This window comes from Bicyclus anynana, chromosome 9 (assembly GCF_947172395.1).
Source record: "Bicyclus anynana chromosome 9, ilBicAnyn1.1, whole genome shotgun sequence".
Classification (NCBI taxonomy): Eukaryota; Metazoa; Arthropoda; class Insecta; order Lepidoptera; family Nymphalidae; genus Bicyclus; species Bicyclus anynana.
The window spans coordinates 5048363-5120451 of NC_069091.1; the positions used below are offsets into that span (position 1 = coordinate 5048363).

The 72089-nt window shown below is 37.9% G+C and overlaps 1 protein-coding gene and 1 long non-coding RNA gene across 2 annotated transcripts; one reads left to right on the top strand and one right to left on the bottom strand.

Moving 5' to 3' along the window:
• Positions 1-17063: 17063 nt before the first annotated feature.
• Positions 17064-22487, top strand: LOC112057126 (uncharacterized). Its single transcript, XM_024097615.2, has one exon. It carries the CDS (start codon positions 17064-17066, stop codon positions 22485-22487), a length of 5424 nt encoding a protein of 1807 aa, XP_023953383.2.
• Positions 22488-32996: 10509 nt separating this feature from the next.
• Positions 32997-55997, bottom strand: LOC112052053 (uncharacterized). Its single transcript, XR_002887289.2, has 3 exons — positions 55870-55997; positions 37474-37866; positions 32997-35983 (listed from the first exon to the last, which is right to left on the bottom strand). It is a non-coding gene; the product is annotated as an uncharacterized LOC112052053 (long non-coding RNA).
• Positions 55998-72089: the final 16092 nt, after the last annotated feature.

Here is a 72089-nt window from a genome sequence, read left to right on the forward strand (position 1 = left end):
TTTGAGGGTCTCGAAAGACACACTCTCCCAGGGATGGAGTAATAGGTAAGGTGAGGTGGGAATCGCCCGACAGAGGGTAACACGTGAGGGTTAGAGTGCTCAGGTATCGGGAGGAACGCCCGACACCCTCGGCTGTGCCTACTAGGAGGACCCCTATCTCACGTGAATCGTATCGGCGCGATCAGACTGTTACAGACTTATAGCCGGTTAAGGCAAGCTGGCAGTACCGTCTGGTATACTGCTCCCGCCGTTAGGCGTTAACTCACTGTTCACCGTTTGACACCGTTAGGTGGTGAACAGATGAGGCGCGGTAAACCGCTTAGAGTCTTCTCCAACGCGACGAAGCGATCTTCCCAACAGCCTCGCGGTCTTCAGCAGCTACTCCGAGCTTCGCCTCAATGCACCCGCAGCGAAGGTGGATTCCTCTTCGGTTTGTTGAAGGTGACTCCCTTGAAGTCTTCTTCAACGCGACGAAGCGATCTTCCCAACAGCCTCGCGGTCTTCAGCAGCTACTCGGAGCTTCGCCTCAATGCACCCGCAGCGAAGGTGGATTCCTCTTCGTTTTGTTGAAGGTGGACTCCGTTGAAGGTCTTCTACTGCGCGACGAAACGATCTTCCCCACAGCCTCGCGGTCTTTGGCAGCTACTACTGAGCTTCGCCTCAATGCACCCGCAGCGAAGGTAGATTCCTTTTCGTGGATGCGTCGTAGATCCTTAGTTGGTCTGTAGCTCGATGAAACGATCTTCCCCACAAGCCTCGCGGTCTTCGGCAGCTACTACTGAGCTTCGCCTCAATGCACCCGCAGCGAAGGGTTGATGCCTTTTCTTCGGTCTAGGCAGACTTCGATGACGTCACTTCAGTTCCGTGGCCCAACTGAACGATCTTCCAAGCCCGCGGAACCCTGTTCTGCGGCGATAGGTTGATTCCTCTTCAGTTCTTCCACGGAGACGCTCTCTTGCCTGAGCTTATCTTCAATGATGTTTGCCGGCTCGGTGAATCCGGTACGAAGGACCATGCACTGTGGAGGATTTTGGAGAGTCCAAACCACAGGGAAACGCGTATAAATAAAACACGTATATCTTGTTAAGTAGAGGTGCGATCGCTTCAGGCTTCGGGAGTGAAGTGTGTGAATTGCGTGTACTTTCTTCTCTCGGGCCCGCAAGGGCCCGGGGGGAGACACGACCGGGGCTTCCGCCCCCTGCGTGTGGTCACTCTACGCGTAGTGTTAACACACTACGGTCCTTGGGTGAACCTCCGGTGGAGGTGTTATTTTTTCTTCTTCTTACTTGTTATATTCTTCCTTCCTTCTTTTTATGGTGTCCTTTAAAGGCCTTTCGGATTGAAGCCGTTTGTTGGTTCCTTCCTCTTATTTGTTCCCTAACAGGATGTCTCTTGGTAGAGCCAACCTGTCAGGGGGGCGGGCATGCCACGGCGCTATATCCCTAATGTGGGGATGTAGCGCCGTATCAGTTCGGGCATAAGCTCTGTTTGCCTGGTCTTTGATGACTTCATCTAGTGTCTCTATTCGGAGGTCTCGCTCGATTGTACGGTTTCTCACGAATCGAGGGGCTTGCGTTATTTGTCGTAATGCCTTCGACTGTTGGGCTCTTAGGGTTTTTCTGTTGCTTTCACCTGCTAGGGAGTACCACGCCGGTGTTGCGTAAGTAAGGATGGGGCGTACGTAAGTTTTGTACACCCCGATCTTATTCTTGAGCGGTAGCCGCGATGCAAACACCGGGTGGAGCAGGTGAATGGCTATTCTTGCCTTGTTTGCGGTTTTCTTAATGTGGTGCCTCATTGTGAGGTTTCTGTCGATCGTGACACCCAAGTATTTCGCCGTGTGAGACCATGGGATGGTTTGTTCGAAGAGCTTCAGTTCAGGCGGTAGTGCGAACCTTCCCATCACCATGGCCTGGGTTTTCTTCACGTTGATCGACAGTCTCCACTTTTGTGTCCAAGCAGGTAGAGCATCGAGCTGGTTTTGCATTTTCTGTTCTGCGGCGATAGGTTGATTCCTCTTCAGTTCTTCCACGGAGACGCTCTCTTGCCTGAGCTTATCTTCAATGATGTTTGCCGGCTCGGTGAATCCGGTACGAAGGACCATGCACTGTGGAGGATTTTGGAGAGTCCAAACCACAGGGAAACGCGTATAAATAAAACACGTATATCTTGTTAAGTAGAGGTGCGATCGCTTCAGGCTTCGGGAGTGAAGTGTGTGAATTGCGTGTACTTTCTTCTCTCGGGCCCGCAAGGGCCCGGGGGGAGACACGACCGGGGCTTCCGCCCCCTGCGTGTGGTCACTCTACGCGTAGTGTTAACACACTACGGTCCTTGGGTGAACCTCCGGTGGAGGTGTTATTTTTTCTTCTTCTTACTTGTTATATTCTTCCTTCCTTCTTTTTATGGTGTCCTTTAAAGGCCTTTCGGATTGAAGCCGTTTGTTGGTTCCTTCCTCTTATTTGTTCCCTAACAGGATGTCTCTTGGTAGAGCCAACCTGTCAGGGGGGCGGGCATGCCACGGCGCTATATCCCTAATGTGGGGATGTAGCGCCGTATCAGTTCGGGCATAAGCTCTGTTTGCCTGGTCTTTGATGACTTCATCTAGTGTCTCTATTCGGAGGTCTCGCTCGATTGTACGGTTTCTCACGAATCGAGGGGCTTGCGTTATTTGTCGTAATGCCTTCGACTGTTGGGCTCTTAGGGTTTTTCTGTTGCTTTCACCTGCTAGGGAGTACCACGCCGGTGTTGCGTAAGTAAGGATGGGGCGTACGTAAGTTTTGTACACCCCGATCTTATTCTTGAGCGGTAGCCGCGATGCAAACACCGGGTGGAGCAGGTGAATGGCTATTCTTGCCTTGTTTGCGGTTTTCTTAATGTGGTGCCTCATTGTGAGGTTTCTGTCGATCGTGACACCCAAGTATTTCGCCGTGTGAGACCATGGGATGGTTTGTTCGAAGAGCTTCAGTTCAGGCGGTAGTGCGAACCTTCCCATCACCATGGCCTGGGTTTTCTTCACGTTGATCGACAGTCTCCACTTTTGTGTCCAAGCAGGTAGAGCATCGAGCTGGTTTTGCATTTTTTGCTGGGCTCTATATAGTTTTATTGACGTCGATATAAAAGCGGCATCATCGGCGTATAATGCCAGGTGTACTCCAGGGGTCGTCGGTATGTCATCGGTGTATATGGCGTACAGTGTTGGAGAGAGGCAGCTCCCCTGTGGTACACCCGCTTTTATTGTGTGTTCCTCGGACAGCTCCGACTCTACCCTCACTTGATAGCGTCTATTTTCTAGAAAAGAGCGTATTACTCTTTGTGCGCTCTGTGGAAAGGTGGTATTTTCCGATATTTTGTAGAGAAGGCCTTCGTGCCAGACTCTATCGAAGGCCTTCTCCATATCGATGTAAACCGCTATTGTCTTTTCTTTCTTATTGGCGGAACTGGCCATTAAGTGGAGCACTCTACTTAATTGCAGTGTGGTGCTGTGCTCGCTTCTGAAGCCAAACTGTTCTGGGCGGGCATTGAAGTGGGGTTCTAGCTTTTTAATTAGAAGTCTCTCGAATAGTTTTGAGGTGGCTGATAGGAGAGTAATAGGTCTGTAGCTCTCCGGCTTTTGCGGGTTTTTCCCCTGCTTCGGTAGCATTATTATGTGGCCTAACTTCCAGCTATTAGGGAAGTGGGCCGTGCGCAGTATGCAGTTGAAGAGCCTGGTTAGTGCAACTATTGCCTTTTTTGGTAGGTGGCGTAGCGCTGCATTTGTTACTTCATCTGCACCTGGGGCTTTCTTTGCTTGTAGAGTCTTGATGGTCGCTCTGGTTTGTCCGGGGGTAAAATAGATTTGGTCCTCCTCTGGGTCGACGGTACCAGAATGATTTCTCTGGTTATGTAGAGTCACCATTCTGGTATGGTCCTGATTTAGGTTCTCGTTGGGGGAGAACTGTTTTTCCAGGGACCTCGCTAATATGCCCGCCCGGTCCGCCGCACGATAACGGAGGGTTCCGTCCTCGTGCAGCAGAGGCCGTTTGGGTTCTTGCGTTTTGGTCAGGTTCCTGCATAGCTTGTGTAGCGACGTAGAGTCATCGCTCGCTTTCTCTATGTTGTCCTCCCATTTTTCGGCTGCTTTGTTGTAGAGGAAGTTGTGGATTTCTTCCGACAGTTGGTTTAATTCCAGCTTCATTCTTGGGCATCGCGTGAATTGCCACTTTCTCCTAAGCTTCCGTTTTTCCTCTAAAAGCTGTTTGGCTCGGAGTGGGAGTGTTGGTTTCGCGCCGTGGTTTTCTTTCTCTGTCGTCGCTTCTTTTAGAGCCTCTCGCATGGACGACGTGATATCCATGGCGAGAGACTCTATTTCCTCCGGAGTAGAGGCATTCCTGGATGGGATGGTGTCATTGATTTTAGCTTCAAATTTGTCCCAGTCTACTATTCGCCTTGGCCGGGGTTTGGGTATTTGTTGTTGGCCATGTGGGATAGCCATCAGGACTGGTAGGTGGTCCGACCCCATGGAGTCATCCAGAACCGTCAGGATTGGTCTGGTTGGGAGCCCTCTCGACACGACGATGTCGATGACGTCGGGCAAGTGAGCGTCGTTGTGCGGGTAGTGCGTGGGTACTTCCGGTCCCGTGACGTCATATCCGTGGCGGTCAGCGTCGTGGAAGAGGGCTCTTCCGTTGGAGCATGTTTTGGAGGAGTTCCATGCTGGGTTCTTGGCGTTCCAGTCGCCCGCTAGTACCACCGGGTGAGGGGAGTCCAGCAGGCTGCGGACTTCCCTTGTATCCAGCGGTGAAGAATGTGGGCGGTAGAACGCGTATAGCTGGAGTGGGTGGTTTGCTATGAGCAGTTCGACCCCAAGTGCCTCTATGGTTTGGAATCGGCGCTCTGGTAGGATCTGGTGGACGATTCTTCGTCGTACCAGAATCATAAGTCCTCTCTTCGCTAGTACGTTGGCGTTTGGGTCGTCCTGCCGGTAAACGTAGTAACCCGGGAATTTGATGGAGATGCTAGGTTTTAAAAGAGTCTCATTTATTAGGGCGATGTCCACGTCTTGTTCTTTTAACATTGCTTCTGTGAGCACTCTTTTTGGTTTGATGCTTTCGGCATTCCAGAATACGAACCTCAGAGGTTTGCTATCTATTGAGGCGGGCTATGCTACTCAAACCTCCGAGGACCGCTGCGGCGGGGTCTTCTCCGTTTTTTATGGCTTGCAAGACGTCGAAGAAGACTTGCATCACCGTCTCTATGTTGATTGTAGAGCCGGGCTTTTCCGACGTCGTCGGGCGAGGTGGTCTTCTTTCAGAGGCTCCTCTAGCTGGTTTAGGTTCAGCTGTGGTCTCTGTTTTGTCTTCCGGAAGAGTACCGGTCTTCTTCTTCTTTTTCTTGTTTTTCTTCTTTTTTGGTTTCGGAACCGAGGCGCCGCGAGGCGTAGGTTCGTTCGCCGGAGTTCTTATATTAGAGCCTCCCGGAGCGGAAGGCGCGCTATCTTCTTCCGCCCTTGTTTGCGAGCGGGCCGGGCGAGGGTCGCGGAAGGTAGAGCTTGCTACCGTGCCCGCCTTCTTATTTCTTGCCTCCCTCTTGAATGCCGGGCAGGAGATATGGTTGGCTGGGTGGGGGCCGCTGCAATTTACGCAAGAGGCAGGTTGGTCCAGTGGGCGAGGGCATTCGTGAGCTCTATGCTCGCCACCGCAGCGTACGCAGGCCTGCTTACGGTGGCAATTATGCGAGCTGTGTCTAAACTGCTGGCAGCGGTGACATTGAGCGGGCCCCTTCTTCCCGCGCCATGCGTCTATCCGAATACCAGGCATGTAGAGCAGCTCGTTGATCTCGTAGATCTTGTGGAAGTCCGGGGTGCGCTTGATTATGGCGAAGAAGATGCAGCCGGGCCGGCCCTTGCGGGCCCTGATGCGTCGAACCAGTTCCGGCTGGAATCCCAGTGAGCGCAGTTCATCTTCAAGCTCTACCTCTTCGGTGTTGACCGGTACGCCTCTGATCGCCACCTTGAGGCTTCTGTCTTGTGGCAGCGAGTATGAAAACCAAGATAGCGTCTCAGTTTTCTCCAGCTCTACCAGGTAGCGCTGTATGACGCGGTACTCATCTTCGTCCGAGGGCGAGAATTTGATGCCCTTCCCGAATGGGCGGGCGTTGGGTGCTCTGTTTAACTTCCCCTTGAGCACCCTGAAGTGGTGCGCCCAGTTGGGGAAGGACTCTACCACGAGCGGCGGGTAGCGAGGCCGCTTCGTTGTAGGTTGTTGGGGCGGGGCTTGTGTGGCGCCGTCGCTGGCCGATGTGGTTGGCTGTGGTCCGGAGTTACCTTGCGTAGAGCGTGTAGAGCGTGTAGAGCGCGCAGCATCTGCAAAGCTCGTAGCAGCTCCGGGCTGGGAGGTCTGCGCGACCTGTGGACGTTCTGGAGACATTGTAGTGTCCATCTGGTCAGTGGAGGCGACTCTGTGGGCCTGTTGGCCTCTAAGGCGAGGGTCGCGCTGTGGTAGCGCTCCTGCCGCGGTGGTCTTGGGCTGCTTCGGTTCTGGGTTCAGCTCTGTCTCGGTCCTCTGGCGTTTTAAGGTCGGAGGTTGACTAGCTGGGATGGGGGCGGTCGCCGCTTGTTGGCAAACCTCCGCCATTTCTTCGTCCGTGGGGGTCTCTACCCCCTGGTTGTCGAGGTCTTGTTGACGGTCGTGGAGGTCCATGGCCATGGCTCTCCTAAATTGGGCCGACCCGAGGCCCGCCTTGACCAGACGGTACATTAAGATTTGGTCGGACTCTAAGATGGCTTTCGGAGATTGGGTAGGTGTGGGAGCTGCAGGCTTGCTCCCTGTAGAGGCCCGAACTGCGCCACTGCTCGCGGCGACCAACGCTTGCGACGAAGGGGCGTCGCTTAGCATCGGTCGGGCGGCGGGCGTACGTAGCTCGGTCCCAAGTTTTCCTTGTGTACCCACCATGCCGTGTGTTGATGCAGGATGGTGGGTCTGCGCTGCACTCGTACCTGGTTCCTCGTATGACGCGAGGATCTCGCAGAGAGGGCGCGTTGCGGGGGTGTGCGGTTCGGGGTCGCTGCGGCTCTCACTATGGTACCGCTGCGACATTACGAGCCGTGGGCCACGTGAGGTGGGGGGCGCGACGGGTGTCTGAGATACATCAGTATCTCTTTTTCCCGTGCGCTGCGCGAGCGAGATGGGCTCTGCGCGGGCGACCGCGGGGGTGAGGCGCGGTGGAGAGGTGCGGGGTATCGAGGAGGGGGTGCGGGGGGCGCCCGTCTCTCTACCCCGCTGAGATGTTGCCTTCTCACTTACTCCCGATCCCTCGGAGTGTCCTAGGCGGTCTCCAGATGCACCCGATGTGGAGCGACGTCTGGATTTCGTGGACGATGCTGCCTTGGGCTCGGCGGTTTCTTTCGGCGGCTTGTTAGTTCCGCGCGGGGGTTCCATGATTGATGGCGGGTCGGCGCCGCGGGGCGCTAACACCTGCCAGGGAACTCGCACTTACGCGACCGTTCGCAGCCTGGATCGTGCGAATCCAGGCCGGGTTTTCGTTGAGACGCGGCTTCGCGGCGCGGGTGTCGCCGCCGCAGGCTCAGTCCGTTCGGACTTTGCCTGCGGGCGATGTCGGGCCGAGTTTTATAAACAAAACTCGCCGGACATGCGATGACGTGCACGATCGGTCCGTGCGTAGACGCAGATGTGTAGAACTAGTAGGTTAGTTAGTGCATTCGCGCGCGTAGTGCAAGTAACTATCCGTGTGTGAATTGTTATTGGGGTGCTGAATTATATAGGATTAGAAGCGTCCGCATTCCCTTATCTTTATTGCAGTAATAGTAAAATACAAAGGAGACAGAGTTACATGTACAAATGAGATAGTGATATAATAAAGAGTGAAATGGCAATACTGCTAGAATAGTAAAGTAAATATACATTAAAACGAGATAGATATTATTAAAGTAGTACAGCAATATAGTATACAATGGTTAAACAAATACATGGTAAAAGTAAAGATAATTAATGCTTAATACAATCAGATAGTCTGCGTCTGTATTTATATTTAACATATACAATAATTGCACTTATAACTATAATACCTACTTAACAGTAAATCTATTCTAAGCTATATTTATATGTACATTAATCAAAGTATCGTCAACTAGAATTAGTTCCCTAATAATTCTTAACAACCTAATACCTAAATATCGTCTACAATGTCGAGTTGTGTGTTCAGGAAGTGTAGACAAAATTGTACATGTGTGCGCTCATTGTTGTAGCCTATTATTCGGATCACTTTTTGCGGTGATTTTGTAGGGATGTAACCGATCTATAGTATAAAATTATCATTGTTGAGTGGCCAAGCAGCCGGTGGTTAGGACTCCAGACTGAGGAACCTTCATAACACACGCGGGACTCTTGACCCTACAACGCTATAGACTGAAACAATTAATGGAAAAATAATGGTTGACTGAAAATTATTTTTTTTTTTAAAAAAATTATATTTTTGGTACGGATAGTACGAGTAATTCAGAGGTTATGTTAGGTTTACAAATTAAGTTGGTTTTGATGGGGTTTTTAAAATGTCTACTAATAGCCCTACATATTTTCCTTTCAGTTATTTGGACCGTTAATTATTACGATAAACTAAAGTTACAATTTCAAAGGCGTGACCTCTTTTAAATGAAAACGTGCCATGAAACTCGACCGTCGCTACTACAGTATAGAAAATGAGTATTACTTTTCTCTGTGAATACATGCCCCAGAACTGCTTTTTAGGTATGCAACTTATCTCGGGTGTTGATATTGACTGACTGCCTACAAATATAGGCCCTCAATCGTGAGTTTTCTTTATAAAGCTTGAAGCAGTAATAAGGTTACTTATGCTAAAAAAAAAAAAAAAGGCTTAGTGTTGCTCTATGTTTATAAAACAAAGGTTTTTCTTGGCATTCACTGAGTGAGAATTGTACTTTGAGCGTGTATGACGTGAATATTGTTTATTGTTTTTTTTTTTTTAAAGAAAAAAAAAAAAAAAAAAAAAAAAAAAAAAAAAGAAAATATTTAAAAAAAATATAACCTTTTTTCTTTTTAGATCATATTTGCTTGTAAAATGATTTTATTTGGTTATTTTTTTCTGTCAACGGCCAACTATAATGAATTGAAGGGAATAATGTACGAATAACTATTGTTCAATTTTTAGCTTAACCAACCAGATACCGTTGGAGCCGTGATAGCCCAGTGGATATGACCTCTGCCTCCGATTCCGGAGGGTGTGGGTTTGAATCCGGTCCGGGGCATGCACCTCCAACTTTTCAGTTGTGTGCATTTTAAGAAATTAAATATCACGTGTCTCAAACGGTGAAGGAAAACATCGTGAGGAAACCTGCACACCAGAAAATTTCTTAATTCTCTGCGTGTGTGAAGTCTGCCAATCCGCATTGGGCCAGCGTGGTGGACTATTGGCCTAAACCCTCTCATTCTGAGAGGAGACTCGAGCTCAGCAGTGAGCCGTATATGGGTTGATAACGCACCAGATACACGGACACTAATTAAAATAAAATCTAATTAAAAACACAGACAATAATATTTTTAATGAATGTACATTTCACAACACAAGTTTTTGGAATATTTGTCTTTGTCCCTATGAAATGTGTTTTGAATATACCTCTAACTACGTACCCACACAATGTAGAGATGCATTTTGAAGCTCAATAATGTTATTGAACGACCCGACGTTATCTGCAAAATATCATAGACTCGTGGTTTAGTATTGAAGTCGTTTAGACATCAACGGCTTAACCACATACAGCTTAATATACCCCAAAGTTGCAACAATAACTTTGTCACGAAACGAATATACATTCCGTTGAAGTTTGCTCGCGGCGCGCCGGCGTTGTTTGCACGCCATCCCCAAATACCAGCTTGCAGTAATTTGGCATACCGCCCAGCTGTAAATCATCGTACACGTTAGCTAGACCTAGGTAGACTAAGCTAGAGTCGAGAAATTAAATAATACTGAAATGCTAATCCTTACGTAGTTTAAAGGCAACATTTTTACGTAAACTAGATCTAGGTAAACTAAGCTAGAGTTGAGAAATTAAATAATACTGCAATATTAGTTCTTGCGTAGTTACAGCAAGCTTGGTATCTTAGGAGACTTTGGTGGCAGGCAACATTTACCCGTAGACCTATGTATACTAAAGCTAGAGGTTGGTATCTTGGGAGGCTTCGGTTGCGGCTATTTCGCGAAGAAGGTATAGGTAGAAAAAAATAATATACCATGTCAATCGATCAATTTTACTGATGATACTCGTAAGTCTCTCCAAAAGGCAATGCAGGCCTTTTGGAGAGACTGACGAGTATCATGGTCTATTGCCACCTGCGTCCAGCAAAACACAACAACACGATCATCTAATATCATGGGTCTTTTTAGCGGGGAGTCAATTTCAAATCACCAGTGGCATCGTAAAGTCAATAGACACGACACACAATTCGAAGACCAAGGACGTTAGAGAGTCAATGAGCTGAATAGGAGATCTCGAACCAGATTTTATTATGCATACCTTAATGGTAGTTAAACAATATTTAACAAACCTTTTTTGTGACAAAATCACGAAAAAAGCAACTGGATAACGTACTAAGTCGCGGGTAAAATGCTGTGAACAGACCCGCATAATAGCTCACGTTACCTCGAGAATTTAATATTGTTCGGGGGATAGACACAACCCCAAATATTCAGTAGGTCAGCTTTTAGTTGTTTACTGCCTTAAAGTGTTTTTCCTTTTTCCCGACAAAATAATATACAGGGCGGCGTCTGCAAAACAGTAGTAATAACTCTCTGGGGCATTTAATTTCAGGGATGTTCTTCAAGTAATTTTTGTATTCTTATATACTTTGGCAATTTAGGTGTAAGCTGTGAAACTTTATTATTGGAGTAATTTTTTTTACGCACGCTTGACTTGGGGAGTAAGCTGGTGCATACGTGATGCGAGCGTTACGAAAAGTGTAATCAAGCGAAGCGAACGTTGAGAGGAAGATACAGGTTAGTTAAGATACAAAAAAGAGACAATTGCGATTCGTATGTTACTGTAAGAGGGATAAGTTTCGCTTTTTAATGCAGTTTTTTTTTGCAGATAGATCAGATAGGTATTTGAAGCTCTGTTGTGGAATAATTATTATGTATTTTGTTATTAGGATTATAACAAAATACGTAATAGTTCATTGGAAACTGCTTGACAGTTGCAGGGTTAAGTATATACGCGACTTGTGATCATGAGGTTCTAAATCGTACTCGAAGTATGGAGGGAGTATTGAGTTTTTAATTTATTCCAACAAATTATTAATAGCAGTCGTTGATGATAGCGATGGTACTGAGCGACAAATTTAATTAGATGGTGAAAAATTTGATCAATAGTTCGATCTAAATCGACATGGATAGATGTTTATTTAATATCTTCCCATGAAAAATATATCCAATTAAATAAAGAGCTTTTGCTAGATGAAGTACGTAAAATGATTTCTCGATAAGTAATTTTTATTACTTTCTTTGATAATTAATATTTGCGCAGAGTTTTCTTATATATAAGATTTTTTCCTCAGCAAATATTTACAATTAACCCCAGAATATGCTTCGGGCCGCTTTATAATATTAATATCGTAAAAAGGTCGGATAATAAAGGGATCAATGTAATATCGCTAGCTTGCAAATAACCCTTATAATGATATTACAATTCCCTATTAAACCCCAAAGGTTTTCAAACAGTGGAACTTATTTTTATATTCAGAATGTCCAAAGCTCTGACATATTACATAATTCACTGACATATTACGAATTCAACAATTTAACAATATTATAGAATAATATAAAGTAAATTATCGCAAATTTGAGTTTCGCGAAAAAACAGAAAAACAAGCGGTAGAGGATTTTGTTTTATAATCCTATAGAAGATTTGCAGAAGAAGAGCGAGCTTGCTAAAACCATCAAGCAACGGAAGGTACATAACCTGTACATATTTTGTTACACCATAGACACTTGACGCTTGCTTTAAATAATTATCATCGGCAAAAATGCAGGCAAAAGAGCAGTAGAACGAAGGAAGAGGTCCTGGTTACGAAATAACTGGTATAAAGAAAGACGGAGTCGGAAACTTTTCCACTTAAATGTGGACAAGGATAAGTTTAGGAAGCTTACCACCAACTTCCAGTAATGCAGAAGCACTTTAAGAAGAAGAAGAATAGGAGATTTAATTTGGTACCTAGTTGTCTAGTGTCTAAAATACAGCAGCTTTTCTCCTAGCGTATAAAAGATGTAAGAATTGAATAACTCAACATTCAAGTCATAACGGAAGGCAGTTTTACTCGAAGGAACTTGAATGCGGCTAATAAAGCGAATTTCGTTCGTCTTGCGAGTTACTTCGAGTGGAAGTTCATTGATATTGGGATTTATCTCACTGCAGTTCCTTTCCATAAAATGCTCACTAAATGGTTTATTAGAATGTTAAAAAGATTGTGTGTTAACTACATTACACTGTAAGTATAATTTTATATGTTTATGGTTAAAATCAACAAATAAATCTTTACTCAAAATACCAAAAAATAACACTCTAATTTACGTAAGTAAAATATCAGAGCAAAGATTTCCAAAACATTTTAAATTCACTTAGGTACCTTACCTATCTAATATATATTTTTTTATAATAAGATTTCTAATTGAACCATATTCTATGTAAGTAAACAATATTAATTTAAGACGATTAACAAAAACGTTTTTTCCTGTACGGTAGGGAACAAATTAGAGCAGATTTACAAAGAAACTTTTAACGATGTTCATTAATAAGATAAAAGGAGTACCAGACTTGAAAGTGCTATTTACTAAATTACACTGATGTCTTGAAATTCTCATCTAAATAAAATATCGTCATGAAACCTAATAAACAACTGTTCTACTAAAACTAAAAGAGACAATAAATAATATTATTTAGGTTAAATTACAGAAAATATACAGTCTTATTGTGAAGGAGCAAGAATTTTGGTAGGGGAGCCCATTAGTGGTTATCAACAATATTTTCTTTTAGCAGTGGAAAAAATCGTTGAGCACAAGTCTCCTCTAGGAATGAGAAGGGTTAGGCTAATAGTCCACCACGCTGGGCTAAAGCCCAATGTGGATTGGTCTTCACACACGTAGAGAATTAAGAAAATTCTTAGGTTTTTAGGAAAACTGTGTCTGAATTCAGATTATTGAATCAACAAAGACTTTACAATTTAATTCATTATTAGAAGAGAAATTACCGTTTGAGTTGAAAATTATGGCTACATCATCCAGAAATTAAAATATGAAATAAATATACAAAATATACAAAAGCAATAAATTAATTAGGTACAACAGGCGGCCTCATCGCTAAGAAGCGATAATCCAGAGATAATATAATCAATAAAAAAGAGTTAATAAAGTTTTTTTCAAGTTAAAATTCGTTTCGAAACTTAGATCCATGTAGATTGTAGGTAGGTATCCATCACAGATAATAAAATAGGTATACCGTAACTTATACGACACAAAATGTCTATAAATTTACTCAATCTGATTTATTACGCCTCTTTTATAGAGGTCGGTTTCGCCCGCAGAAAAAAGGTACACTCTTTATTATATTGTATACAAACTGAAAGCTCTGACCTACTAAATATTTGGGGCTGAAACTCTTTCTTAGTACCAGTATTATAGAATTATCAGCTCTAGTAAATAAAAAAAATGTTGTGGTTTTCTTCAACGTTTTTTTCTTTATTCCCGCATTCAAACTTATCTGGTTTTTAGAACTGTAGCTTGGATGCCTGCAGTTTGGATTTAAGTAACTTTGATTTTGGGAATTAACTATATCATAAATGCTTGTCTCTATGATACTAGATTGTATCATCCACCACCACTGTTTTAAAATTCATTAAGTTTTAATTCAATGCATTGGATTTTATAATTTTAATACTATCCTCTCTTCTCTTCTCTCTTCTTGGTCGCATTTTTCATTGCTGTAAGTCATGTCCGCACTGCAGTTCCTTCGATGCGTTGTTAACTATTCCTCTCCAAACAGTCTGGGTCTCAGCTTTTATGGCTGTTGTTACAGGGAGTCCAGTGAGTAACTTAACCTGGTCAGACCAGAGGGTAGGTGATCGGCCGCGTGGTCGTTTCCACCACTATTACTTTATCCAGGTTATCGTATAGTAGGTTAGATATAATACTATGCTAAGTAGTTTAAGATACAGATAATAATGAAGCGTGAAAACTATCATTTGTTCAAAAGATGAGATGAAGAAGACGTCTTTTTCTTATCTTTTTAGCAGCATGGATTAAACAAAAACTTACTGTAGATCAATAGAAGTAGTATAATTTGTTATGCTATTAAATAGTTTTCGGTAAAGCTCATACTATTTTAATATTTTGTGTGTTGTCACAAATAAAGTCGCAGAAAACTTTAGAATCAAATGGTGCAGAAATTCTTATTTTATTGGAAAGGAAAAGCTTTATTGTTATGTAAAGTAGACCACATTTAACCATTAGCGCAGTTGTTAGGTATAAAATGTGGTTTCATTTCCAGTGAAAATTCCATATTAACAGTAGAAATTCCAGGAAATATGGAATAGGATAAATCTCTAGTGACATTTCTTTTGTTGGTGAACTGTGCGCATTGCATGGGTAGTAGGTACGTCGTTCCCTGAATTCAAGTTTGGGCAATTTGAAAAAAATCATCTTACACATTACTAGAGCCGTGATAGCCCAGTGGATATGACCTCTGCCTCCGATTTCAGAGAGTGTGGGTTCGAATCTCCGGGACATGCACCTCCAACTTTTCAGTTCTGTGAATTTTAAGAAATTGAATATCACGTGTTTCAAACGGTGAAGAAAAACATTGTGAGAAAACCTGCATATCAGAGAATTTTCTTAATTATCTGCGTGTGTGAAGTCAGCGTGCGGCAGCGTTGGGGCAGCGTGGTGGACTATTGGCGTAACCCCTCTCATTCTGAGAGGAGACTCGAGCTCAGCAGTGAGCCGAATATGGGTTGATAATGATGATTACGTTTTAGATTCGAAGTGACTATTCACCGTACCTACCACTAACTTTATTTTATTTACACGGTTACTGGATAATTCTATGGGTAGTTATGTTTTCTTATAAATCCAACTAGATAAGCGAAGCATAAAACGCCTTTTGAATCTGTATCTGTGTCATTTGAAAATAGCCTTGGTGACTCAAGTGTACTGGCTTACCATCTTTTAGTATACCAAAAACTATACTAGCAAGATCAGTAGTTGCGGCGTTAAAGAGTAACAAACATTCAAACATCCATACAAACTTTCGCATTTATAATATTAGTAGGAAGTAGGATTTGCTCGTAAAGTGTCTCTTATTTCACCAATTTCAAAATTGCAATGTATGTCATTACGTACTTGTGCTGTAATGTAAAACGCACGGTTTATCATCTGTCTAAAAGCCAACGTTACTTTTTTAAACTCAGTAAAGAGCTTTATAAAAATTAACTCATTAAGATAAAATATAATAAATATAAACATCTAATTCTTTATATATTAATAATGTTGACAATAAATGACATCTGTAACAAAAACAAAAAAAAATGCATACTCCGTACCGACTCTTAAAGATAATTTTAATTTAATAAATTAGATAATACGTTCAATTTGGCTTATAAAAATAACTAGTAACATTCATAATAACTAGTAATGATCATGACGCCCTGTTGAAGATTGTTTTAGTATATAAGCCTGATTGTCTAGAATATAAGTTTGATTGTTACGTAATAAAGATATTTCCTTAAAGATAAGTATATAATAAGTATAGTATATACCAATTTGTTAGCTTTTGTATAACTAAAATAGTTTACCTTAGACATAAGCGACAAATAAACATATTATATAACAGGCTTTTATTACCCAATAGAATAAGTTTAAATATTTGTTAGCTGTTAACTATGCAGCGACCTTGTAGGGACTGGTATATAGCTATCTTTGTCTAGCGTACCTCTCTTTCATTCATATATATATCCATCCCACTCTAACATATAAGTTTGTCTCGTTTGTACATTGTATTTTAGTTGAAATAAACAATAAAGATTGCGCACGCTTTACAGCTAATAAAACTCGGCTACACCGAGAATTTGCACGCATTTCTCTCTCGAAGCGACAAGCGAACGCAACTCTACTAATCAAGAAATTACGTGTTTTATTTCTACGTACTCCCTGTGGTTTGGACCTTCCAAAATCCACCACAGTGCATGGTCCTTCGTACCGGATCCAACGAGCCGGCATACATCAGTTGAAGAAAAGCTCAAGCAAGAGAGTGTCTCCGCGGGCAAGAACCGAAGAGGAATCGGCCTATCGCCGCTGAACAGGGTTCCGCGGGCTGGGAAGATCGTTCGGTTGGGCCACGGAACAGAAGTGACGTCAAGAAGTCTGCCTTAGTACGAAGAAAAGGCATCGACCCTTCGCTGCGGGTGCATTGAGGCGAAGCTCAGTAGTAGCTGCCGAAGACCGCGAGGCTTGTGGGGAAGATCGTTTCGTCGCACTACAGACTAAAGAAGAGTCAAGACCACAAGAACGAAGAGGCACCAATCGTCACTGCGGGTGCATTGAGGCGAAGCTCAGAAGAAGCTGCTGAAGACCGCAAGGCCTTTTGGGAAGGCCACTTCGTCGCGTGGAGAAGACACTAAGCGGTTCGCCGCGACTCATCTGTTCACCACCTAACGGTGTCAAACGGTGAACAGTGAACTAACGCCTTAACGGCGGGAGCAGTATACCAGACGATACTGCCAGCTTGCCTTAACCGGCTATAAGTCTGTACCAGTCTGATCGCGCCAATACGGTGCACGTGAGATAGGGGTCCTCCTAGTAGGCACAGCCGAGGGTGTCGGGCGTTCCTCCCGATACCTGAGCACTCTAACCCTCACGTGTTACCCTCTGTTGGGCGATTCCCACCTCACCTAATCCTCATTCCATCCCTGGGAGAGTGTGTCCTTCGGGACCCTCAAACAGGACTGTTAGGGCTGATAGGGCAGTAGGGAATTAGGGACTTAGGGACGAGAAAACTCAAGACGAGTACTATGGAGACTCGAAGCAAGAAGTCCAAAGAAAACACGAGCGATGAGTCAGGCGGCTCATCAAGAACAGAAGACTCATCAAGAAAAGAACGTACAACTAGTACTGAAATATCGTCCGGTAATGAGAGAACAACCAGTTCCGAAGGGACAGATAAAACGATGTGCGAAAAATCAAAAAATAAACCAAGTGGAAGTCACACTTCGCAAACTAGACGCGCCGAATTGCAAGCCCGTATAGAACTGCAACAACGAGTAAAAGAACGAGCAATCGCCGACGAAGAAATAGCGCGTGCCAAGCTAGAATTAATACAACTCGATTCAGAGCAAGAAATCGACCAAGACATAGACAATCGAGCAACAATAGTACATGAATGGATGGATAAAGCACCACCTACCTCAACTACAAACAATACCGACTTAAATCAAGGTATCAATGCTTCACTGCTATCACTATTATCAAAAGCAGTACTAAAACAAGATAAAAATGACGACGCACCGAAAAAACCACCAACATATATGAGCGAATTGTGCTTTTTTGACGGAGACCCAATTAATTGGATACCATTCATTAGCCACTACAAAGATACCGCCTCATTCTTCAGTGGCATAGAAAATGTTGCACGCATTCGAAAAGCGTTAAAAGGACTAGCAAAAGATACAGTCAAATCACTACTGTATACTAGCACTTCACCAGATATAATTTTAAAAGAACTAGAAAGAAGATTTGGCCAACCTACATATATTATAAAAAGCGAAATAGCTACGCTCGATCGACTACCACGAATGTCGGAAGACATCAAAGGAATAGGCGCCTTTGCAAGTGCTGTATTTAACAGTGTAAACACGATCAAACAATTGAACCGTAAAGAATACCTATACTCCACCGATATATCTGACAGAATAATAAATAAAATGAGTACAATAGTCAGATTCAGATGGCAAGAGTACAAATGTACCAAAACAGATGAACCTATACTCAGTGTTCTTTCTGAGTTCTTAAACATGATCTCAGACCAGTTTGACGAACCGAGCTTTCGCTTCAAATCCAAAATCGATTATAACAAAGCAAGACCCACTGGAAAAGGAAGAGTCAACACTACTAATCACGAAGTAGAGTATGGAAGCGATGAAGACTCCAATTACGATAGCGAATTTGAAGAAGAGATGCGAATAGTCCTAGCTGCATCAACTGTTGATGAAGAAAAATGTTTTTTATGTGAACAAACTCACGATATTACAAAATGCCAACAATTCACGAAAGAAAATGTTAAAAAACGTTGGGAAATAGTAAAGAAATACAGGATGTGTTTCAAATGTCTGAAAATTAACCACCGGCACGTACAATGCAGATCAAAACCGTGCGGTAAGGATGGTTGTACAAGAACACATCACGAGTTACTACATGAAGACAAATCGAAACCTGAACCAAACAAACTAGTTTCAGTAAACCACGTTGGAACTTCGAAGACCTTTTTGAAAATAGTACCAGTTGAGCTCAGCGGACCAAATGGCACAGAAACCGTGATGGCACTACTTGATGAAGGATCAACCGTAACTTTGTTAACAGATGAAGTAGCCGACAATATAGGAGCTAAAGGACCCGAAAGAAGCCTATCAATCGAAGGCATAAGTGGTCACCAAATAAAAACAGAAAGATCAAGAAGTATCAATATCCGAATCAAGGGATTATTTTCAAGACATTATGATAGCCTTCAAGCTCACACAATAAAACAACTCAACCTCATGCCACAGTCAGTAAAACCGGAAGATTTGGAAGACTGTCCGCACTTAGACGACATATCAGACCAATTGATATACGACGGGACATCACCCTCACTACTCATAGGCCAAGACAATTGGCACCTTATCGTTACCAGACAAATAAAAGCTGGCCATTCATCAAAGCCTGTGGCATCACTCACTTGCCTAGGCTGGATATTACATGGTTGTAAAACAGAAACACCTAAGCCCGTAGTGTTTATCAACCACACAAAAGCAAAAGAACCAGAAGATATCAATAAACTAATAAAAAACCATTTTGACCTAGACTCATTAGGCATAACACAAAGAAAGCCGACTAACGACCCAGAACAAAGGGCTTTAGATATCTTGCAAAAAACAACTCACCGTCTACCTGAAGGAAGGTTCGAATGCGGCCTTTTATGGAAAACCGATGACGAAACAATGCCAATAAACAGAGGCAACGCCTTACGACGTTTAAAAGGACTCGAAAGAAAATTTACCAAAGACCAAAACTTCAAAATAAGTTACACTGAACAAATAAGAAAACTATTAGATAGTGGATACGCTGAACTAGCGACTACAACACCAATCTCACCAAGAACGTGGTACCTCCCACATTTTGGAGTTACACACCCACAAAAAGGAAAACTAAGAGTTGTATTCGATGCTGCCGAACGTACAAACGGCAAGAGCCTAAACGACGCATTACTACCAGGCCCTGATCTACTACAATCACTCTTTGGAGTACTAATAAGATTCCGCCAAGGCCCGATAGCAATAGCGGCTGACATCAAAGAAATGTTCTTAAGAGTCGTAATGCGAGAAGAAGACAGAGACAGCTTACGTTTTCTGTGGAAAGAAAACGAAACAGACGAACATCCAAAAGAATACCGAATGAAATCACTAATATTCGGAGCCACATCATCACCTTGCTCGGCAATATTTGTAAAAAACCGCAACGCCGAAGATTTCAAAGAAAAATACCCCGAAGCCATTGAAGCGATAAAACGCTGCCATTACATGGACGATTATCTACAAAGCTTCGCAACAACAAAGGAAGCAATAAAAATATGCAATGAAGTAGATCTTATTCATAAAAGCGGAGGTTTCGAATTAAGACAATGGACATCAAACGAACCCGCCGTCATAAAGAAATTCAATTCGGACAGCCCCGATAACGTAAACTTAGGGGATCAAGATAAATATGGCAAGACACTGGGCATGATATGGCAAACAAACAACGACGCCTTACGATTTACAGTAAATCTACGTCACACTCCAGATGATGTCATCAATGAAACACGACTACCTACAAAACGAGAAGTCACCAGTGCTGTAATGTCTGTCTTTGACCCTTTGGGCCTAGCAACTCCGGTTTTAATACAAGGAAAAACGTTAATACAAGAACTATGGCGAACCGATATAGACTGGGACGACCACATACCTTTAACTTTGAAAGAGCATTGGATAGACTGGTTAAAAAACCTAGATCACTTAAGAGATCTCAATGTGCCACGATGCACAAACTCCCATAACGAGGGGGAGCTACACACTTTCGTCGACGCAAGTGAAACCGTTTACGCTGCCGCAACCTATTGGAGAACAACCTGCAACAATAAAGTTAAAATCAAACTAATGGCTGCGAAAGCAAAAGTAGCACCGTTAAAACCGACATCGATTCCACGATTGGAACTACAAGCTGCATTACTAGGCTCCAGACTCGCGTCAAACATAGCCAATGAAATAGACGCCACTATACAACAAAAGTACTACTGGTCAGATTCCAGAACTGTATTAGCATGGATCAAATCAGACCCACGCACCTTCAAGGCCTTCGTCGCCCACAGATTGGCTGAAATAGAGGAACTTACGAGACCTTCAGAATGGCGATATGTACCAACCAAACTAAACGTCGCAGATGACGCCACCAGACAACTACGAAACTTCAACCATACCCATAGATGGTTCAACGGTCCTGATTTTCTGAAACATGAAGTCGCTGATTGGCCCAAAGACCACAGTCAACGCCTTCCAGAACCCACCGGCGAAGAAAGAACTTTAACGGCTACCACCACCACCAGCACACAGTGCATCGACCCATCGTTACCAGACGTAAAACGATTCTCGTCTTGGACACGATACTTACGGGCATCAGCCCGTTTTCTCCAAAGCGTCAAACGTTTTAAGGCATTAATAGAGAAACCCAAGACCGTCGCCGCAACCAAGCCCATAACGAAAGATCGAACTTGGAAGCCCTACGAAAAAACAAAACGTCTGCAAACTTCAAAACAAATAAAAGAAATAGCAAGAGTAAATATAAAGATACCACCCATATCCCACGAATATATCGAACTGGCCGAAAAGAAAATCATACAACAAATCCAAAACGACAGCTTCAAGACAGAAATACAAAGCCATCAGAAAAATAAGAAACTAAACAAGAACTCTCGCCTCAAAAGATTAACGGTCGTCTATGAAAACGACATCCTGTACTTAGAGACGCGCTTATCTGCCTCTAGTGGTCTAGCAATGTCCTATCGCAGACCTATAATACTCGATGGGAAACATTTAATTACCCGATTACTCGTCACCTACTACCACAACGAGTACAATCACGGCAACAACAACACCATAATGAACGAAATAAGACAAAAGTATTACATAACATCCCTACGAAGCACAGTGAAGATTATAGCGAGAGAATGTCAATGGTGCAAAACTCACAAAGCCGTACCTACAACAGCACCACTTGGAGACTTGCCCGTAGAACGGCTACAACAAAAACAGTATCCGTTTACCTGTACCGCCGTGGATTACTTTGGACCAATTACAATAACCGTTGGAAGGAAAACAGACAAGCGATGGATAGCACTATACACATGTTTGACAACACGTGCAGTTCATCTAGAAATTGCGAAGACATTATCAGCAGACAACATGATTCTCACTCTCAGAAGAATGATATCACGTCGGGGAAAACCTAAAATCCTGTATAGCGATAATGGAACTAATTTTGTTGGAGCAAACAAAGAGTTACAACTAGAATATGGCAAAATGATAGAAAAGACAGAAGAAAAGGGAATTAAATGGAAGTTCATACCTCCGGGAGCACCGCACATGGGAGGAGCTTGGGAAAGATTGGTACGTTCTGTAAAAACCGCACTAATCACCACACTGAACACCAGACGTCCTCAAGAAGACATACTTCATACTCTACTATTGGAAGCAGAACATTTAATTAACTCGAGACCGATAACAGAAATATCTCTAGACCCAGACGATCAAGAGAGCTTAACACCCAACCACTTTTTAATCGGAAGATCAAGTGGCACCTACCGTATGGGAGACTTCACAGACCACGAATTGATTGGGCCAGCCACCTGGAAAACCGTACAACGCCTCGCCGATCACTTCTGGAAGCGATGGCTTATCGAATACCTACCTACGATAACGCCTCGGTATAACACGCAACAGAACGGGTTCCTCAATCCAACAGTCGGAGACATCGTCATAATAGTCGACCACTCACTTCCCCGTGGATCTTGGCCAAAAGGAGAAATCATCACTACCTATCCTGGACCAGATGGAAAAACCCGCATCGTAGACGTTCGAACAACCGCCGGCATCCTGAAGAGACCCGCTTCCCGCTTGGTGAAGATATCACAATCTTCTTCCCTGGATTGAGTGCTTCGGGCTACCGCTTCGCACGAGGGGGAGACTGTTGAAGATTGTTTTAGTATATAAGCCTGATTGTCTAGAATATAAGTTTGATTGTTACGTAATAAAGATATTTCCTTAAAGATAAGTATATAATAAGTATAGTATATACCAATTTGTTAGCTTTTGTATAACTAAAATAGTTTACCTTAGACATAAGCGACAAATAAACATATTATATAACAGGCTTTTATTACCCAATAGAATAAGTTTAAATATTTGTTAGCTGTTAACTATGCAGCGACCTTGTAGGGACTGGTATATAGCTATCTTTGTCTAGCGTACCTCTCTTTCATTCATATATATATCCATCCCACTCTAACATATAAGTTTGTCTCGTTTGTACATTGTATTTTAGTTGAAATAAACAATAAAGATTGCGCACGCTTTACAGCTAATAAAACTCGGCTACACCGAGAATTTGCACGCATTTCTCTCTCGAAGCGACAAGCGAACGCAACTCTACTAATCAAGAAATTACGTGTTTTATTTCTACGTACTCCCTGTGGTTTGGACCTTCCAAAATCCACCACACGCCCTTTGAAACTTTGATTTTCATTGAAATGTTTACCGAAAACTCTAATGTCCAAAAATACGTAATCCCATTTGCTGAAGGTCCTGTGACAATGACTAATCGCAGAACATTTAGGCTGAATTGCCCATTATCCTCTTTATCACAATGCCTTCGAAGAATCGCAGCCACCTTTTATATGGCTAATATTTATTGTATGGTCCGTATATTAAACGGATACCTTACCTACATTCAGTCAGTTGATTCAGTTTTGATGTTTTCCGCACTATATTTATCTGCAAGCTTTTTTGTGCCTACATCTATTTTAAGTACCTATTGGACTGTTTATTTAATACTAGCTGACGCCGCGCGGTTGCACCCGCGTGGTTCCCGTTCCCGCAGGAATGCGGGGATAATATATAGCCTTCCTCGATAAATGGACTATCTAACACTGAAAGAATTTTTCAAATCGGCCCAGTAGTCCCTGAGATTAGCGCGTTCAATCAAACAAACAAACAAACAAACTCTTCAGCTTTATATATTAGTATAGATTTAGCCATACTATATTTGAAGATAAATCTACATACATTATACATGTATAAAACAACTACTAACTAAACTTTTCAGTTGTGCGCATTTAAAAAAAAAAATATAACGTGTCTCAAACGGTGAAGGAAAACATCGTGAGAAAAAGTGCACACCAGAGAATTTTCTTAATTCTCTGCGTGTGTGAAGTCTGCCAATGCGCAGTGAGCCAGCGTGGTGGCCTAACCCCTTTAATTTTCATAGGAGACTCGAGCTCAGCAGTGAGCCGAATATCGGTTGATAATGATGCATGAAACAAACTGGTTCATCAGCTGTCCATGTTATGAAGCCAGTATTCTTGCCACCATTCCACGTGAATTTGTATAGCTATAAGGATAGGTTAAATTAAATTAATTAAAAAAATACTCGGTGTTATTTACACCTTTTATAGGTCTTTAACGGCTACACAGATTTCGATAAATATTGGCTCAAAAGGAGACTGTAATTACACGTTGGCTAGTTTTTATTCCGTCAGTCCTACAAAAATTGTTTGTAGGTTAAATTAGGGTGCAAAATCAGGCACAACTGTTTTGTAATTTTTTTTAACTTTCAAAATTAGTTAATAGAAATATGCCCTGAATTGGGCATTAAAATTCTTAACGTACAATTTTCTGGTGCAATGCTTTTCCGAACTATGTTTTAAAGCCATTAGGAATGTTTGGCCTCAGTTGTTAGATAGTTTCGATATTCTGAATACCTTTCTTTTCACAGGGTTTCCTTTTAATTTTTTAGGTAATATATAAGGAATGTATTCCACAAATATTAAATCTTCCACACTTTCCAACAATGTAGGTACAATGCCCATAATATTTTTTTGTACAAAAATTTAGTTACTTTTTAGACAAAATCCTTGGGATATTTTACCTACTTATTATTATAAGATTTGGATATTTGCAACAGTATATACTATACTATTATACTATAATCATCATATATCATTAGACTATAATGCGGAAAAGCAGAAACGCTTTTTATCTCATTATCCAAGAAAATAACTGCGGAACACATCTGTGTTCTAAATAAAATCCCCCAAAATATAAAAATTAAATATGGAAGCAAAGGGCGAGGCGGTGGTAAATTTGACACAATGCCTTGTGATACACTTTATGGTCGTCCGTTTACAATCTGCAAGTCGTAAAGGCTCTGATGCTAACGTTAACTGCCATTTTATTATTATTGACGCCCCCAACCAAGGAACGAAAAAATCGTACACGTACGACTTTGTTTATTTAATTTAGTCTATTTATGGCAATAGAAATGGATGGATGGATGGATGGAAATGATTTTACGTGAAAACTTTTCGTATATGCATACTTCCCAGCCCCAGCTTCATAGAGCTATCAGACACTCCTAGACTTTTTAGCAGACTCAAAAAGCGATTACAAAAAATAGTCGAACAAAGGTAATGATTCACAACATTTGTCAGGACAACTTAATTAACAAATCAAACTATAACCAAAATAAAACCGTAAAAAGGCAGAGAATGACCTTGAGTGAAGTCACGCACTTGTGAACGTTGTGTGTAGGGTTAAAGGATCCTTTGACTTTGTTAAGAAACACTCCTCTTTTCCACTTAAGACACTCTCCCCGCCTATCCTAAGTAATCCATAAAGAATTACACAACAAGAGATGTGGACGGCTCGAACGCCACCAGCACACTGAAGTCATCCGTGCCGCAAGTCTGCAACGCGGCGATAACAGACTTTAAAATGGAAAAGCCGTTTTAGACGATATATTTTATCATATATTGTATGTTATATTTATTCTAAAATACTAACTATGATTTGTACTTATTATTTAAATTATCTTAATAATGTTCAACTGTCACAATCAGGCATTGCAAATTGAACACACCATGTCGTTTTCTGTATTCTGAGATTGTTCTATATGATCCCTGTTTGTAAACATTCCTAATTTAATCCGCCATTTGAAATTTCCTCAATCTAGGTGTGCACTATTGTCCCCCATTTTGAGGAATTGAAAAAAACAACCTAATCGCGCTCGAGCTGTGAGTACCCGGCATTTGCATTGAATCCCTGTCTATTCGAGACGATCGCTGTATTGGTGTGGCAAAAATTTCAATTGGCTTCGATTAAAACACCAAATCTACGCGGTTCAGAGGTCATCTACTGGGTCGTTTGAAGTTATTTAATCTATACTTATATTATTAAGCTGAAGAGTTTCTTTGTTTGATTGTTTGAAAAAACTGGTCCGATTTGAAAAAATCTTTCAGTGTTAGATAGCCCATATATTAAGAAACGCTATAGACTACATATTATCCCCGTATTCCTAGGGAAACGGGAACCACTCGGGTGAAATCGCGCGGTGTCAGCTAGTAATATTGATAAGGTACGTTTTTATTATGTCAGTCAGTCACTTAACATCTCGTAACTGATATCGTCGAATGGGGAATGTGACCTTGTAGCTTTTACGCCGATGTCTCGTTCCCATATAACTTTATCGGATTGCGAGTCAGGCACTAACATTAACAGTCAGTTACGTTCTGAAATATATTTCAATTATGCGACTGTGAATGAAGCTGCCATGAACCTACGGAATTATTGCGTCTATTAAACCTTCGTGACGCTGACTTCAATAATCTCGCTTGTAAATACGAGTAATTTGTTGAAATGTTTATTATTCTAAGAGCAATATCGAGTTTATTTGGTATTACGTATTTTAACATTGTTATTGCTTGCGATAATTCCTTTATATGAGCTGTAAAAGTTATGAGTTTAGGTAGAGAATAGACTCCGCGCCACAAAAGAAGTCCCGCGGCTACTACCCTGAACTAAAATTGACAGCACCTTACACAAATGACAATAAGACCGCCATTATCAAGTGACAATGAGCGCCATTAAGACATTAGCGCCGCGTCTATGGGACTTGTTTCTTCGCGCGGAGTATATAACTAACTTGTACCTGACTGCCGTAGCTAGAGAAATAAATAGACAATTGATAGTCATGCCTTTGTGAATATATGAATATATTAGATTTTGACGTGATTTTGATAATTCGATAACAACACACTGCACTGAACCAATTATATTTCCAATTCGTATAATAGCAGCAGATATATGCTCAGTCAATTATTGAAATACTGGTATCATAATATAAATTTATTGTGATTGCTTAAATTTGTTTTTGTTATTGAGCCGTGATAGACCAGTGGATATGAAGTCTGCCTTCGATTCTGAAGTTTGTAGATTCGAATCCGGTCCGGGGCATGCAGCTCTAACTTTTCAGTTGTGTGTATTTTTAGAAATTAAAAATCACGTGTCTCAAACGGTGAAGGAAAACTTCGTAAGGAAACCTGCACACCAGAGAATTTTCTTATTTCTCTGCGTGTGTTAAGTCTGCCAATCCGCATTGGGCCAGCGTGGTGGACTATTGGCATAACCCCTCTCATTCTGAGAAAAGATTCGAGCTCAGCAGTGAGCCGAATATGGGTTGATAATGATGGATGTAAATTTAAAGTTATCTCCAAATTAAAAGTAGTAAGGTATTCAAATAGGTTATGAGATTTTACACAATAGCATGGTCATGGGTTTGAATAGTATTCTGTATTCATGACATAGAAGTGAAAAAATAATAACTTAGAGAATTCATTGGATAAAATATTAAATAAATTTTAAGTAAAAATATTTTTTTTAAATAGGTAGGAAACTTATCTAACTTCTACGATTACTTAAGTTGTGATCAGTAGTAGGTAATCGTAGCTTACAGTACTCTCACTGAAAAAGCTAGTTAGAACAATACGTCTTTGGCTAAATGCCAGAAAACTATTACGTTGATACTCAAATCCGTTAACTCTAAGTACCTAGTTCAAGTTACACAAACTTTTGCATTGTTCAAAGAAGATAATAAAACTTACAGATGTTCCTAATTGAACTTTGATGCTTCGAATCTTAATTGATACCTTCTGCATTCTAGCGACGTAGTGCATTGGCAAAACGCTACACGATATTGAAGAAATTCTGACCAAAATTAGGCTTTCATCCATGTGTTTGGCCTTAGTGATGATGCCTTGTGGAGCTTAAGATGACCTTAAGATGCCTCCGGGTCGCTGATCGCCTTGTGGAGTATCTCCGCAAAAGTATGTGAAGAATATATGTCAGTAAACCAAAGCAAGCAGCCAAAGTGCGTAGTTCCAATAGATACTCTACACGTACATAAGGCCCGCGATCTATCGGCATTGTATTTGTTTTTGACGATAGTTTATTTTGTTTTTTATCTTTCCTTTTTTCATTTTGCTTCAATTTTACAAACTTCCTTGGTTAAACTTATAGATTTTCGTGTGTTTAACGAATTTAATTCTTGAAAAACTTGTTAAATCCACACGAAAATCCTTTCAGTAGCTTCGGAAATTCGCTTATCGAAAGTTCCTTTTCGATCCTCATTTCACCTTTTGTAAAATTAACCGCTGTAAACTTTCGTTTTACCGGTAAGATTTACTACTCTTACGAATAAGTTTGTAATTTATTATGCGGTTTGAAGTTAGGTAAGCTTACTCTCGTAGCAACTTTTAGGAGAGTTTCATTTAGTCTAAGATATCTTCTCATTGCGATTTTCGGACTTTAAACAAAAACCTAATATCTAATATTCTGAAAAAGAGTTATTTTTCGTTAAAGACAAGTTAGCCCTAGTAAGTAGTATTTAAGTAGTTAGTTATAGACTACAAGACTTGTACAAAAATTACATGTGAAATCAACCAACATGAATAACGCTTAGCTGTTACTATGTCAGAAAATAACTCTGAGCACTATGCCGTCATTTCTGAGCGGTACAGGGGAGTACTAGTATAAAAAGTCCCGTTATTTGTTAGTGTCATAGGCTATATTTTATACTTGTATTCTCACGGGAAGGGGAACTACGGGGATGGAACCGCGGCGCATCGACTAGTAGAATATAAAATACCTTTAAAAACCACGACATTATCAACTGCGCCATAGAAGACGCCAGAGGGGTATTGTGTTAATAACTACAAAGTAAGAATCCCCTGTTAATAAATTCAAGTCTGACTATTTACTTTTGTCTTTTAGCAATAAATTAAACAAAGGACACGACTTTAATTTGTTTCCCTATTGAATGGAAAACAAACAATTGGCGGCGGAATGTCGGTCAGTCATTTATCTTTTAGTTTGTTAAAATGTCCACGGTCCGTCTGAGCTATTGGTAAATATTTAACAAATTAACATAATTCAATTTCAATATTGCAATAATACTCGAATTTGCAGTCAACACTGGAAGTCTGATTTTAATGATAATTAACCAAATTGTCGTTAATTATCATTACGTATCGTGTGGAAACTGAAAGGGATGTGAATTTTCTAACTTCAGAGATAGGCGATATAAATTCGATAATACTGCTTTAGTAGACTGCTCCACTAAAGCAGTATTATTGAATTTATATTCCTGATGCACAATACCTTATTGTTTAAAGATTTTCTTTTGTTTTCTGTTACTTGTGTATTATATGTATAATCTTGGTCTTACTTGCAAGAGCTATTTCACCTCTGACGGTTTCTTCACGTAACATATGATACCTGGACCTATTTAGAATGTATTACAAATCTGAAAAGTTTGTTTTTTTTTTTTGCGTGAACGCGCTTATCTCAGGAACTACTGGTTCGAAAATTTATTTAAGTGATTTGAAAAGTTATTTAAGTAATAGATAGCCTATTTATCGAGGAACACTATAGGCTATATATTATCGTGCTAAGACGAATAGAAGCGGAACACCATGAATAATGTTTCAAAATCGGGGAATTTTTTCCTGTTTACACTGCGTGTGCTGCGTAAACGGTTAAAGTTTCGCAAAAATCATGTATAACAGAGTTATTTCTCTTTAAAAGTTCTAAAAAGAATTATGTAAACTGAAATCCACGCGGACGAAGTCACGGACGTCCGCAAGTAAGTAATATTTGTAAAGACATAATATGAATGAATGGATTAATGATGGATTATTCCCTACAATTCCAATATCGTTGAGATATTGATGGCTTGATCATTGAGGGCGAACTGGAAACTTCCTCGTTTTATTTATTGCATAACGTTTTGTCTTATCGATTTACCGTCAAAGCCTCAGGTGTTGCCGACCACGTAAAATAATCTTGACGTTGTATTGGCGTATCATTTCCCTTAATTGAAACGTGCCTGAAACTGCCAAAACTAAGATGGCTGAATTAATTAAGTAGGAAAATTGTGTTGTATTTTATTACTGTTAGATTATTTTGCAAATATTTATAAAGATTTGAATATATTTACTTACTGCCGGGTAATAAATATCGAATCAACGATGTGATCCGATATTTTAAGCTATTGCATAGCTTTTATCGCTGGCTTTGAGCCTGGCGACTGAATCAAGAAATTTCGTAACGAAAATAAACCTAACACCCCAGCCGTGCATCAAATTAACACATTTTAACGTCATATCGACTCAACTGGACAAGTGGTCTGAAACTAAAGGGCAAACTTATTAAGCCAGAGTTCGATTCCAGGTCAACTTAAAGACATTTTTTTAATTATTATTCTTTTCTAAAGAATAAAAATTAAACAAAACTTTAGTGATGCATATTGGTGCTACACTATTTCAGTATAGGTACCTAGTCAATATATAAATTGCACAATAAAATATTTTGTATCAAACTACGTCAAGCATGCAGTTTTAATCAGTCTATTTTATTCATTTGTAAGTGGAAAGTTATTGACTGAACACCAAAAATGTAAAGTAATTGAAAACTCCACCGATGCGTATAATTCATCAATTTTCGGCTTCCGTGCAGCCAGAAATGTGTTCAGATTGTATTGGAGTGCTATCAATTGGTTTCATTTTGTTTCAATTTTGCTGAATAACGGCTGATTGATGCAATATGTTATAATAGTTATAAAAGTTTTTGTTTTTTATTAAAAGGAATATTTATTTCTGAATATCTTTTTTTTTTGTATAAGCAAGCGCTTAGCTGCAATCACGCTTGATGGTAAGCGATGATGCAGTCTATGGTGGAACGCGCTTGCCTAGAAGATGCCTATTCACTCTTGACTTGAAGATACCCATATTGTAGGTGGTGGTGGAAGTATCTATATTTTTATAAACATCGCCGTAATAAAAGTATTGCCTTTACCCTTTACGATTAAGTGAACACTAATACATGTTCAATGTAAAGCATCATTGTTTGTTTTTTAATTTTCCAAGTTTCCATTGAAAGAGATTTGAACTTTCACTATTATAAGTTAAATGTTTTGAAATCATCCAACTAAGATTGAAGAAAATGTACCTCGCCACAAGCACTTTCTGATAGAGTTTAGAAACTAATATTCCTGCAGCATAAAACTATTGCGCCACTTAAGGGCCATAGCTCATTAGAACCACCCAGCACCCTAGCAGCACCACGTCGCGTCGTGTGTTTAATATACCTTATACGAATTTCTCAGTATGAACGCCCGCGACTTCACGTAAAATTCGGTTTTTTCACATATCCCCCATGGACTTTCCGGGATAAAAAGTATTTTATATGTTGGCCTATAACCTCTCCCTTCTACCAGTTAAAGTCCCACTAAAATCAGCCCAGTCGTTCCAGAGGTTAGACGGGACATACACAAAGACAGTCAGACAGACAAAATTTAAAAAAAGCGTTGTTTGTACTTTGATATCGTGTAAATAATTAGGTATAAGCACTTGAAAAAATACAGTAATTTTGAAATCACACAGACAATTTTAGTAATATGTATTGATTGTAAAATATTTTTTAAGTATTCCTTTCTTTTGAGTCTGCCCTTTGAAGTGATAGACATTGTTACAAACATAAAGTTTAAATTTTAAAAATGCATGCATAACAATTTAACCAATTTTTTTTTGATAGTAGGTAACTAATCCACGCTAAGCGCTTATATCAAAGGAAAAATTTTAAATGAAACTTCAAATACGATATGATGCCACTTCATTTAGTGCACTTTATTAATTAGGTACATCATTATTATGGAATCCATTAATCCATAACGTAACGACAGCTGAACTAAACTGGAAATTATAAATAATTTTAACAATTTCACTTAACAAAAAAACTTTTAAGTCTTCTCCATTTAGGAATAAGCACCAGTTCTTAACTCCAAGACGCATGGACCAAGATTAAAAATCGATAATTATGAGCAAAATAAATGCTGTAAGTACCTAATTGCATTATTTGAATATTGAGGCTGTAGATTAAATTAATTTTAAATTGTGACGTCATAATTTAAATGTTGTTGTTCTGTGGTTACGTTATGTTTTACATTTCGGATCCTATAGTTATTGTTAATATCATATCGTTTTAACAATCCATTGACAACATTGCTTTAATTACTATAACTACATTAAAAATTGTGTATATATATCACATGATGTATGTTATATATTGATACTATGGCTTATTATTGTGTAATAAATATTGGTACTGTATAAATTATGTGGCAATTGTGTTAACACATAATGTATTATTATCGTAAATACGAAAATAACCCTGATGGTCTTTTAGTAGGTACGTTTTTATGCCTAAATCTATTTTGATGAAATTTGTAATCGTCATACATTTGATATTGGAAAAGAAATAAATAATATGAAGATAGAAAAAAAGTCATTTGAAGGACGAGAAATATGGAATAATAGTTTGTACGACGAACCTCAAAAAATGTTAAATTAGGCCGATACAGACGAGCATTAGTATGACTAGAACTTATACATATATTATAATACATGGTATTCAATTATAATTATGGTGGTATGATAGTTTATTGAATAAAATTTAAGCCAAATAAGGTAAATTTACAGTATTTTAGTAAATTTACTAGCACGCCTTTTGCTAACATTATAAGAGAGTTTTCCAGTTAATGCCTATTGCCTTGTAAGATTTCATTATCAGCTGATCCTGTTGATTACGGAGTAAAGTGAATCATAATTTCAACTGTGTTGACTGACAAAATACATAAAATATTTTATACCTGAACATTATTATTTAGGTATAAATAAACAAGTCAAGGCTTGACTGCAATCTACTTTAATTTAAGAAACCAATCACCTGTAGGGCTTACTTGGAAGGTTTTATTACCGTATATTGTAACTGTTTTGTACACGGTATCGTACCGGAACGCTAAACATTTATCAGAATCGTCAATGCGTTAATTACTCGTACCTCAATAGAAGAAAGAAGAAAGAAAGAAAAGATCTTTATTTTTAAGTAATGCCACATATCACACTAAATCTAAATTATAACATATTATGGCTTAACTGTCCACTCAAACAATACCGTTTCTAATGTTATGAACTCCGATCCATTTAATGTAAATCCAACCTGGCGTTGTGAAATAAATGTATAAATTAGTTTTGTTTGTTACATTTTGTTAAATTTGGGATCGTTCATTATTTAAACTGGCCTGTTTTAAACAAAGTGGACTGTACTGTGTTAGAGAAACATTTGCGTTTAATATCTTACATCAACATCAAACGTTGTTCAGTCCTAACTAAATACTCATTAGGCAATTCTTATTCTACTTCTAACAAAGAGTTAGCGTGTATTATAATATCTATTTAAAGTTTTCGCGTACAATATCATCGTGGCCAATGAGATTTTATTACATTTAGAGTCCAAATTTTTAACTTTAACTTGGTGGTTTAACTTAGATGAGAACTCACTAACTTTAGGTGTTACGCGTAGTAATTAGCGCAATGTATGATCAATATGATCATGTCATGGATCAAAATCTGTAGCAACGAGCACGTTATGACTGTACAAATGTTTACTTTGAAAAATTACTCCCCGTAATTGATAAAGCCACTTCTGTCATAGTGACGGTTTGGCTGCATTGGAGTGCAACCTTTAGTTGGCATAAGTAATACAGAGGTATATTTTTTATTACTCAGTACATCTCCATGTAGTAACATCTCACTGGCTGGTAGTATATAATAATATTATGTATTTTACAAAAGTGTTAATGTTACCTCAGTGTTCATACTTGCAGAGTGTTATCCCGGATTTGAAATGCCAGGATCTTTATGTAATATTCAAAGCGTTTCCACTTTAGACTTGCGAGTAGCTGCTCGTGAGCAAATTTACTCTTTTAAATGTTTTCTTAAATCTCTCGCATTATAAATAAATAAAAGTTACGGTTTAATCCGTTTTATTATTATAATAAGATTCCGAAAGTAGGACTAAGTTTTTAGGCTTTTATACACAACTAAATTATAGATAAGTAATTAAGTACATATGTTTTCTGTGTTAAAACTTTTTGAATATCTAAACGTACGCACAGTAGTTACGCACGTAGCAACAACGTACGTAACCAAAGTTATGTACGTAGTTGCTACGCACGTAGGTACCACGTGAGATCAAGATCACGGCTATATAGTAATAAAATAATTTACTAGATTATACTCACGTCTTCGCTAGTGTATAAGTAGAAACTTTATTTCTAAATTAATAAAAAGAGCATTTTATTTAATTACTTTAGTCAAACGAAGTCATTTTGTGTTTATATAACTAATTCCTTATATATTGAGATTTTAAGTAACAATTTCATATTTTTTTCATAATGATTTATAATTTTGAATTCAAACACTTTTGTAAAACTTACCAACCTTACATAAATATTTATTAATAAAGCTATTCCGTTTACTGTTAACTTAAAATAAACTTTTATTCAAAACGATGATATGAGAAAATTTATTAAGAAAAGAATTATAGTAATACAGATACGTATTGTCTTTTCATTATTATAATATGTATATCCTACATCTAATATTAAATACAACTATTTCCAACTTTAGTAGCTCCATTTATCTATTGTACGATTTGACTTAACTATTTAAATAAATCAATAACTATCGAAATAAAATTAAACGTTAAATGTCACCCATGTATGAATACAGTGACACAGTTAATTTCCCATTAATGCTATCTACATAACTACAAGAAATTTCATATAACTACAAAGTACACATTTATAACAATCATTTTAAATTATCTAATATTCAGTCACATCCATCTTAAATAAGCATTTGCAAACGTTTGGAGCTAAATTGAACACTTTATGTAATGTGTTTTGGTAATACAATACTAGATATTAAATTGTAGGCAAACCACATATCTCTAGTCTTCCACCGCGTGGTTTAGGAACACGGTGTTTATAGAGAGAGAGTTGTGACAGAGGAGCGGACGCATCGAATCTTTACAGGGTGATTTGGCCCTTAGTGTGGATATTTTTTTTCGTGGTTCTGTATCATTAATAGAACACAAATCTACAAACAATTCGGTACATTTTGTATAATATTTTTTTCAATTTACGACTCATAATAACAAAATAATGGACACATTATTACCAAACAAACTGCGCAACTTCTGGCGGCACTTCTTGACGTCCATTATAAGATAGGTAGATAGGAACCTACAAGCTGATTTTGTTCTTACCGATAGGGTGACCCTCAAATTCTGGTTATAAGTAAATAACATTAGCTAACGATAACTTTGTTATTTTTGAGTTAACAAAAAAAAGAAAAAAATACGTGAACATTAAATTTTGTTTATGTACAAAATGAAAAAAAATCCGTACTAAAAAAAATTCTTCCTGTATAGCTTGGCAACTTCGTTCGTAACATTCATGTGGGCTGGGGGGCTGAATGAAAAACCCACGACTGATGCACCTCACTTCCCCGTACGCATTTCACACCCGCCCAATTTTTCTCTCCGCGCCCGCTTATCATGGGAGTGTCATCAAAAAACTTGCCAGACTATAGCATCATGCCTCGCACTCCTGTCTCTCGCGGTCGAAGACTCAATCAAGCGGTTTGCCTATAGTTGAAGTATAAAAAATTAAGCAATCACAACAATACTCAGTGTAAACTAACCACAATAAAATATCTCTCGAGAAGAGAAGATACGTAATATTATCACATTATGAATTGATCAAAATCATAATTAAGTAAATAAATATAAATTGCGGTTTATAAAATAGTATATTAGACTTCAATAGCATAAGCTTTTGCAAAGAAAATACCTAAATTATATAATAAAAACAGCACAAGAACTTTTATTAATTGTCATCTTTATGTATAACTATTATTAAATAATTTTGTTAACAAAATTCTACTACGTACAATTTATAACAATTTTTTATCTCTCCAATTATCTTTGCACGTAATTAATTACTTTATAAAGTTTCCTTCATTTCCTCACAGCTAATTACCGTCACTTGAGTCCCGTCTTTCCACCGTTTTAGTCTTTGCATATGAAATTTAATAAAATCTGACTAATTGGTAAAAAATTACTAAGTACGTTTTATTTATTTTTTGACATCTACAATTTCATAAGGCTTCTTTGTAATAAACTCCTACGTTGATCTGAAACAAAGAAAATAGTTATATGACATTTTTGATATAGCACTGAAATGTACAAAACTAGTCGTTGCTTTCAACTAATAAAATTTGATAATAACCATAGGTACAATATAGTGTCATTGATAATAATCAATGACCGATATATTATAAGTATTAATTGCTTATCAACCACTAAATTACAAAATACTCAAAATGATAATTATAGTAGTTTTCATTTATATGACAACATAATTTAATAATAACAAAGAATAGACTCAAATTGTAGGCAATATTTTTTTTTTGAAATTATATATACAAATATAAAGTACAGTGAAGGCTCTAATTACGCATAACAAACGTCAAAAACGACCAACAAATATCGAACGTAATTTTGATTATTTACTTGGAAGTGTCGAAATCGATGCCAATTTATTACTTTTAATAAGAGTTGGTAAAAACCAATTAAATTACTCAATTTATATATAAAGCATTATATTTGAGCTTTAGATTTTGAAAAGACCTATAAGTTGATTTAGAAAATATAATTTCATACATTAATCCTACCTGGGAAACAAAGCCATGCATACGTAACTTCTTTGTGCCATGTTTGCATACTATAAAACTTGGCCTTCCTTTAGGTTTTGAGATTTGCAATACTCAGGTACGCTTCGAACCTGCTTCACATAAGTCAGTTACATAAAAATGTTAGTTTTTACGTCAAGCAATTCGGGGCCTGTACGGTAGACATAAAGATTGTTTATGATAGACAGTGGCACGGCCGGGGTTAACATAAACCAGGTACGGATGTAATATGCTACATGCTCATATACTTTTTAAGGCACGATACATGGGCAGGCTCGTGTTGCTGTTGTCAGGGATATGCATTACGAGTAAAAATTGGAACGTTCCTAGTCCAACTATGTTAACACTAAGTTGTGGTTCAACATCGGTTTGTATTGAGTCCTTAGGGTAGGCAGTGCATTTTTGCATCTATGAAGTCCACGCCGCTGGCTGTTGTAACTTTCCCCAACGTGTATTATTGCTAATTCTAATAAGTCTATTCTAAATCCGAATGTCCTCTCTTCACTATCGGCAATTATTGTTACTCAATGATGATCGTGTAAGCTTTCACACGATCATCTGTGATCATTTAGTCCAAAACGTACTCCCATTCGTTTCAAAACGTGACACCGTATCACTGATGAAGAGGAGCCATAATATAATTAGCACGCCACTATGTTACATTTTATCGTCATCAAACAATATAATGTCACAATATCACATATTCGTCATAATATCAAAGCCAAGCGCTAAATAAGAAGTATAAAATTTTTAAATTCAAAAAAGGTCAAAAAATTGCAACTTTGGTTTTCTGAAATATCAAAAATACGTCTTTCAGAATTTTACTATGCATCGAATGAGAAATCGTTCACAAGTTCATACCATTACAATGCTTTTTCTCGACTTAACTATTTAAAGTGTCAAAACTTGAAAAATACAATTTTAAAACTTACATATCAGTACGTGTATACTAAACGACGTGTATTGGACATCCATCCTTCGACCTAACGTTATGCAGTGGCGGCGGTATCACCACGTACGTATCCCGGCTGGTGCTTGCCATGACGTCATCACCTGCGAACAGCGGCGGCGGGGGAATGACGTCACTGTCCACTTCTTCCTCTATCACCTCCTGCCGTCTCCTTCCAGGCATGTAGTTCATTATACAAGTCACCGCGATTAGAAACAGAAAGAACACGAACACCACGTCAAACATGATGAGAAAGTTCACCATTACAAGTTGCATCACGCCTGGACACTCCGGTCATATTATGCGCCTTCATACATACGGCTTCGTTACCCGTTACTTTTCAGGACATATTCGGTTTGAGGGGTAGGATTTTGACCTGTAACAAAATAAATCAAAGTTCAATTTATTTTTACTACGATATGAGTTGCTCTATAGACAATTGAGGTTGGGATATTCATGGTAAATAAGCGCATTTTAACCCTGTTAGGTCTTAAAAAATAACATCCCTTGTAACGTAACGTTGCTGGATGCTGGAGGCTCGCGACCGTTTAGTTTGGAAGTCCATGCCAGAGGCCCAAGTCCAGCAGTGGAAGTCCATCGGCTGTTAATGATGATGATGTCGAAGTGACGTGAAGTCTAAAAAAATTAAAATTTTGAATATATACTTGGGTCTCTATTAAAGTCCTATTTAATTTATCCATATCTGAGTTTCTAAATTTTGTTAAAGTCTCAACAAATAGACAAACCTGACTTTTCAAACCCTAACTAAGTACGTATATTTAAAAAAGGTTTTAGTTAGATCCTCTGTCCTATCGTGAGATTCTGGCCAATTTTTGTGGACAAGGCCATTGGTGAAATTCGTAGATTATTATTGATTTAAAAAACCTAAATCCAAACGTTAACCATGGCCTAAGAACTTATGCCAATGGTTTAATATGTGTACTAGATCACTGCAGTTTCGGACAGCAGTGGAGAACACTAATTAATTATTTATCAATCATATCAGTAAGTATAGGAGCAATAAGGAAAAAAGAAGAAATATAATTGCTTATTGATATAGCAAACAGTCATGAAATTATTACAATTTCAATGACGTTGTAGTCAATGATTTATTAAGTTCTTCAAAAGTTCGGAAGGCACAAAGCTGTAAATAAATTTGCGTTTTACTTCTAATTTATTTGCATGCAAAAGTCGTTGTTTATTTTCCATTCCCTTTGTTCACGGAAACCCATAACTAAACAATAACTGGTTGTCCAATTGGCTTTACTTTGTACTTGCTACGGTTTTTTAGGGAACTCTCTCTTGTTTTAAGATGTCGTAGCTTTTGTTTTCCGGCTAATTTTGTTTCGAAATAATATAATATTAATCAAACAAGGATTATGTTAGGGTACTTTAGTTAATATGTTAAAAGGCGTGCATTACTAAAATCTAACGATTTGAGCTTAATGTAAGGCAAGGAAGGGTTATAAAATAAAACCCTTGTATTTCTGTTCCCGAGCCACGATCGTGGATATTTTTTTAAATTTGAAATATATTTTAATCTCCCAAATATTTTCTAACGATTTCAGTAAGCCGAAGTAACTCAACAAAGTTAATATGATACCCAAATATTTCTTTTAATTATCTTGTCTCGGGAAAATAGTAATTATTTTGCGGCAAAATGGAACGATTCACAATTGAAAAATAATAAAGCAATAAATATTATGACCATATTCTTGAAAATTCTATGAATAAAACATCCGTGTAAAGTTGTCAGCCAGTTGAGAATATTGATCAAGTTAGACAGCGGATTGTAAAATTAATCGTAAACATTGCTTAAGAAGTAAAACATTAACAACAACAAATTATTATCAATCTATACTAATATTATAAAACTGAAGAGTTTGGTTGATTGAACGCACTAATCCTAGAAACTTCTGGTCCGATTTGTAAAATTATTTCAGTGTTAGATAGCCAATTCATCGAGGAAGGCTATAGGCTATATATTATCGCCATATTCCTACGGGGACGGTAACCACGCGGGTGAAACGCGCGCGCGCGCGCGCGGCGTCAGCTAGTGAATACATAATTTTAAAGATAACTACGTTATTTTCAATTATAAGACAGTAATTAATACACACGGATTTTATTACATTAAATCAAAAAATCAAATTACGATTAATTTCATTCCATTTTTAACCATAAATAATCGCTTGTTAACAATCGATTATTTAAGTATTTATTACTAACATTTAACGTTAGTAGGTAAAACTAACAAAGTAACATTAATCCATTTAGAATTATGACCTCCACACCAATTAAAGTTTAGTAAATATAAAGTATATTTTTATCTAATTAAGGACAACTTACACTTAGAAAAGACACACAAAATAAACTAAAGAAGTACGAGAACCAATTTCAAACCGATAAAGTAGCAATTCTAAACTTAAAATCTGTTTAAAGTGGATTATGTTATCTCCTAGAACAGACCGCGGCTTAAATATGGAACTCGAGATTGATTAAAAGTGGCACCAAATGGAATCCGACTCCAAATTCCCTTTTGTCTGAGAAATTAGAATAATAAAACGACTAAATTCCAAAATTGGAACAGGCCTAAATTTAATTAATAAGTTACAACAGCTGACTGCTAGTTGAAATAACACTCAAAATAAGTATTAGTTTCAAGCCAGTCATGCCAATTGTGTATCCACATTCCACAATTCACAGGTTAAGGGGTTCGATCCCAGCTTGATGGACTGTCGTCGAAGTTCGCATATCTTTAGATGGAGAGGTAAACGGTATTCTGAGAAGTTTTAAAAAGCTACTATATAATTCACCATTATAGCAGCCGATAGACGTCCTCTGCAGGAAATAGAACTTTTGTAGGGTTTCACGACCCTGAGTCACCTAAATCTAGCGAATCCCTGCGACTCGCTTGATGTTAGTGCACTTTGTGAGGAGTCAACCAATACTACGCTTTCTAGTGCTTGGTCGCGTTTCCAGCACCTTGGAACATGACTATTTATATATAGATATAATTACACAAAAAAATTAAATAAAAGCAAATAATAAGAATGAAATACGAGTATAGCTGAAATAATAGCAAAAATACCTGGTAACAAATATTGAATTTATATTGCATTATTTATTTCATTTTTAGGCATATTATTTAAAGGCATACTTTTAAGAGAATTGTTAAGTGTAGACGTTTCTTTTTCTTTGTTAAAAGTGATTAGGCATAAAAATATCTACATTTATTACTTTAATTTCCAAGTATTTACGTTAACATAATGATAGTAAAAAAGTGGAACACGAATTTACAGGACATTTTCCGATGCTAAACATAAAGATTAATCTCTAAACGTTGAATGGCCTCCTCCTTTTAAATCCGCAGCGTAATATCCGCCAAAAACTCGTTTCACTGAAATGTGGCCTTTAAATCTGGGACAAACTTTGTTCTGAAATCAAAACCGTTTTTTATTGCCACTGATTTGTTTTGAACGGTTGATACTTCTTTGGCGTTTTCCGGCATTTTAAGCTGAATTTTATTTATTTTTTCTAAATTGAACATTGATTTTGTAAGAGTTACTTTTTCCAAGGGACTCGTTTTAAGTAAAGTGATAAATCATCGCCTTCAACAGAGCATTGTGCCGCTAGGAACACGTCTAAGGGTGATTTTCCACCAGAGATATGCTATGCTCGCTACGTTGCTAAGGATGCGTTTGATATCCACCAATCATATTCATGGGTGCACATAGCTTAGCACTGGTGGAAACGGATTCAACTAAGATATGTTTTTTATATGGAAGGATGCGTGCTATGGGCCGCCGCGAAATACATTGCATACTTGTAGCTCGAGCTGCGCATCTTTCTCGCTCAGCTACTTTGCGGCGGTGTATCTTCCTCGCACTGCTACATAGCTTAGTATTGGTGGAAACGGACACATATTTTCGTAGCGTAGATTTCACATCTTCGCAGCATAGCTGCATTGCACATTTCTGGTGGAAAAGCACCCCTAAAATTGCAACCCATAATTTAGACGAATAGCTCAGCATACACCATGCGGATGCCGGGTAGATCGTGTGGCAGAGAGAATAACGCTGAGCAGAGTCTGGTACTTGCGACCCGGGTAAAGGGTTAGGCAGCTCCTTCATAAGCTGTCAACACCTTCTCTGTTCGTGTTGTTTCCCTGCCTAACTAAATTTGATAAGGTCTTATTAGAGCAGCTTTCAGTATTCGTTTTTTTTGCCAAGGCCAAGGTGTCTAATCAGGATATAGAAATTAGCTAACACTCCTATATATACTAATAACCACAAGTTCTTGCTCTCAGCATTAAGTATTATTTACTAAGGTCTTTCATTGAGAATTAAATATTTTTTTTAAGGAAGAAATGCTACTCCGTAGAGCCGTTCAATTACTATGTTTTATTTAATAGTCGTGTAGTGAGGCTCGGTGTAGTCCAAGTTTTATCATATATTTATAATAACGCGCGGTGTGCCACCAGCCGCCTTCTATTGTTTAAAAGTGCAACACAGCACATTCCATTGATGTGACGACCATTTTACTTAAACAGAGAATACATCGTACCTTCCACAAACCAAGTCGTGTTTTATTAAAATCCTGAAAACCCTAAGGGGCCCAGAGCCCCACATCTCAGTCGGTATACCTATTAATCATACTCCCGCCATATCGAACAATATTTTAGGATTTACGTACTTGATTGATAATAAGGACCACTCTTAATAAGTGAGTAAATATTAATGAACGAAATGATAAATGAACTAACTAAAAATGGCTCATTTATCATTTTCAATCAATTGAACGGCTCTACGGAGTAGCACTTCTTCCTTAAAAAAAGTTATTCAATTCTCCTTATAAAATAATACTTATTGCTGAGAGCAAGAACTTGTACCCATTTACATATTCAATGTACGCGACACACTCGTACGTGACCGAATTTCGATCTGTAACGAATCCAATTTTTCTCGAAGGTGATTCAGGTACTTAATTCAGAAAAGACTTGATCCACTTATCAAAAAAAAAAACAAAATAAAAGCGTTAACTTACTTACGAGTAAGTGATATTGTTTTTTCTTTTTCTTTTCTATAATCTTCTTCTCAGAATAACATAATCATCATCATCATTATTATCAGCCGATGGACGTCCACTGCTGGACATAGGCCTCTTGCATGAACTTCTAAACAAAACGGTCTCGAGCCGTCAGCACTAAGCGGCTCTCTGTATCCCGCTTGATACCCTACATCCACCTAGTCTAGCACCTTGGGACCCTAACGTCCATCGGCTCTTCGAACTATGTGGCCTGCCCATTGCCACTTCAACTTCGCGACTCGCTGAGCTATGTGACTTTGGTTCGTCTGCTGATCTCCTCATTTCTGATTCGATCACGCAGAGAAACTCCAAACATACCTCGCTCCATCGCCAGAATAATATAACGCGCTGTAATTCATTAACGCGTAGACTAATTCCATTTATTCCTTTTTCGTTAAAAAGGAGATACTTTAAAGATTGTCCCATGAATATTTTATTGAATTCGGATAAAGTTACAAACTCCACGGGGACGAAGTCGCGTCCACTAGTCAAATTAGATAAAAATACAAAATTGTATTTACAAATAATTTATTTCCGTCCATTAAAGGCTTTTGGTCGAATAGTTGCAAGTCACTGATGTTCCTATATTGTGATAAATTGCCGGAGCGATAGGCGAAGCCATTAGACGAAATTTGTATAGTTTCCATCCTAGACGAGGGAAAAGCGGTTTCCACAAAGCCCGGATTCAATTTAACAACTTTTGGGCTTCCACGGCCTTCCACTGGCCGTTTATTGAATAGCTTATTAATAATTCCTGTTTGGTTATAATTACAAAGTTTATTACATATCTGTATTACAGACTATCTGAGAATATTAAATTAATTGCATTAATGCATTAATACCTAGAGAGAGTCTTGTGGATCCCTATTTGTGCGTGCATGGAGTTTCATAGTTGTATGTCATCCTTTCCGAAAAGGAATATATTAGTAGTGTGTTACTCTAATTCAGGTAAGTATAGGCTATAGCAACTTCAGCGAGGAATTGGGTGGATGCGGACGTTCTACTAGTAAACAGAAGGCCTAATGACAGTTTGATACTGTGATGATCGCGTTAACGTAAACGTGAATGTCTAAGGAATTGAAACAGCGCCATCTAGTAAATCTACTGCACAACTGTTTCAATTCCATATAAATTAGCGTTTACGTTAACGCGATAGCAACAGTATGAAAACATTAAAAAATTCCCACTAGGCACTCCGGTTATGGTTTGACGTTATGAAAGGTAAAATTGCAAAAATCATTATAGGTATAATTTAAATGTTAACGTTAGGATAACAAGTTAATTTATATTTCATTTGATAATCCCCAAATATGCTATACCTACATAAAATTCTACTCATGAATTCCTGAAGTTCATGAATGTGAAAGTTGAATATCCTAACGAATATTTGTTTCGGAGTTATTTCAACATGGCTTACTTTAAATAATAATGTTTTTTTATATTAGATAGGCTCTCGTATAAGATAATTCAAACGAGAAGTTTAGAGACGAAAACCTAGCTATTATGCCATTATAGAGGACTTGGCTCTAAATTGCCCTAGGTGAAATATGAAAAATAACCAAAAGACGTAATTTTATAAACTTAATAAAATTACCTAACAGAAATGTAGGAAATAGCGGAGTTTTTCAAATAAACTTAATTTTTATCCTCTAGGTAAATAATATATGAGATGTTATTTTACCGGGTTATACAGATTGTCGGTAACACATACAAGAAAAATCGGTAAAATCGGAGGTTAAAAAGAAGTGTCACAGACAACGTTACATGGCATTTTCTACATTAGATTATTATAAATGCTGCGGTAACTATGTTTGCCTGTTTGTTCTATTATCCATATGACTATTGATACAATTTATTTAGTTACCTAACTAAACCATGAATAGCATTTCTACAAGATACTTTTGGTCGCTAATATAATATTTAAGTTAAGACGTTAATATTACAGCTATTAATATATATTTACATATTTTAAAAGATCTAATAAAAGTTTATTTGAAAGTCCGATTCCTCAAGAATTGTAAACTTTGGGTATGTGGTTGAAGGCTTGGATAGCATTCAGTTACAATAGAAAGATCCAATATCTTGCCTAGAGGGAAATCATGGACAGATAAGTATTAAATCAATAAGGATTTGTACAGGTATGTTATTGGTTTGTTATCAGGATTATTGTGTTAGCTAAAAGAATATGGAGACAATATATATATAATCTGTGAATATAATAAAAAAAATACTATACTCTTTACTGAATTCGGCCATGACATGCAATCTCATATTGAAACTAGTTAACCATGGGACAGCAGGTTTTGCATGGATTAGGCAGTTTTATTACTTGCATGTTACTAGAGAACGCTTGGGACTCCGAGTGAAATTCTATTTTTTACAAATGCCGCGGAACCAACGGTTTTTCCGAGATAAAAATTAACCCATGTTCTGCTCCAAGGTCTATTAGGCTCTATACCAAATTTCATCCAAATTGGTTCAACGGTTTAACCGTGAAAAGGTAACAGACAGACACACAGACAAACTTGATTTTGCATTTATACTATTTAGTCTCCTGCACATGTGCCATTTAGGTCAAAAAAAGTTCTCCGTCTCCGTCATTCGATGGTTGAGGTGTCATTCTATTCGGAATTGAATGTTATTTTTTTTTTATTCTTTACAAGTTAGCCCTTGACTACAATCTCACCTGATGGTAAGTGATGATGCAGTCTAAGGTGAAAGCGAGCTAACTTGTTAGAAGTATGATGAAAATCTAGACCCCTTTCGGTTTCTACGCGACATCGTTACGGAACGCTAAATCACTTGGCGGTACGTCTTTACCGGTAGGGTGGTAACTAGCCACGGCCGAAGCCTCCCACCAGCCACACCTGGACCAATTAAGAAAATCTCAATCTGCCCAGCCGGGGATCGAACCCAGGACCTCTGTTATGTAAATCCACCACGCATACCATTGCGCCACGGAGGCCGTCAAAAATGTAGATGTAGATGGATTCGGTTCGGTTTTTGACTTTTAACTCAAAAACTATTTACGACATGAATGAACGAGATTAATTGGCTTGTGTTTATGTTTATAATAAAATACTGAGTTTATAATTATGTGACTTTTCGTGTTTCATTTAATAAGACGAGCAAAAGAATTAGTTCCAAAGTTCAAATAGCACGGTCTTCTACACAGTTCACGCGGCAAGTGGGGCGACCCCCGGATGTGGACTCACGGAAGATTGCAAACTTTGTGGCTTTACTCTTTGCGTTCAAAGACGCTCGAACCAAAGAGTAGTATTTCGAACTCAGCAGAGCGGTTATACCAACTTTATGCATAATAAACCCCTCTTGTGTGTTTATAAAAAAAACTTTTATTAACAGTTTAAGATTAAAAGAACTTTGATGGAAAAATAATTTATTTGCAGATCTCTGTATCTTATTTTATTAACGTATACAATTTGACAATTTTGGTGCAGTTATGTATAGGTACGTACAGTTCGTGCGGATTACATTCATACCTGGCTCGAATAATTTTCGAACTGAATTTGTTTGGTTGTGTGTGGTAGTCAGGTGACAAGTTAATGTGCAAGAGTTATACAGTGTTTGATTTTCAGCACGACTGTACGACCAAACTGCAGGCTAATTCACTATCTTTGACGTCTGCTAGTTGACATATACGAAATAAGATTCTACGGTACAAAATAATATGTCATCCGCTGCCTATCTTTGATGTATGCTAGTTGTCTTACGAAATTGATATTGTATGTAAAAATGTAATCCAATGCTTACTGGTGGATATCATCTACACAGTATGTAAATGACATTTTGTCAATTGATATGATGTTTATTCTAATAGATAGTTAAAGACCAAAATAGTGAATAGGTCAGTAGCAATGTAGTGTACTTACAGTAGCAATTAAAATCACTATATTTTAGGCTTATGACGTCACGACTACATGAATCAATTTACTACAACACCAAAGTTGCTTTATGTAGCTTAATAGTTTAGAGCAACTAGACAATAATAAACAATTAATTTGACTATGGGTAGTTGCTGGAAACTCCCTTACAAACCGCTACACATCCTTACAAAAGCGAGACATGATTTATCACGAATAAACAACGAATAAAAAGGAAATTGCCTAAAATTTCAAAAAATATTTGACACTACATGCCAAATATTTAGCAAGCAATAGATAGAATTAGATATTGAGCAATATATCACTAAAACAATTGGCGAACTTTATTTAAATTTCTCCTCTAATTTCACCTGATTGATCTATGCTTGTTGCCAAGCAATAGTTATTCCATAAAAATCCAATACTGGAAATCTTACGGATGGACTTCTTACGAGAGGGGGAAGGAGAATATTTGTAAAGACATCTTGTACAAAAATATTTTATGAAAGAAAAAAATCAACCCTAATTAATATGGTATATTTAAAACCTTAGGTACGAGGTAAGAGCGTACGAAAGTTCATGTACCTATATAGCGGAGAGTAGGGAGCGTAGGTACGCAAACTGTATGTGGCTCAAAATTCCGACTGAGTACCCGTATGCACTGTGCTTGTTAGGTAATTGTGTGCTCGTAGTTAGTGTTATGGCCTGAACAACTTCAAGCACTTTTTTCTCCATGTAAAATTATTAAATTACAACCTGGAATTCTACAATCATGGAAATTCAAATTCTCGCATGTAAAACCTTTCGCTGCATAGCATTTTTCTAACGAGACTCCATTACATTGTGAGGAAAAATGTGGAGATTGCATGACCTAAGCGTTTTTATAATTGTTAGCTACCCATTTGTTACCATAAAACTCCAACAGAATGTGTGTTGAACAGCGTGGGTTAGGTCATTCAACTTTCGTTTAACATTTTATGCTTTAATTTTTTCGTTTCATTAATACCTATTTATCAAAATAAACAGCTTCTACTTAGCATCTACGACGGAAGCGCAAAAGAGGTCACAAAACTCTTCATCACAAATTGTATACCGAAAATTGTAAGTATTGGAAAACGATGACCTCTAAGTCCGAGTCATTAAAAAATAGGTCAACAAAATGTTTGAATCGCCGAGAAAAAATATTTAGAATGAACCGGTAGCACGAAATACATTTAAATTTGAAGAATATTTTTCTTTTTCTTTTCGAGCAAAAGTTCTAGTGCCGTCGAAGGAAACAGGGAAAGGGAGGGGATTCCATTGTTGAGAACAATTAACGATCTGGCGTGTTGAAAGGTGGAAAACTTTACAGCTTTTGACAAGTCTCTTGGTTCACTGAGGAATTTTATTATGATTATTTTCAGTCGCTTTTTGCGTACCAGTACCGTAAAAGTTTACGGAAGATTACGGAAAAATTTATTAAAGCGAAGGTTTTTTAATGCACGTTTGTCGGAATGGGGCTTTTTCTTGTAAAAACTGAAATGTTTTTTTCTTTTAAGCGACATCACTTTGCAGCGGTCTCGGCTGTGTTTAAAATGGAAGAATCAACTCGGTTGTGAGATGGGTGTTATGACAGGAACAATGCCTCTATTCGAATTGTTTGTGGCGTCATACCGACTGTACTAAAGGAACTGTACTGTACTGTTTCGATTTTCTTATGAGAAGTATGTTTCACACACACGCACCGTGCACGCTGACTATGGGCCTTATTAGAAGGCTCAAAGTCACTCACTATACTTGGAGTTTCTCTGCGTGATCGAATGTGGAGATCCGTAGACGAACCAAAGTCACTGACATAGCTCAGTGAGTCGCGAAGCTGAAGTGGCAATGGGCAGGGCACATATTTCGAAGAGCCGATGGACGTTGGGGTCCCAAGGTGCTGGAATGGCGACCCCGCACCGGAAAGCACAGTGGAGATCAACCTCCCATTAGGTGGACCGAGGATATCAAGCGGGTTGCAAGGAGACGCTGGATGCTGGCGGCTCGAGACCGTTGTGCTTGGAGGTCCATGCAAGAGGCTTATGTCTAGCAGTCGACGTCTATCGGCTGATAAGGTAAGGTAAGGTACACGCACCGTTATCAAATATATTTAGAGCTATCGGATGCCTACGACTTCGTTTGCGTGAAATCTAATTTTTCACAAATCTTGCGACAACTATGGATTTAATAATATGGGATAAAAACCCATATATTGCTCAATAGCCTCCTCTATATTTCACTAAAATCAATTCAGCTGTTCCAGAGATTAGCCTGTACAGACTGGCGAAAATTTTAAAAAAGCTTGTTTGTGTTTTAATATCATGTAAACTATAAACACTTGAGAAAACGGTTATTTTGATATCACAGATAGACAGTTCAACTTTATTTTATAAGTATATTTATATATCTATAATAATACGGTATGGCGATTGTGTTTAGATACGCCAACCTATTTTAATACTATTTGACGGGCTAAGAAAAGTATGAGATAACCCTTTCGGTTGAAAATACGTTGACAAAAGGCGTAGTCTCAGTTTGCCGTTAGCTGTGAGGGAGCGTCCGTTGCCTTGTTTGCTATCCGGCTAAAAATTGGGACATGATATGGTTCGAGTTCCAATTTTAGGAGTGACAAAATCGAATACGGGCTATACGCCGGCTATATTGTGTCACGAGTAATGTACACTTGAAAGCAATTTTCGATCGTTCGCAAGATTGGACGCGTTGATGTTACATAGAGTGGTTGTGTTTTAAAAATATTAGAGATTTTTTGTATTTTAAAATTAAAATTCCTACTGAATAGACGCAGACGTTATTTTACGGAAATTCATTATGATTAAGGAATTATTGATTTATTTTGCTATTTTCCGCGTAAAACTGACTAGCGTCTGTATCCTAGCGTCATTTACCATGATCTTTAGCCATGTGGCACGTCGATTCTCTTTCTACAAACGCTAACGCTTCGATAACTATGAAAATGTATGGAAATGACAAATCCGATCGATAACTTGATCACGTGATGTGATAATAAATGTCATTCCCATATTATTTTTTATTTTTGAAGCGTTTGCTATTGTAGAAAGCGAGTCGACCTGCTACGTCATGGTTACATGTCCAGATCCGTTGGAAAATCGTCTACATTCGTTTCACTTTGTAACCAGAGTATCCTCAGGAAATATTCTTGACATTGTAGGTTTATCGCGGAGAATAGCAAATTACTCCCAATTAAAATTCCTATATTCAAAATGTTTTTAATTTGCGCCAATTCCAGCGAATAGGTCAACTATCTCAAGAACTTTTAACTGATTTCTCTCAAAAGCAATAGCTGCGAAGTGTTGAAAAGTCTCTCTGTCAGAAATAAATAACTCGTGTTGCACTTTTAATGTTAGCGTTTGATACTTTGCGCCTTCTTCCGCATGGATATCGGTTTATTTAGATTTCAATGTTTGGCAAAGCATTCAGGTGAGATATACCTTTTGTACTTATATTAAATCTTTAATTTTTACAGTTTACTATAACTTATTTCTAGAAAATATTAGAGACAGTTGAAAATATGAATTTATGCAAAGATTAATGACACTGTCTGTAAATGTAGCTAGCTAATCGATATCCCTAGAAAACTTAAAAAGCAGTTTACCGCTATTTAAACTGTAAAGATCTGAAATGACCTTCGTTTTTTATACTGCATACTAAGTAAGTTTGGTAAAATTCAAAAGACACCGTTTAGGGTGGTTAGGTAAGCACGTACTTAAACGCGTCAACAAGCACTAGCCTTTACCTTTAGAAAAATTTCTTCCAAATCCGTTCCGATATAGGTAAGTTTTGACATGGTTGAGTCTTATTAAAAAGGAAATATGGCTATAAAACTGACAAATATGTAAGTATTGAAACATCCATATATACTTCACTCTTGAGTTTATACGTTTGAATTAGTAAATTTTAGCCAACGATGTGTGCAGTTTGCTGATTGTCGCGACATGAAATTGCATTATGTACAGTTTCGAGCTTTGACTGTAAAGTTATCCATATGTATCCTAACTATACAGTCTATAGTTAGGTGTCTATCCGTGGCGTACACAAGGCTTTTAACTGATTTAAGCACTACTACGTACAAGTTACTACGGAACATTCCTTTAAATAATCGTTCGTAATACGTTTTCAGGTTAAGCAGTGCATATTTGCATCATCATCATCATCATCATCATCATATCCGCCGATGGACGTTCACTGCAAGACTTAGGCCTTTTTCTTCCAGCACCTTGGGATCTCAACAGCCATCGGCACTTCGAACTACGTGCCCCGCCCATTGCCGCTTCAGCTTCGCGACCCGTTTCAAACACAGTCAAATACTTTTTGAATTTATATCGATCTTCCGAATTTTTTTTTTCTTTATTCCTCATCATGTTTCTTCATCTACCTACTGATATAAAGCAATGGTTTTCAGAATTTTTGTCGAAACAGAGTCCATGAGAGTTTGTAAATACTTGGAAATGTACTGTTGGCTGTTGGTATTAATATTGGCATGTACAAAAATCTGTCGCTCGAAATTGTTCGATACCGCCAATTTGGCAGACATTTGCTTTTCAGTGTAACTTTTGGAATAAAGTATTTTTGTATTAACAAAAATCAAAAAAGCAACCTTTCAACCAAAGCAGCAGCAGTATGATAGTTATATTAAAAAGTCTTAAATTATATGAAAAGAATTACTTGATACGTTGTAATAGATTGTAAGTAAGATAATAACAGTGAATCAACAAAAAATAATAAGTGGCGTATATTATTTTTTGTAAATGACTGTCTTGTTTAAAATTTTAATTTATATTTTTCAAATATTTAGGAACGATTATGAATGCTGTTGTTAAATAAATGAATAACAAAAATATAACAGAATACATCAAGAATGTTAGTACCGAGGTGATTAAAGAAGTTGGTAAATTAATCTATATCTGTACTTAAAATAAATCTGTAGAGAGGTCAATTCTGTACATGAAATATATTTCCAAAATAACTATCAGGCGGTGATTAGTGATCGATACTGATGTCAAAAATGCAATCAGTAACAGTTTTGTCTGTCTGTCTGTATGATCGTTATAGAAATAAAAACTACTCGACGGATTTTAACGAAACTTGGTACAATTATTCTTCATACTCCTGGGCAGGTTAAAGTATACTTTCATCACGCTACGATTAATAAGAGCAGAGCAGTGAAGGGAAATTTTCGAAAACGGGAGAAGTCACTCCATTTTTACAGCGATACTACTGTAATGGCTGGATTAAAAAGATTTAAAGGCGGAGGAAGTCGCGGGCGTCCGCTAGTTATTAATATTGCTGTTATATAAATGAAATTCTATCAAGAGAACATTATACTATATGCATTATGAAAGTTAGTACCGAATGTGATTCCAAAAGTTGGACAATTCATCTATAGTAATATAAAGATTTGATTGTTTGTTTGCAATAATTAGGCTCTGAAACTACTGAACTGATTTGAAAAATTTTTTCACTGTTGTGAAGCTACACTGTCTCCGAGTGCTATAGGCTATATTTTATTCCCGTATTTCTACGGGAATGGAAACCACGTCTGCTGATTGGGTTAAGATAATTATTAAGTCAATTTGATGTGTGGATGTGTTGTACTGTTGCAGACTTACTGTGTAATCGAAATTTTTGATAAAAACTTTCCTATATGAAATGATGTATATAAAGCTGGTTCTATGTATACCTGGACATATGGACGAATGGTTCGTGTGGGTGTATTAATGGAATATCAATCCATTAGTGGCGCAAATTGAATTAGCCCCAATCGGAAATTTACGATCTCGTCGGCAGCAGGTGTCGGTAATCGTGTTGCTGTTTGCGTCATCTTGCTAATATATTAATTTGTGTTGCGCCGCAAATGGTTGACGAACTCTGACTTCACAGAGGCGGAAAAACTTGCATCTTTTTAAACATGGAGGAGTTTCACCTTCAAAGTAAAGTTAACTTTAAAATTAGTGATTTAGCCCGCTTTACTATAATGAAATTTGAGGTGTAATTGGTTTAAATCTTAATCTACGTTTCTAAATATATGTCTAAATTGCAATTAAAACTACCAAAATTTTCGGCGATAAAAAAAACAAAACACATAACAGTGCTGTTTTTAGAGGTAAGTATTATGCTTAGAGCAATTTTTTTAGGGTTCTTTAAGTGTTGACTTAAAGAACAGGAACAGACAGATATAGTGAAATGAGAGAAAAGCAGTCTGATGTTCAGAGGAAAAGTAAACCTTATTTTTATTGTTTACAAGTTAGCCCTTGACTACAATCTTACCAGATGGTAAGTGATGATGCAATCTAAGATAGAAGCGGGTTAACTTGTCAGGAGAAGTATGAAAGTCCAAACCCCTTTCGATTTCTACACGACATGGTAACGGAACGCTAAATCGTTTGGCGACACGTCTTTGTCGGTAAGGTGGTAACTAGCTACGACCAAAGCCTCCCACCTGGACCAATTAGTAAAATCGCAATCGTCCCAGCCGGGGATAGAACCCAGGACCTCCGTTTTGTAAATCCACCGCCCATACCACTGTGCCACGGAGGCCGCCAACAGAACACTCAGATATAAATTGTAGCGCTATTCTGTAAGATTTTTTTACAACTTGACAAAGTGAGTTATGATGATCTCTATCGATAGTATACTGTTAGACAAAGAGAGATAAAGACGAATTCGAATTTTGAAATTGTAACAATTTCTGAGGATGTTCCGTGACGAGTTGAATAGTACTACTCATAATATCATAATAATAGCCAGCCCCTGTAGCCAAATTGCACGTCGATTCTCCTTCTACGATTGCTAGAAATATGTATGGGAATGACATTTGATGTCGACCGGTCACGTGATCAAGATCTGTCATTCCCATACATTTTTCTAGTTTTCGAAGCGTTTGCGATTGTAGAAAGAGAATCGACGTGCCACTTGGCTACAAGGGCAGGCGACCCTCCACGGTTTCACCCCCACACTCACAAATAACATGGCTTTCTAGTAAAAAAAATCAACATAGAAAGATCAAGAGATTACCCCCACAATGCAAAAAACTTTACGTCTTTATAATATTTGCATAGAAGTATGAATATGTAGATAAAAGAATTTCTGACTGATCTGCATGACTTTGCCACTTATATACGTCCATTTTTCACAGTATTATTTATTTAATTAATATATTGTGAAAAAGGATACAGAAGGCAGTAATTCTTGAGACGGCGCGTATTGTGAGGAGGTTCCTCACTCTGGAGCCCTGACCACCGTTGTTTGGGCACTCAAATGTCCCGCAGCAGGGGGGGTTAAATTTTCATTTTTATAAGTTTTTAATAGTGTTTTGTATATTTTGTATGTATAACATTGTTAAAAATTAAAAAAAAAGAGAAATAAGTAAATGAGAGTAAAAATTGTTTAAGTGTATTATAACTGTGGGTGTACTGAATAACATTACTATTTAAGTGTATTTTACTGTGGCTTTACATTTTGCTCGGAAAATGTTTACCTATTTTCATGACTGCGCGAACGAAAAATGTAGGTGGTGGTATTTACTCGTATAATATTCAAACGCGTAGGTCGCAGCTGTTATTATTAATGCGTACCTGAGTAATTCATTTCTCTGATTATTATTCATTAAATTAATTATACATCTTAATGTATAATTAATTTAATTTACATTATTTATGTTCTAAATGCCAAAACACTCGTATTTCAACTCTAACGCAACAGAGTTTTCAATAGTCTCCGTGGCGCAATGGTATGCGCAGTGGATTTACAACGGAGGTCCTGAGTTCAATCCCCGACTGGGCTGATTGAGGTTTTCTTAATTGGTCCAGGTCCGGCTGGTGGGAGGCTTCGGCCGTGTTTAGTTACCCTACCGGCAAAGACGTACCGCCAAGGGATTTAGTGTTCCAGTACGAGGACGTGTAGAAACCGAAAGCGGTATGGATTTTCATCATCCTCCTAACAAGTTAGCCCGCTTCCATCGTAGATTGCATCATCACTTACTACTAGGTGAGATTGTAGTTAAGAGCTAACTAGTACAGTTCAAGTTCCCTTTAGCCTTTACTATGTTCTGTGGTACAGTTAGTAGAATACAGTAGCTACTCATATTCAAATACAAGTAATTTAGAAACATCAAGTTTACGAGTACGTAGTATATACGAGTAAGTAGGTACGAGTATGTAGTGACTCTACAACCGGGTGGAATGACATTGACTATGACTATGACAAGCCATATTTGGTTCACTGTTCACTGCACTGAGTCGAATCTCCTGTCAGAATGAGAGAGAAATCGCAGAATGCAGATTCCCAAACTTTACACACGTAGGGAATTAAGAAAATTCTCAGGTATGCCGTTTTCTTCACGTTATTTCTTCACCGTTTGAAACACGTGGTATTTAATTTCTTAAAATGCACATAAATGAAAAGTTGAAGGTGCATGCTCCGTAACGAATTCGAACGAATCGAAGGCAAAGGCATATCCAAGGCTCATGTTGAGAAATAATGGCACAGTATTCAACAATAGCTTTTTTATGAAGTTCTGTTTGCAGGTAAAAGCTGATATGGCCTCCAATCATTATTTATTATTAAGGAATGCATTAATTGTATCTACCGTACATATTAAACTGAAATCTTTGTAATAAAGAAACTGAATTTAGATTTGTACATAAAATTTAAAAGATAATTTAAAGTAGGTACGTAATCAACCATCGAGGTTAAAAAAAATCTACCAAACAACGTACTAACTTTGTAAGGAACCCTCGGTGGGCGAACCCGACAGCTCGAAATCCCGTATCATATCAGAAAAGAGGTCAAGTATGGCATGATGATTATGACGAATGATGGTATGATGGAATGATGATGATGAATGTTGATGATGGTATTTTTCCAGGTATTTTTCCATTTTTAAGTGCCAGGAAGAGGGTATGACAACGTAGTCGATCTAGAGGAATCCTAAACCTTTAAAGATTAATTGATTACGGTCCCTTAAGCATGGAGCTAAAGAGGCTTTGAAAATAAAAAAAAACCAATTCCAAACTCTTATCACATAAACAAGAAACATTTCAATACAAATCAAGTAATAATAATCAATATCACTTGATGGCTTCGATTTCTTGGCTGCTTTTGGGGTTTCCTTCTATAGAGTTCCGTATTTGTTATTTATAAACCACCAAACAAATTTATATCCAAATTAGTTTAATAGTTTTCTGAATTTTAGCGAAACTAAGGCAAATGAAAATCGGTTATTTCAAGTACTCTTAGTTTACGAGCTTTTGAAATGTCAAGTTTTTTTTCTTGACACTCTACTCGGTTCGGAAAGCGAATTCTACTATGACTAACTAACGAATAGTTCATTTTAATATATATAAGAAAATTACCTTCACAAGAGGTCCAACAAAATAAAGTCACTGAAACATTTTCCAAACGTCAACACACGAAGTTTATGGACACGACTTGCGCGGGGTAGCAAACGAACACGCCGGCCGGCGTCGGACGACTGACTGAGGCTGAGTGTGACTGAAGCCCCGCACCCTTACCCAACACACCCCTAGGTTTCATTTAACGTGATGTCACATAAGCGACAAACCCTTTGACAAATAGTCGCTATCGCAGATCGGGTACGTAACGAACGAAACAGAATCATTTCAGAGAAAATGCGTATTTCAGGACGTATTGCGATGTGTGTTATCAAACGAACTAGCTGACGCCGCGCTGTTTCACCCGCATGGTTCTCGTTCCCGTAGCGATATGGGGATAGTATATAGCCTATAGCCTTCCTCGATAAATGGGCTATCTAACACTAAAAGAATTTTTCAAATCGGACCAGGAGTTCCTGAAATTAGCGCGCTTTTTTTGAATTTCTTGACGCTACGCTTGAATTTATAATCATTGTCATATTTAAATTATTATATTTAAATTTATGGTTTAAGATCCGGCATTAGAAATATATACGCTCATTTGTTATTCATTAGTGCTCCTAAATAAATAATAAAGAATGTTCAAATTTACACATTGCAAATAGGTTGTCTAGTAAAATTGCGGCCATACACATTTTTCGTACAAAAACTAGAAAACCATGGAACTAGATCAAAGGCAACCTAATACAACTAAATTAAGCATACAATTAAATAAAAAATAACTAAGCTTTCATTTGACATATTAGATATTAAGAAATTAAATATCTCGTGTCTCAAACGGTGTAGGTTCGTGAGGAAACCTGCATACCTGAGAATTTTCTTAATTCTCTGTATGTGTGAAGTCGTGGCCTATTTGGCCTAACCTTTCTCATTCTGTGAGGAGATTTAGTCAGAAGCAGTGAGCCAAATATGGCTTTATAATGATGATGACTAGTAGTGCCAATTTCAGACACCTTATACGGCGTGGTGACTGCAGCTTAGAGAAGCTAATAGTAACAGGCATCACTGATGGAAAAAGACCGAGAAGCCGCTCACCAACACGACGGGCTGATCAGCTGAAACAGGACAAGAAGACGAAGTTCTACACGATAGCAAAACTGGCCACCAACAAGCCGGCGGAAAACTTGGACCCGCAGGAGGTTACCAGGACCACGACCTTCAGTAAAGAAGGAACGACTGCAGAGAGAGAGAGAGTAGTGTATATTCCATTATACATATGAAGACATAGATTAGTTTTCCTCCTAGGTACGTAAACAGACGGCTCGCAGAGAGCTGTAGCAATCGTTACGGATATTGTTTCCGCCTACGTGAGTGGAAAACGTCCGGTTTCGAGAGTTTTATGGAAGCAGAGTAGACGTGTATTTGTGTACCTACGCTTGTGTTAAACAAAATTTTCAAGCTATTGCATAGCTTTTATCGCGGGATTGGAGCGCAGCGACCGAATAAAGAAATTCCGTAACGAAAATAAACCTAACACCCAAGACATTTCGACGTTATCATATCGGCTCAACTGGACAAGTGGTGTGACTATGAAGCAAAACGTAAAGACATTTTTTTATTTTTTTAGTTTATTTCTCTTTTTATTATTATATTATAGTCTTTTATTATATAGTCTCTTATTATTATATTATAGTCTTTTCTAAAGAAAAAAAAATACTGCATAAATAAAATAAATAAATAATTATATTTGCATAACTTGATAAAAAATGCTTTACCGCGGCAGTCCCCGAGTGCCACACTTATTTTTTTTAATATCGAAAGCCACTTCAAATAAAAAACTAACTGACTGACATTCAACGTACAAACATAAAAAAAAAATATATAGGTACATACATGACTGGTGAAGGAAACATCGTGAGGAAACCTGCATACGGCTCCCGCACAAGGGCCACCGGCCACAACCACAAATCGCCACATTTCCTGTCGTTTTCATACAATTTATATGGACTCGCCGCATACGGTTGACGCCAGTGGCCGCCACATGCTACAATCGTCGCTGCTCGCTACTTGTGGCCCGCACCGGCCACTAAACTCCGACACAGAACGCCGCCACAGGCCACGCGCGATTATGACACTGCATGTTTAGATAAAAAAATAGCAGCCACCGACCACAAGGGTGGACCACCGGCCACAAGTTGCTGTCGCGCGCTTCAGCTACTTTTGTGGCTCCTTCTTGCTTCTTGTAGCGGCGTTTATAGACCCGTGTGCGGCGACACTTAATGATGACACATTATAAGGCTGATCATGATGCTAATTACAAGATTTCAACAAAATACGCAATAAACAAATTCTTGTAGCATTCGTCGTAGCTAAAATAATATAAAAACGCCTTCGTCCATAAAACGAGATATAAAATGAGGAGAAAAATGTTGCTATTTTATTTTTAGAACTACTTAGTGGGTACTTTATCAACTCCGCGGCACATTTATCGGAAATTGAATCAACCTTTTACATTGCAATATTTTTGATACGGCCTCTTTCATGTTTTGCCTTATCGTCACGTGCAAGATTTATTAATATTTTTCTATCAAAGATACTCGTACCTTATATAAGAAAGAAAGAAAGAAAAATGCGTTTATTTCGAAATTATGCCACACATTACAATATCTCCAGTACACCAGAACATCCAGGACAATACGTGGCATAACCCAGAAAATGGCCCTAGCTCAGCACAATGCTACGTAACCATTTGAATTAGGACACGTAGCGCTGATTTTCAGTTAGAAACACAGACTGGGTAACGCCACGAACACCTATATACAAGGCCTACCGCATAACCCCTCTCATTCTGAGAGGAGACTCTTACTCGCAGTGTGCTAAATATAGGTTGTTAATGATGAATGATGACATAAAACTAGCGGACATCCGTGACTTCGTCCGTGAAAACATCAATGTAAACTTTCATTGCCAGTGACCACTTTTTGAAGATAAAATGTTTATTTATTAGTAAGTTATCCTTAAAATAAAAGAGAAATATTCCTCAATGCATATTTTTCTTATACTTCGTAGGATCACGCATCGTTTTCGATTAAAATTCGCAGACGGTTTGACTTTTTCGCGACACTTAACAACTATAGTCTATTTCATTCAATTTACACAAAATGTTGACAAATAATCTATACTTAATATTATAAAGCTGAAGAGTTTGTTTGTTTGTTTGATTGAACGCGCTAATCTTAGAAACTACTTGTCCGATTTGAAAAATTCTTTAAGTGTTAGATAGTCCATTTATCGAGAAATACTATAAGTTATTTATTATCCCCGTACTCCTACGGGAACGGGAACCACGCGGGTGAAACCGCGCGGCGTCAGCTAGTATACCATAAAACCTTCCTCATAAACTTCTCTGTCTATTGATAACCGCATTAAAATACGTCCAGCCTCAACATTTTGTAAAATCGTTCGTTTTGATGGCAACTTCATTGTTAGTGATTTTAATTTTGAAACCCCATAAAGCGTTCAAATTCGAAAAGCCATGTAATAGGCGAAAATTTCGCCAACGACTGTAAAATAGCGGAATACCCCAGTACCTAGTCTATCAATTGGTCACGATCATACATACATACAGACAGACGCGGCGGATAGTCTTATAATATATATGTATAGATAGATACGAGTAAATAACCACAGTATCCTATTCAAATAATAGCAACTAAATATTACCAAGAATATACTAATTGCAGACCCCTCTATAATGTGGGCTGTCTTTGATCCACTATGATCTTCATTATTTGGGTTAACCCAATATTTGTTTTGATTACCAAACTTCAAACAGTAAATGTATAAAGTGACGCACTAATTATACATTGTCAGCGTAAATAGATTAATTTGTACATAATAAGATCCTGGTATTTAATAGAGTCCCTGGAAATCCATTATTAAATACCGAAAGCCTGCGGTAGTCAGACAAACCTCATTTATGAAGAAAGAAAGAAGGTCAGAAAATAAATCTACAAGTTACAGACAGTACCTACCTTACCTCGTAAGTCGTTTTCGTCTTTGACGTCTTGCTCTTGACATTGAGTAACTTCTCTTCTAAGATTAATCTTGGCAACGAAAACTGAACGCCTGTCAGGTGTACAAAGAATCTCAGTTTTCTCTGTATGATGGTGGAAAGGACTGGGCGGGTATGAAATCGTGCGAGCGGGGCATCACTACGCACCTAACCCCACCCGGCCCCCGCTAACCATCAGGAGTGTTACGAATGAATTTGCCAATGAAGAACTCAGTACACAATAGGAGGTAGGAGTGGAGCATAGACTGACAAACTGTCAACCTTCATTGAGGTATGTCTGGCTAAAGTAGACTCTTAGTCCAATATATTGTCAGTATAAATGGATTGTTTGTTATAAGATCCTATTACGTAGAATCCCTGGAAATCCATTATTATAATCAATTCGAAATAGCTAACAATGGAGTAGACAGTTGAAAGGAGATAGAACAATGGCAACAAGTGTCAACAAAATGACCTCATCGTCAGATTCCCTTTTTGATGGCTCGCTTATTGTTGTGGTGTTTATTTCTGTATTCATTGTGCTTTGTTAACGCTTTCTACAACAATGGCGCTGAGATTACACCCGTGTACACCACAGATATAAGAAGTAACTAGATTTATAAAGTGCCAACTGTTTGTATTGAAACCAGCGTACCCGGGGGCGTGGCCTTACAAACACATTTATAGTGTAATAATACTGATCACACTGATAAACTCTTCACTTAATTGGCTGTTTAATATTTAGTGAAAAAAGAAATATGTTACCCTTATTTTAGAGTTGAAAATTATTTATTACTGTTGTCTCAGAACAAATGAAAATTCTTGAATGAAAATTCATGAATGAAATCTATAGTACCGCTACTCGTCACTAGTTGTCTCTATTTATAAGCTTTATTACCTTATAAATAAGATTCAAAATGATCTTAACTTTGTTTTATTAATATTGTCTAGGGATGTGAAATAACGATAGTCTTAAACATCGGTAGACTCGTTATTCGCAGTAATTAAAACGAACGTCTGTTGTTTAAAAAATTTGAATTTTATAAAACTAAGAACAACATAGGTCAATCAAAAATTTAAAATATATGAAGAAACACACACAAGAAAGTAAAAAACAAGCATTTTTTACGATAGCATATTTTTTTTAATTCGTCGGTTTTTGCAGAAAATAACTCAACTATTTCCTATTTAACTATGATGATAATATTTTTATGATGAATGTTACCAGTAGATTATTTTCCAACCCGTTAGTAGTCAATAGGTCAATTACAAATACTCAGACTTGACGTTCCTAACACACTTTAAGTACGTCACTTTATTTGTATCCTAAAAGACACGAATACGACTTTTAGAAGAAAAAATCTTTTTGTTTGGCACTGCCGTGACTACTAAATATCTTATGTTTCCACTTTACATTAACGTGTCTGACTGCGTAAAATGTTTGAAACAAAAAACAATGCGGTTTTGCATAAAACAAATTTTGTTTCCTAGTCGTCTCGATTATATTTTTTCCTCTCCGGATTCCTAAAAAAATTTTTCGATCATCATTATCGTGTTATCATAATATAATAGTAGTAGATATAACATATCGATATATTATTATCGACATCCCTAAATGAATAGCCAAATGACATATGGCAGCTGCTTAAATTCAAAATTAACATAAATCAAAATTACACTTTTTTCAGGAGAACTAAAACAAGAAAAATAAAAACTATTTTTTGGTTTATTTTTCCTCTTATTTTACATAAAGCATAATATAATATATACATTGAAATCATATTTTTAAAATGTTTTGCAGTTTTCTGATAAACTGAATGCTAGAGGAGATATTAAAAGCATAAAATATGCTGTTTTTCAATTGAAACCTTTGGCTTTGAAATCAATAAAATAATCGTATATTTATTTATTATTATATAAATATAAAATAACAAGGATTATTAATATTAATAATTAATACATTTAATTAGGAATAGAAGAATTATTGTAATAAAATCATTTTTGTATATTTTTGATTTATGATAGTTTTGTTGTTGTTGTTGACGCAGCAAATGTATGTCCACTGGTGTCAACAGAATCTTCGAGAAAATCGAACTTGTATTAAAATAAAGTAAACTTTAGTACTATTCCCGTAAAGTTAATTTTAGTTTGTGACTTTGAGCAAAATAATTTTTTCATATTTTAATGAAAATATAATAAAATACGTCTTAACGATGGTACGAAACACCATAATTTGATACATGTTTGTAGCGGCTATAATTTTTGTATTCCAAAACGGCACAATTCAGCATTTTTCTAATCGTTTTTAATTATTTTCATTTACCGAATTTGACAACCGCAGGACGTAACGTGTCAGTCAACGAAACAAGACTGCTAGTACATGCGCGGATAGGCTTGCGAAGCTCCGCAGACCCGGGTGTAAGCGGGTCACGCCCCTATGCTACTTCTATTGCTAAAAGCGTTAGCTTTTAGCGATCTCTGTTCTGTGGTGTACACAAACATTAGGTATGACAAAATCCACCCGAAAACATGGTGGCTTTTATGTAGATGGATATCGAAATGCTTTCGTACAAACTTTTTTTTTCAATGAATGCGATCTCACCTAATGTTAAGTGACAGTCAGTGGCGTACACTTCATACATGCATTAAAGTACTGCATACCCTAAGAGTTGTCTTCTTAATGCTTAATTAAATAAAGATTTTTCCAATTTAATCTTCTTACTAGTGCACACCCTGATCGACAACCTAACGCACGCCACTGGATACAGTCTAAGCTTGAAGCGGACTAATTTGGAAGAGGTACAAGTTTATTCAACCAACACTTCCGATGGTTTGTACGCAGCATCGTACGTTTGACGGTGCGTTTTTACCGATAGGGTAACTAGTTACGGCCAAAGTCTACCACCAGACTAATTTATTTTTTCTAAAAGTTAGCCCTTGACTACAATCTCACCTGATGGTAAGTGATGATGCGATCTAAGATAGAAGCGGGCTAACTTGTTAGGAGTAGGATGAAATCCACACTCCTTTCGGTTTCTACACGATCATACCAGAACGCTAAATCGCTTGGTAGGGTGGTAACTAGCCACGGCCGAAGCCTCTTACCAGCCTGACCTGGACCAAATAAGAAATCCTCTATCGGCCCAGCCAGGGATCGAACCCAGGACATCCGTCTTGTAAATCCACCGCGCATACCACTGCCGTCTATCATCAGACACAATTTGCTTCTGTGTTCATGATAATGAGAACCAATATGAGCTTGAGCAGCACCAGCAAGTAACATCAGCACTTAACCATTTAAATCGAATTTAGAACGTAGAGCGAAAGCTTGCGATGACCCGACAAAGCTCCTAGACCTCATTCGCACGAGTTTTTTAACGGACGTTAAAAAAGCGTTCAAATATAGTATGAAGCTAAATAAAAGTCTATTTCCAACACGCACAATTGAAAATGCAACACTGCTCGAAAAAAACGTCGTGTTTTAAAAACGCTGTCGTGTGAACAATAGTTGGGAATGCATTTGTTGTATTTGAATTTTGAACGCTTTTAACGTCTGTTAAAAACTCTCGTGCGAATGAGGACTAGAAATATGCGTTTTATTACGAGTACAGTTACTAGATAATAATAGATATCTTTTCTGATATACCTGTGAACCTATAGGCATAAAGCCGCATTGCTTATTAATATAATTATTAATTAGTAGGTTAGCTTTAATATAAAAATGCTCCCCCGGCCTTTACATTACCTTAATAGGCATTGCAAAGGCCAGGGGAGCATTTTCTGAGTAAAATACTGTAGTCAGTACCTACTATTTTACTCACAACTTACGAGTAGATACAGCCGACATAATATAAATGTGATACAGAGCAAAGGCAGTTCACGGGGTTCAAAGGAGAAGAAACAAGAGCAACAAGTGCCTATAAAGACCCTCATCCGTTCGTTAGATGTTCTCTTTTTGTGACGCGTTTTACTACCTGTCTACTAATGTCGTGATCTTTGAACTTTCACGTTTCAACTATACTGAATATTTAAGTCAATTTCAAATTTAAAAAAAAACATTTATTTTAAGTAGGCTTATACAAGCACTTTAGAAACATCAAGTTATGTGAATGGTGAATGGTGATTTGAACTGCTTCGTTAGTCAGAAAATGCTCCCCTGGTTATGCCTATGTGGCTTTAGATTACTAGGTCCTGGGTACGAGTCTGAGTCAGGCTATGTTATACTGTAGTAACCCTAAGCACGTCCTAATCCTGAGCAAGGTGATAGGTACTAAGCTCCATAGCATTAAAAACAACACCAACTTTTGAACTGTCAAACTTTGATCAACTATTACAATCAAAGTTATTTTATAGTATACCTATATTAATCGAAATTCAATTAGAGAACTCATTACTTAAATTAATTAATTCATTTGACATTTACTCGAAAATTAAAAAACCTTTATACCCTAAAGGTTTTTTAATCATGATAACTTACTCAAAAGGTCAGAGATATGTGGGATCTACTGATAACATCACATTACTATTATTTCATAGGGGCGAAAGAATTTGGAAAAAAAATCCATATAAATAAAGATTTATATGGATATAACAAATATGGAATAAATAACAGACGAGGGTATTTCTTTTGCCGGATATCATATTACAACAAAGTTTTGATTAAGTTTAATTGCTCACTCCGGTGCCATTTTTGGCATGTTTTTTCCCATAAAAGTGCGATTACTAGAACGACCTGGGTTCGCGAAGTATCTGAAGCGGGTGTATTTTGTACATAATTAATTTATCCAAGCCTCGTAGTAGGTACCTACACCCGGAATTAATCCTCTTTTCCTCTTATCACTGTGCATGCCCATATTTCAGTTGACATTGTTTTAACAATAATAAACATTTTTGCCTGAAAAATCACACTGAATATTTATTAATATAGAACTATTGAACAATGCGTGGGTGTGTAGAGTTGTCTATCCATGATCTGTAATAACTTTTTTGCCCTGCAAGCATAAATAAGCATGCACATTAGCATGGAAATGTTTTGGTGGGATATTTACTAAGTTTTCAGTTTTCAAAAGCTATAATTAAAATAAATAAAAACAAATGTAATGAGTATTATTAATTATGTAATGAGCATTATTAACTATGAATATTATTAATTAAAAACTTACTCTTAATAGCTGGTTTTAGAAATCGGTAAACTGCCAACAGAAATGAAGCTTTCTAGATCTTCGCCCAAGCTCTATGGTTCTACTGGTGATGTTACCTAGATGTAAAAACTTAGCACTAATCCTCAAAATTAATTAATTTGTTGCGAGAATTTTACCCTGAAACATGGATACTCTGATATGCGAAACTTAATCTATAATACTAACTTTATAAAGAGGTAAAGTTTGTGGTGTTATACAAGGTAATACCCGGATCTACGGAACCGATTTGAATTTAATTATCACCAAGCCACGTTATTTGTGAGTGTCTGTGAGTATTATATTTTATCTCCGTATTCTCACGGAAACGGGAACTACGCGGGTGAAACCGCGAGTCGTCGGCTAGTGCATTGTTATAGAAGGAAATAGGTCACAACAACAGACACACATACATCCAAATGTATTTTCAAGTTTTTAGAACATGTTCGTTGTGCGTTTGAAATATGCCGAGTGTCATTTGTCATGCATTGTTCCCGAAATTTAATTAAATGCTGTATGCGACACCGTTGGCCCTTTGCGTCCGCGCCCACCGAGCCCGCTAAGTGGTTTTATTGTTACCTAACTTAACATTTGCTCTATTCGTAATATCAGGGATGTGTTTAAGCTATTAGAGGCCCTGGAAACTTTAGGCTAATATTTCGTCGTCATCAACCCATATTCGGCTCACTGCTGAGCTCGAGTCTCCTCTCAGAATGAGAGGGATAAGGCCAATAGTCCACCACGCTGGCCCAATGCGGATTGGCAGACTTCACACACGCAGAGAATTAAGATAATTCTCTGGTATGCAGGTTTCCTCACGATGTTTTCCTTCACCGATTGAGACACGTGATATATAATTTCTTAAAATGCACACAACTGAAAAGTTGGAGGTGCATGCCCCGGACCGGATTCGAACCCACACCCTCCGGAATCGGAGGCAGAGGTCATATCCACTAGGCCATCACGGCTAATATTTGGTTGCTACTATGTGTTTGAGAGATGCCCATTTTCTTAAAAAAATATCTTTATTGATTATAACTGACCCCAAAAACCTTATAATTAAATATTTAATGTAAACAAAGAATTTCTCAAAAACAAAATAATAAGTAATCGGTAATTACACTAGCAGGAAATAGGAGGCCCCCGATCGACTGCGGGGCACTGAGCACTTCTCCAGAGTGCCCAAAGAGAATGATTTCCTACCCTACGAACCATAATTATTTTTTTAATTTAAAAGTGATAATATTTTCTGAATAGAATATTGAATTCTGTTTTTTTGCGATGACCTACCCACATTTTACAAACACTTTCAGCGTAAGTAACCTAGAAATGAAAGAACAAAAATGTTTTATTAGTGATCATCTGAACGATTATAAGCACGATAGTTCACCAGTAATATTTTTCAAGGATCTTGTTATTTTTAGGTTAGCCAAAAACAATATTTTTTTATTTTAATTTAGTAAATACAAAAAAAGTTTTAGAAAATCAGATTAGCGTATCCAGACAAACTAACTCTTCTTTATATTAAGGCAAAAAATGTCTTTTTCCTTTATTTTTCTAACATACGACTATCTATGCAATTAAGTGAAATGGAAACTTTTCATAATATACCTCTGCTCTAGGTATAACAGTGTACAAATAAAACTTTTACTAGCTCAGTAAATAATGTAAGCGGCGGTTATTTAAACCGTACAGCACTATTATATCATCGTGTGTATTTGTATTTTGAAAAACAAGCATTAGCTTTTTTATTCAACGTATATTTTTAAACGAAAACACAACCAATTTTCAGAATATTGACAACTTAAAATTGCTAAGATAATAAGCAAAGCTTATTTTCAATTTTCTGGCTTTAATACATTTCGTTATCTCACGACAGACGGTTTACTAAAGCCGAGATAATATAAGGTTTTATAGTAATTACTTTTAATTGAAAGTTTATCCGAAAACGATTATATCTGAGCCGTTATGAATCATCCAACATAAAAACATTTTAACTGTTGTTATCATCATTATCAGCCCATTTTAACGGCCTATTACTGGCCCACGCTTCCCTCCTTATGTGAGAGGGGGTATGGAGCTCAGACCCACCACGCTGTATGGTGCACCTATGCGGGTTGGTGGGCTTGGTGTGATAATGTTAAATTCATTAACGACTACTAATTTACGGGTCGCTCAGAGATTGCGTTTTTGACTGATCGTGATTGAATGGAACAAATGTATTCATTTATAACTGCCTCGTGTTTTGTCTCATCACTACAAAGACAAACAGTTGGCATAACCTTGAAACAGCGCAGTTCAAAAACCTTGGACGCCAGTTCAAAGTTACATGGCCCATTCGTTTACAACCTGAAAGAAACGCAATATCTGAGCGATCGGAGTCTAAGGCACATGTTAAGGATATGAAGGACCGACGGCTTAACTTGCTCTCGGGAGTGAAGCACCACCAACTTCCCAACTCCGGGCTGAGAGTTTAGTATCTCATAGCCCGACTCGTTCAAACCCAGGATCTTTTAATCCGAAACCACATAGACTAGACATAGACTTACCACTGGGCCATCGAGGCAGTCAACTGTTGTGCTGAGTATTAAAATGGAACTCCCCCAGGACGTGACTCCCGCCTGTTTCAGAAATTGGGTCGCTCGCGATGGTCTATAGATAACATTAAAAAGCTCTTTCAGTTTTATCGATGAATTTTCGACAGGTTCGTCGATTTCCATTATTTGTATCGTCATGTTATATTTTTATAACGGAACGGTGTTGCTAAAATTGCGAAAGGTCACGTATCGTTTTGATTTATAGCGTTTTTATAATTAAGTACTTTTTTGCGATGTAGTTATAAAATGAATTATAATTCTGTTTGGCACTGGGATATACCTATGTATAGTCTAGTACATACTTAATTTTATCCCGATATTTCCACAATAATAAGTTCTATTTGGATGAAAGCTTTTTCTTTATTCTTTACAAGTTAGCTTTTGACTGCAATCTTACCTGATGGTAAGTCTAAAAAATAATGATAAAAAAAACTACTGGTCCGATTTGAAAAATTCTTTCATTGTTAGATAGCCCATTTATCGACGAAGGCAATAGGCTATATTTTATCCCCGTATTCTAACGGAAACGGGTACCACGCGAGTAAAACCGCTCGGTATCTAGTAATACATATAAAAAGTTTCAGAAATAATAATAATATGACATGGAGAGTTCTATAGAATTACAGAAATTATGGAAAGGTAAAACCAAACGCCGTTTTCTAAAAAGAACTTCTTCTATAGCAGCTGACACTTCCGCACGTGGTCGTAATGAATGTCGACATAAATTCTCGCAGATATTTTCATTAAAATTTTGAAGGGATCATATTACCTGCTCTGGAAGTACGTAACTTTAATGAAAAGCATTCCACAACGCGTGACCCACACGGTAGACTTTAGGAAGCATTTTTGTATAGGTACCTACTCAAACAAGTTCGCCAGGAACGCCATACCGGGTAAATTGTTTAATATTATCGCTATTAAAGGTATCTGCGTCCTAGTTAAATTTCCGAATTATTTAGAAACCTGGTATTAAATCCAAGTTTCAAAAAACATCTCTTTAAATAATGAGCAGGGTTATTATGTAACTCGGTGTACCATTCAAGTAATCAGTCACTACATCGTTTTCCAGCGTATTTTATTTTTTGCAATCATATAACTTTGTGTTTTCAATGAAATAACACAATAAACGTCATTTTATGTAAAGTAACATTATGTTAGTCTGGTAATGGTAGATAAGTCATTTTAACGAAAAGCTGATATTTAAGTAATTTTGTTGAAATATTGATGTTAGAAGTTGTCAAAACAAAACATCATTGCCACTTGATGTCAAATGACATATTCAATGTAATTTTATAGAAATAACTATATTAGATGATCAGAAAAACGGAAATATGACATAAATCGGTGTAGTGTTGTAGTTAATTCAAACTCATTATTTGAATGGTACACTGAGTTACATAATAAGGCCGCTGATTGCTAACTTTTTACATTATTCTTTTTATAATATTTATAGATAAATGGATATTACCTGCCTACGAATCCTCGTTAGAACCTCTACGTTTAAGTTGCAAGACTTTAGAGTTCGATCCCCACCATTTCGACTATTATCCTAGTACAAGCTATTATCTAGCTTTTAGTGTGATTGACTTCTTTAGAGAAAGTATACTTATACGCATACGTACTATGCTTATTTCTTCAGCCAACATTGCTATGTTCCAGCCAGAAAACGCTGGTATTATAAACAGGCACACTAGGCTTAACATTCACACCTCAGGCAGGACACAAGTCGGCGCTCTGATAACCTGAGAAATGTTGCTCTTTTTAAAAGCGTTGGTTTTCCACTTACCATCTAGTGGACTATCTGCTATAATAGGTAATTGTCGTACAATTACCTATTACAGAACAAACTTTTAGCCTAGCTAGAGGAGAAGGCCGAAATTTGGACATTAACTTCGTCATCAACCCATATTCGGCTCACTGCTGAGCTCGAGTGTCCTCTCAGAATGAGAGGTTAGGCCAATAGTCCACTACGCTGGCCCGATGCGGATTGGCAGACTTCACACACGCAGAGAATAAAGATAATTCTCTGGTATGCAGGTTTCCTCACGATGTTTTCCTTCACCGATTGAGACACGTGATATTTAATTTCTTAAAATGCACACAACTGAAAAGTTGGAGGTGCATGCCCCGATCCGCATTCGAACCCACACCCACTGGGCTATCACTGCTCGACATTAACTTGGCGAATATTTTTTTCTTTTTTCGAAAGTCAACTCTATTCTAGATCGTGTGATATTTGCACATTGTACAGTGTACACCCACGGTGAAAATATGGGGACATTCGTCTAAACCAAACATTCAGGTGGCTCTGCGCAAATAAAGCAGGATGCTTTTAGTGTGATTATGTCGTAGAATCTTTGCTTTCTGCTCAACGGGAGCGTTATTAGAAGTCATTCCGTCCGTATTGCGAATGAGAGGGAAAATGTGGTGTAATGACGAAGTAACCGTAGTGCTCACGACGCGTAGGCGGCGTGAGTACCTACTCACGTAATGAGGCTATCTAGCTTGAAAGACAGTAATACTGCATGTAAGGAAATCTACTCGTATCTGTGTTATCATCATCATCATCATTATTAACCCATATTCGGCTCACTGCTGAGCTCGAGTCTCCTGTCAGAATAAGAGGGGATAGGCCAATAGTCCACCACGCTGGCCCAATGCGGATTGGACGACTTAATTAAGAAAATTCTCAGGCATGCAGGTTTCCTCACGATGTTTTTCCTTCACCGTTCGAGACACATAATATTTAATTTCTTAAAATGCACACAACTGAAAACTTGCCCCTGACCGGATTCGAACCCACACCCTCCGGAATCAGCGGCAGAGGTCGTCCACTGGGCTATCACGGCTCTCTCTCTCTCTCTCTCTCACGGATCTTATCTGTGTCAATCATCATCAATTATATCATTTTACTCATATGTGGGTATTAGAATAAAATAAAGTTTCCGAATGTTTAAAATAAGGGCCCCCGCACACGGGCCACCGGCCACAACCACAAAACATGCAAGTTGCAATGTATTTAATTTATTGTTTTTTTTTTCTCTCTCTTTTCTTTGTATGATGTGTATTCTGAATAAACTTTTCTTTCTTTCTTTCTTTCTTTCTTTCTTTCAAAACGCCGCTACCGGCATATTTCCTGTAGTTTTCATACATTTGCAAGCGGTGCAAGAAGGGGCCACAAAAGTAGCTGAAGCGCGCGACAGCCACTTGTGGACGGTGATCGATACTTGTGTTCGGTGGCTGCTACTTTTGTAACCCATACATGCAGTGTCATAATCGCTCGAGTGGTGTGTGGCGGCGTTCTGTGTTGACGTTTAGTGGCCGGTGCGGGCCACAAGAGTGAGCAGCGACGATTGTAGCGTGTAGGCAAAGACGTACCGCCAAGCGATTTAGCGTTCCGGTGCGATATCGTGTAGAAACCGAAAGGAGTGTAGATTTTCATCCTACTCCTAACAAGTTAGTCCGCTTCCATCTTAGTTTGCATCATCACTTACCATTAGTTGAGATTGTTGGGCTAACTTATAAAGAACACAAAAATATACCTAAAAAAGAATACCTATTCTTAGATATTTAATTCCAATCAGTAAAATAACATTTCAGTGACAGTTGCACTTGCTATTTTATTAGTAAAATGACATTTCAGTGACAGTTGCACTTGCTATTTTACTAGTAAAATGACATTTCAGTGACAGTTGCACTTGCTATTTTACTAGTAAAATGACATTTCAGTGACAGTTGCACTTTTCATTTTACTGAGTGGAATTAATAATCGTACAATAAATGTTTTCGTGCTACTGACGTTCCTACAGTTACACACAGACACACACATAAATACACACAGTTGGTACACGTGTGCATGTGAAACACTTGCCTGTAAGCGCGCCTTATTATATCCAAAACAAACGAGACTAGAAAGGCCTTAATTTAATATACTGCGATGTGATTATTGGAATTAACTGATGCCAGTCTATTTTTATACATAACCCCTCGGAAAAATGTTAAGTGATTTTTATTTCCATTTTAATTGCTCTGTTATTATTACAGGCGCCTGCTGTTTCTTAACATTTAACAAGATTAGGTATTCCTTTTTAACAAAATGTTTATAACCCCATAAAGGCATTCAAAGTTCGTTAAGGAGGTCCAGGATTTGGTCCTAATTACGAATCTGTAACTTTGCGAAGTGAAAAATTGCTTCAACAGCGAAGAAAATTTTTGTGACAGAACTTATCGAAGGAAATAGCATTATGCCGCGAACCACCGTTGCGCAAGGTATACCAGTCTGAAGGGTGTAGATTCCCGTTTTATTACACGCAGATGGGGGATTACGTCTCAGATGACGTTTTCCATCTGCTTGCATCTGCTTCCAAATAAAACTTTAAAAATGATAGCTTCATGTGCGTGTTACTGTATAAA

Bases quoted from the DNA above. Each gene is read 5' to 3' on its own strand.
- LOC112057126 (XM_024097615.2), top strand. From the start codon at position 17,064: ATGGAGACTCGAAGCAAGAAGTCCAAAGAAAACACGAGCGATGAGTCA.